At 58.6% G+C, this 67,450-nt stretch overlaps 3 protein-coding genes across 9 annotated transcripts; 2 read left to right on the forward strand and 1 right to left on the reverse strand.

Annotated features, from left to right (window-relative positions):
* The first annotated feature begins 242 nt into the window (after window positions 1-242).
* LOC134554146 (solute carrier family 12 member 5) lies at window positions 243-33,299 on the forward strand. Of its 4 annotated transcripts, XM_063404542.1 has the most exons (38): window positions 243-1,076; window positions 1,280-1,518; window positions 1,854-2,002; window positions 2,211-2,339; window positions 2,418-2,591; window positions 2,667-2,840; window positions 2,972-3,145; window positions 3,291-3,446; window positions 3,535-3,835; window positions 3,957-4,096; window positions 4,208-4,358; window positions 4,450-4,553; window positions 19,615-19,709; window positions 19,941-20,072; window positions 20,286-20,432; window positions 21,053-21,107; window positions 21,971-22,101; window positions 22,234-22,475; window positions 22,554-22,765; window positions 24,649-24,816; window positions 25,746-25,844; window positions 26,012-26,069; window positions 26,695-26,869; window positions 27,713-27,831; window positions 28,113-28,211; window positions 28,303-28,422; window positions 28,583-28,687; window positions 28,776-28,944; window positions 29,860-30,055; window positions 30,136-30,305; window positions 30,396-30,527; window positions 30,684-30,791; window positions 30,965-31,087; window positions 31,167-31,354; window positions 31,707-31,721; window positions 32,287-32,420; window positions 32,912-33,020; window positions 33,160-33,299. In XM_063404542.1, exons 1-37 carry the CDS (start codon window positions 936-938, stop codon window positions 33,001-33,003), a joined length of 5,316 nt encoding a protein of 1,771 aa, XP_063260612.1. In that variant the 5' UTR covers window positions 243-935; the 3' UTR covers window positions 33,004-33,020; window positions 33,160-33,299. The 4 variants fall into 4 exon arrangements, with proteins under 4 accessions (XP_063260612.1, XP_063260613.1, XP_063260615.1 ...); XM_063404543.1 differs by lacking the exons at window positions 30,684-30,791; window positions 30,965-31,087; window positions 31,167-31,354; ... (2 more) ...; window positions 32,912-33,020; window positions 33,160-33,299 and having other exon boundaries at window positions 30,213-30,305; window positions 30,396-30,525; XM_063404544.1 differs by lacking the exons at window positions 243-1,076; window positions 1,280-1,518; window positions 1,854-2,002; ... (8 more) ...; window positions 4,450-4,553; window positions 33,160-33,299 and adding an exon at window positions 6,108-6,374 and having other exon boundaries at window positions 32,912-33,049.
* A 4,995-nt stretch (window positions 33,300-38,294) lies between these two features.
* NCOA5 (nuclear receptor coactivator 5) lies at window positions 38,295-56,822 on the reverse strand. Of its 3 annotated transcripts, XM_063404546.1 has the most exons (10): window positions 56,731-56,822; window positions 53,619-53,805; window positions 53,031-53,138; window positions 49,090-49,156; window positions 45,334-45,693; window positions 44,990-45,081; window positions 44,735-44,861; window positions 42,547-42,746; window positions 40,684-41,007; window positions 38,295-40,275 (listed from the first exon to the last, which is right to left on the reverse strand). In XM_063404546.1, exons 2-10 carry the CDS (start codon window positions 53,779-53,781, stop codon window positions 39,617-39,619), a joined length of 2,100 nt encoding a protein of 699 aa, XP_063260616.1. In that variant the 5' UTR covers window positions 53,782-53,805; window positions 56,731-56,822; the 3' UTR covers window positions 38,295-39,616. The 3 variants fall into 3 exon arrangements, with proteins under 3 accessions (XP_063260616.1, XP_063260617.1, XP_063260619.1); XM_063404547.1 differs by lacking the exons at window positions 53,031-53,138; window positions 53,619-53,805 and having other exon boundaries at window positions 56,731-56,812; XM_063404549.1 differs by lacking the exons at window positions 49,090-49,156; window positions 53,031-53,138; window positions 53,619-53,805 and having other exon boundaries at window positions 56,731-56,817.
* Window positions 56,823-58,656: 1,834 nt separating this feature from the next.
* CD40 (CD40 molecule) lies at window positions 58,657-67,450 on the forward strand. Of its 2 annotated transcripts, none has more exons than XM_063404551.1 (9): window positions 58,657-58,819; window positions 60,054-60,135; window positions 60,714-60,839; window positions 60,929-61,072; window positions 61,296-61,395; window positions 62,286-62,347; window positions 62,602-62,700; window positions 63,130-63,155; window positions 63,684-67,450. In XM_063404551.1, exons 1-9 carry the CDS (start codon window positions 58,772-58,774, stop codon window positions 63,720-63,722), a joined length of 726 nt encoding a protein of 241 aa, XP_063260621.1. In that variant the 5' UTR covers window positions 58,657-58,771; the 3' UTR covers window positions 63,723-67,450. The 2 variants fall into 2 exon arrangements, with proteins under 2 accessions (XP_063260621.1, XP_063260620.1); XM_063404550.1 differs by having other exon boundaries at window positions 58,660-58,819; window positions 63,458-67,450.

A 67,450-nucleotide genomic window follows, 5' to 3' on the forward strand; every position in this document is an offset into this window, starting at 1 on the left:
CAAGCGTCGGCACTTTGGGAGAAGCAGGAAAACACCATCCCATGGCAAGGTCTGTGCTGTGCTGGGTGGGAACCTGAGTCAGCAGCACCCTGCATAGCAGGGCAGCAAGGATGGAGCACCCCTAATGTCCCAGGGCCCCAGGTGGAGCATTCCTGTGCCCGGAGCTGCTCCTGGGCAGGCACTGCCTCTGGTACTAGGAAGCTGTGCCATTTAAGTGCTGGCATTTGGGCTTAGAGGTCATGGGGTGAGGAACCATGAGCATCTCCAGTGCTGGAAACACTCTGACCCACTGGGGTGATGCAGCTGTGCTGGGGAAGGATGCAGAGTCCTGGTGAGGGTGCAAGCTCCCAAATCCCGGGCAGCTGGGTTCCAGGTGCTGGGGCTCAGGTGGGGGTTCCCACTGCTGTCTGCCCCCATGCCCACCCAGGCCCTTGTGGGCCTGGGTCCAGCTTGGCCAGCCACGATCAGTGTCAGCCGGTGTGATGACACAGCTGCAGGGTCCTGAGCACCTGGCTGGCCTCCACTGGTGCCCTGCTGTCCCCACAGCTACCACGGTCTTGTGCAGGGCAGCCCCAGGGCAGGGCAGCCCCAGGGTGGCCATTCGGTGCTGTGCTGTGGCCATTCGGTGCTGTGCTGTGGCCATTCGGTGCTGTGCTGTGGCCCGGTGGAGCTACCCAGCCACTCTCCTTCTTCCTGTCCTCGCGTGGCTGCGGAACACAGCGTGTTTACTAAACAAGGTGATGAAACAGTTAAGGCAGAGATGGAGTGTGCGTTTCGTCACCGTGGGAAGGGAGAAGGGAGCGTGAGTCGGCGCTGAGGGGTCTGAGGGTGACTCACTGCCCTCCCACCCCATAAATAGGAGCGGGTAGCCCGGCGGCACCCAGAGCAGACAGCGGGGACCAGCACAGCCACATCCCTCCTGTCACCGCCGAGCCATGGCACTCCTCCTGGCCCCGCTTGTCGTCGGGCTGCTGGCCGTCTCCTGCTGTGCGGCCCCTCTCCAGGGCAAGCCGCAGGCAGTTGTCACCTTCCCCGGGGACCTGATCAGCACCCTGCCGGATCTACAGCTGGCAGAGGTGAGGGGAGCATGGCCCCTTGGTGCCCTCCTGGCACCCAGGTCCCCAAGGGGCACCCAGGCTGACAGTGAGGGGCTGCAGGCACGGCTTGAGAGCTGTCAGTCTCCTTGAGCTCAGGGAGGCACCCAGACTGGGATGGGTGCTCAGGGCTGCTGGAGCCCCTTCCTGCCTCACTCACCCCTCTGGCTGCCTTTCCTCCACAGCGCTACCTGCAGAGGTTTGGCTACACCACGGAGGCAGAGGCTAAGATTGGTAACAGGCACGTGTCCCTGGGCAAGGCACTGCTCAAGATGCAGAAGCAGCTGGGCCTGGAGGAGACAGGAGAGCTGGATGCTGCCACACTGGAGGCCATGCGAGCCCCCCGCTGTGGTGTCCCTGACGTGGGAAGCTTCCTTACCTTTGAGGGGGACCTCAAGTGGGACCACATGGACCTGACTTACCGGTGAGTCTGCTCCGGAGATGAACCCTTGTGTCCCCAGGGTGATGGTCCCAGGAGAATGGAGAGTTTGAGGGACCAGGAGGCTGACAGCCTCTGCTCAGCCCTTGCCCGGGCTTGGTGCTGCCTGTGCAGCTGGGTCCCAGTGCTGCCAGGGCCAAGCCAGGATGGCAGCAGCATCTGCTCCCCAATGCTCAGAAGTACACCCGAGCCCTGGGTGAGGTCAAGGGTGGTGGTGACTGCTATCACCTCTGGGGGTGGGGGTCTGCTCCTTCCCAGAACAGCGTCACTTCTGCATGAGGGGGGAGCCTGGCAGCACTGACCCTCTGCCTCCCTGGCAGGGTGATAAACTACTCCCCCGACCTGGATCGTGCTGTGATTGATGACGCCTTCAGACGAGCGTTCCAAGTGTGGAGTGATGTGACCCCTCTCACCTTCACCCAGATATACAGCGGCGAGGCAGACATCATGATCATGTTTGGCAGCCAAGGTGATGTCCTTTGGGCAGGCAGGGAGTGAGGAGGGGCCTGGTGACGCACCCTGCCTGTGGGATCCTCACCCCGTGTCTCCTTGGGCTGTGCCCAGAGTCCCCCTGCCCCCACACGTGCAGGAGGTGTGCAGGGCTTGGGTATCTGTGTGAATGCTGGGGACCTGGGGGCTGCTGTGGCAGGTCCAGCTGAGGGTGCTTTTCCCTGCAGAGCATGGGGACGGGTACCCCTTCGATGGCAAGGATGGGCTGCTGGCCCACGCCTTTCCCCCCGGCCAGGGCATCCAGGGTGATGCCCACTTTGACGACGATGAGTTCTGGACACTGGGAACTGGCTTAGGTAAGGGCAGGGTGTGGATTGGGGGGGTCTGATGGTGCCAACCCCAGCTGCAGCATTGAGCCGCCCCTCTCTGAGCAGTGGTGAAGACCCGCCACGGGAATGCCAATGGAGCCGAATGCCACTTCCCCTTCATCTTCGAGGGCCGCTCCTACTCCCGGTGCACCACGGAGGGGCGCAAGGATGGGCTGCCCTGGTGTGCCACCACCTCCAACTATGACCAAGACAAGAAATACGGCTTCTGCCCCAGCGAGCGTGAGTAGTGGCAACCATAACCCCTGCCCAGCCCCGCGGTGCCTGGGACCATCCTCACTCTTCCTCACCCCACAGTCCTCTATACCAATGGTGGCAACAGCGATGGAGCCCCCTGCATCTTCCCTTTCGTCTTCGATGGTACCTCCTACGATACCTGCACCACGGATGGGCGCTCCGATGGCTACCGCTGGTGTGCCACCACCTCCAGCTTCGACCAGGACAAGAAATACGGCTTCTGCCCCAACCGAGGTGCCAGCAGGCGGGGGGCATGCAGGGGAGGGGGCACACAGGGTGGGGACATGAGGGATCTCAGCATTGTCCTGGGTCCTGGCTGGTGCAGTGTCAGGGGCCAGGGACAGCTCACTGACACTTTGCTGCAGACACGGCGGTGATTGGCGGCAACTCCCAGGGGGACCCGTGCGTTTTTCCCTTCACTTTCCTGGGGCAGTCCTACACCTCCTGCACCAGCCAGGGCCGGCAGGATGGCAAGCTCTGGTGTGCCACCACCAGCAACTACGACACCGACAAGAAGTGGGGCTTCTGCCCTGACAGAGGTACTGGCCCCTCTGCCTTTGCTCTGCTTTGTGCCTCCCAGACCCATGCCATGTTGTCACACTTCTTGCGGGGACCACAGTCTCTGGATGGTGTGTCCTGCCCTGTTGTGGCTTTCCAGGCATTTAGGCCAGTGCTTTCTCCCAGGTTACAGCATCTTCCTGGTGGCTGCCCATGAGTTTGGACACTCACTGGGGCTGGACCACTCCAGTGTGCGTGAGGCCCTGATGTACCCTATGTACAGTTACATCCAGGACTTCCAGCTGCACCCCGATGATGTCCAGGGCATCCAGTACCTCTACGGTGAGCAGCTGCACTGCAGCTGGGTGCATTGGGTGTCCTGCAGCACCGAGCTGGTTCCAGCCTCATGCCCTCCCCTGTATTCACTCAGGTCGTGGCTCTGGCCCTAAGCCCACTGCACCTGCACCTGCTCCCACGGAGGAGCCCCAGCCCCTGCCCACGGAGGAGCCCCAGCCTGTGCCCACAGAGGAGACCCAGCCCCTGCCCACAGAAGAGACCCAGCCCATGCCCACAGAGGCTGGCAGCACCTCCACCACTGAGGAGGAGGAGGAGGAGACACCAGAGCCCACAGTTGGACCCATTCCTGTGGACCCCAGCCGGGATGCCTGCATGGAGAAGAACTTTGATGCTATCACAGAGATCAATGGAGAGCTGTACTTCTTCAAGGATGGGTGAGTGACAGCATCTGGCACCTCCTGCCCTGATGAGGTGGATGTGGGGGAAACACGGGGATGTGGGGAACATGGACTATGGCAGACAGAGGTGATCAGGACAGATCATCTTCTCCATCAGGAAATACTGGACCTACTCATCCTTCTGGAAATCGGGCATCCAGGGTGCCTTCTCTGTTGCTGATACCTGGCCTGGCCTCCCAGACACCATCGATGCTGTTTTCCAGGATTTGCTCACCAAGAGGGTTTTCTTCTTTGCTGGTGAGCTCTGCCCCCGCTGCCCTCAGCCCAGTCCCACGGGCAGTGGGAGGAGCCTGGTGAAGCCTGGCAGCTCTCCGGGCTGTCTGACACCGCCACTATCTCCCACTGCAGGTCGGCAGTTCTGGGTATTTTCTGGGAAGAGTGTGCTGGGCCCCCGGGGGATCGAGAAGTTGGGTATAGGGAAGGAAGCCGGCCGCCTCTCGGGGGCCCTGCAGCGGGGCCGCGGCAAAGTGCTGCTCTTCAGCGGGGAGAGCTACTGGAGGTGAGCAGCACTGGAGAGCAGCGGCGCCTGCCTGAGCAAGGGACTGGGAGGGGGTTCCCAGCAGCCTGAACACGGCTCTGCTCTCCCACAGGCTGGATGTGAAGGTTCAGAGGGTGGACAAGGGCTACCCCCGTGCCACCGATGACGTCTTCACTGGCGTTCCCCTTGATGCACGCAATGTGTTCCTCTACCAAGGTGAGTGGGACCTGGCAGGTGGGTGCTGTGCTCAGTTCCGGGCTACCTGAGCCTCTCATGGCATTGCTCCGGTTCCTGGCTTGGGATTCTTGGGCATCTGGGGAACGGCCCTGGGACAGGGCATGCCCTCAGCCCCTGCAGGTCCTTGCGGTGGAGCTGGCAGGGTGCCAGCAAGGGGCAGGGTGCCATGTGCCTGTGCTGCTCAGGCAGCCACCAGGATGGGTCTTTGTATGGCCAAACTCCTGCTGACCCTCCATGCCCTCCGTCCCCCTCCTTGCCCAGGCAAGTACCACTTCTGCCGGGGCAGCTTCTACTGGAGGATGACACCGCGCTACCAGGTGGACCGGGTGGGATACGTCAAGTATGACATCCTGCAGTGTCCCCAGCACTGAAGGCCTGACCAGCCACCGGCTCTGCCAGTGCTGCTCCCTGCCCACTGCTACCAACCTGTGGGCTCCTGTCTCATAGGCTGACCCCTGGGAGCCTTGTGGCTTTGGGTAGCCCCATATGAGATCACCATCTTCCTGGAAGAAAGGGGCAGGGGGTCCTGGGGTCACCCCCTGGGAGCTGCCCAGCTTGGGGAGCCCCAGCTGGGGAGAAGGACTCTTGCCACAGCTGGCATCGTGCCACCCCTGCCAGCGCCAGCTCCACTGCACGGAGGTGTTTTTCTGGTGCAAACTGCACATGGATTCGAGACAAATTTATCTTTTTCCTGAGCCAGCAATGCCAGGTCAGGCTGAGCCCCACTGGGAGCTGGCGCCTGGGGACACACCAGGGTGGGACACAGGGTTTTGCCTACTCCTGCCCACTACCCACTCTGCCAACCACTCCCTCTGCCAATTGCCTGCCCATTTGTAATAAAGACAATTCTTTGGACACAGCCTCGAGTGCTCTGTCAGCTATTGGGGCCATGGTCTGGAAAACCTCCATGTACTGGTGTTGTCGTCCTCCCCCGGTCCAAGGGGTGCCAGCACCAGTGGGCAAGGGGCACGGGGGGGGAGGTGGGGCGTTGCTATCACCAAGCCCCCTTTGCTGAGGACTCTGGATCCCTCAGGGACACTGGGTGCAAAGGGGAAGGATGTCCCTCCGTTCCAACATTGTCCACCACCAGCCCGACGCCAGGCGCGGCAATCCCCGCCCCGATTCCCCCGACCTCCCAAGCCCTGGCTCCGCGTAACCCTCCACCCACTGCCCTCTCCTGCGCTCCACCTTTGCACCGGGATGTGGAGAGGGCGGTGGTCACCGCGTGTGGCCGGCACACAGCGTGTGACCGGAGTCCCCACTGCAGCTGAGACCCCGCCGCGGGCTGGCCCCGTAGATTCCCCCGGCCCCGGTCTGTCCCTGCGTGGCCGCAGAGCGCGGCGGCAGGGCCAGGGCAGGGATCGTGCCCGAGGGTGCCCGGGTCCGCGGCAGGGTGGGGCAGCCGCAGCTCCGGGACTGTAATTAGCTGTAATTAGCGGCCGCGGCTCCGGACAGGGCGGGGGCAGAGCTCGGCCCCCTCCCGTCCCGTTGGGGCACAGTCCCAGCATCCCCAGTTCGGCCGCGGCTCTGGGATCGACCGGGCTTGGGGGAGCGGTCCCGTCCCGTCGAGTCGAGCCCGGCCGAACGGGGCCGAACCGAGCCGGCCAGAGTGGGGCCGAGCCGATCCGGTCGGACTGAAGCCAGCCCTGCGGCCGCGGGGGCGGCGCGGCGGGCGGTGCCGCGGGCACTAGGACCCCGGTCAGCGCCCGGCGGGGCCGCGCTCAGCCACCGCCGGGGCCGGAGCCACTTGTGGCGGCGACGGGGCCATGAGCGGGCGGTTCACAGTCACCGGCGGCGGGGGTGAGCGCCGGGGGCAAGGGGGGCTTGGGTAGGCTCCGGAGGCGCGACACGGTCCGCGACGAGGATCCGCGGGGCAGGACAGGAGCCGCGGGGAGTGTCCGCGAGAAGGGTCTGCGAGGAGGGCCGGGCCGTCGGGGCAGCATGGGGGGTGCGGAGCTGCGGTCCGTCTGGCCCCTCGGAGGCAGTGCAGACCCCCGGAGTAGGGCTGGCGCGGAGCTGCGGGATCTGGGAGGTGGGAGGTGCAGAGCAGGGAATGGGGCTCAGCTGCCCGGGCAGGACCCCTCGTCCCAGACTTTTCCCCGCGAGCACCTCTGCTCCTCAGGGAGCTCCTCTGTTCCATCCCCACACTGGGGGCTGTCGGAGCGAGGCCCTGCTATTGCCAGACCGGCAGCGGGATGGAGCGGGGTTATGGCTGTGGGTCGGCTGTGGATGTGAGGTCACATACTGCTCCCCAGGGAGCCATGGTGGAAGGTGGCTACTGCCCAGCTGGGTGAGGGCAAGCTGTGGCCAGCCCTCGGAGGCAGCAGTGCCCACCGGGCTGCCATGGGCACAGGCACTGGGGCCAGCAGCCATCACTTCATGGTGCCCAGGGGACGTGGTGGTGGGGCTTTGCTGTCACCGGAGCCGTATCGATCCCAGAAAAGCGGCCGACGGCAGCACCGTGCTGCCGGAGCTGTGACCTTGCACCCTCGGCGAAGGGCGCGGGTGGGAGGCGCGAGCAGCCGGACAGACACCACGACACCCAGGGGGGCTGTGCCTCTGTCAGTGGGCTCTGGCCTTTGGGGCCCTGTCTGGGATCACACTGTCGTGGGTGATATAGGGGCATCCAGTGGCGAGGGGATGCACTTGTCACACTATGGCAGCTGGGCCAACTGGGCCTGGCCTGTGGGCTGTGTTGGGGCGGAGCGGACCATGATGAGCCGAGGCTGTGGCTGAATTCTGGGGCCCTCTAGGAACAGCTCCTTGGTTTGGCAGCCTGTCTACTGGTGGGGGGCTGCAGGGAGCTGGGGTGGGCATGCTGAGTGGCCATGGTGAGAGCAAGGGACATATCCTTATGGCTGAGCTGTGACCTTGTGCCCTCCCAGAGGACAGCCAGTGTCTGGTCCTGCTGGAGGTGCCCTGTCTTGTGGGGTGGTCATGGCTGTGGCAGGGTGGCTACTTAGGGGTTGGCAGTGTTCAGAGATCCTTCACATCTCACAGTTCTCCACAGCGCTGGGACCACAGATTCTGCCTCCTGGGGGGATGGATGGGAAGGGGTGCATGGGGCTGGCAGGGGCTGCGGGTGGCAGGCAGGAGCTCTGGACAGCAGTGGTCCCTGGAGGGACTCAGCCCTGGGTGAACACTCAGTGTTGCCTGACCCCATGTCTGTCACGCGTGGGGGCAGAGGACGGAGATCCCGGACCTCGGGCCGGCGTGGGAGTGAAGGCTGCCGCCGGCCGTGCTGCCGGTGCCGGGGCGGTGCGGAGACCCCCGGGCAACTGGAGGGCCCCTGCTTGTCCGTGAGCTGGCGCCGTGCTCAGGGCGCCTTGTGGCTCCCGGGGCCGCCCTTTGGGAAGGCCGTGCCCGGGAGCGGCCCCGGGCGGGTGGTGCTGAGGAGGGATCTCAACCCCTGGGCAAGGGCGGCGGCGGCAAGAGACCGCCCGGTGCCGGGCGGGGCAGGGTTCGGACAAGCTGCCGCCGCGGGGGCCTCGGGGCGGAGGCAGGTCACTGCTGGAGTGCGGCCGGATCCAGCGCCTGGCCCGGGAAATGGAGTCCGTGCGGGCGGGGGCGGACAGGGCTGGCGGGGCCGGTGCGGGCGGCGGCGGGGCGGCCAGGGCTGCGCGGGGCCGCCAGGGGGCGATAACGGGACGGGCCGGCTCCGGTGGGGGTGTGCCCCCGCCGGCCCCGCCCCGCCCCGCCCCGGGACTCGCCGGTGCCGCTGTCCCGCGGGGGCACGGTCCCGCCGCCAGCGCCAGGCGAGCCGGACCCTGCGGGACCGGGGATCGATGTGCTCCACCTGGGACTCACCGTGGGGCTGCCCCCGCCCTGCCCCGGGGGCTGCACCTGGGGCTGCTGCCCCCGTGCCCGGGGCACCGCCCGTGGTACAGCCGCCCTGGCCCGAGGGCACCGGGGCGTCCCCGTCGCGGAGCCGCTCCGTGTCCCGAGCGGTCGCGCTCGGCGGCAGTAGCCATGGCAACCAACCAGTTATGGAGCCTCTCTCGTTGCCATGGAAACCGGTCCCGGTGTCACCCTTGCCGTGACTCTCCGTGCCGAGGGGGTTCAGCATCTCTCTCGGCTCCCCTGGGGGCGGTGGGGTCAATGCGGCTGTGGGCCATAAACCACGGGCAAGGCTCTGTGGGGCAGCTGTGTGAGGCCTTGAGGGGGGCTTGGGTAGAGTAGGGACCCCACCAGCCCTGGCTGCACCCCCAAGCAGGGCCCCTGCTGAGAGGGGCCAGGACACAAGGCAGGGAGCAGGGCCCCCACTTGGGGCACCGTGCACAGGGGGGTACATGTGAGGGACAGGGGGTGCTAAAGAGGCTCCCCCAGTCTCCCCATCTCCTCCAGCCCCCTCGCAGACACTCAGGTCAGGTTTGTGGCAGACTGGGTGCCCATGGGGTAGCATTAGAAGAGCAAAGGGTCTGCAGCTGGTAGAGGCTGATGATATGGGGGGGAGTGGGATGTTGCCAGGGGGCTGGAGCAGCCAAAACCCCATCTGCTGCCTGCAGTACCTTTCCCAGGGAGTCTCCATGCCACTGAACACACCACAGGTGCTTCAGTGGGGTGCCAGAGTGGAGGTCCTTGCACAGGCTGTGGGGCTGAGTGAGGGCTGCCATGTGGGACACAGGACACTCCAGTGCCTCATCAGCTGATCCTGCATCTAAACTCTTCTGGCAGTGGCTGGCAAGTGGCCATGCAGCTGCTCCTCGGCCATCACTGGGCCCTCTGGCCCTGGCTCAGCAGTGGCTGCCTGGAATCTCCAGGGTACTGCAACTGGCACAGAGCTGCTTGAGGGCTCCTCAACTGTGTCGCCAGGAGCAGGGTCTGGTGGGAGGAGGCTGCTTCTACTGCTGATCCCTGTGCCAAGCTGCCCAGCCGCCCACTGCCACGGCCCTGCTGCTGGCAAGACATCTGGGCAAGGGCAGCTGGGGACGCTGCGCCAGCTGCGCTCTGTGCTGGGCTTGCATGACGCAGGAGCTCACAGCCTTGCCCCATGGCCTCTGCCAGCCTTGCCCCATGGCCTCTGCCAGCCCTGCCCCACTGCCACCCTTCTGCTCTCAGCCTCAGCAGCTGCAGTGGCTCCTGTGCCTCCCCTCGCAGCCCCATGGGACACTGTATCTCCCTCCATGTCCTGTCCTGCTGCTGCAGCTGGTGTCAAGTCCCAGCTGGTGCCTGTGTCAGCTCTGGGCTCTGCTTTTGCCCCGTACTGGTGGCAGGGCCCTGACCTGTCTGGATGGAGACAAACAAGAGCCCTCCATCCTGCTAAGGTGCTGCAGGACGCATTGCCCCTGGGCTCGTGAGGGTGTCAGGACAGTGTGGTGAGGGCACACTGTGATGCAAACTCCCTGCTACGACATCTGGCTGGCATCACTGTCCTTCTGCCCTGCTGCACCTCCATTGTCTTGGGGTCTCTTCTGCCCCATCTCTTCCCTGGGAGCTGCTTGTCCTCATGCCTCAAGCCCTCAGTGGGGGGTGTCCCATCCTGGCAGGAGGTGGATGGGCAGGCTGTGCATCACAGCAGGCAGTGCAATGTGCTGAGCAGCATCTCCACAGCACAGCCGCCCTCACTGCCCGGGCGGCACACTGCCAGGCTGCCCGCTCCCTGCCCTCAGGAGGTTTCCCAGTGACTCCAGCACGTGTCTCGCTCCTGGGAGGTTTGACCGCTGCTGGTAATAGGACAGGCAAGGGCTGTGTGGCCGGCGTCCAGGATTCCGGCCCTGGGAATGTCTGTGAGATGGTTCCCCCCACCCAGGCTCTACACAGAGGGGTCTGGGACTTTCTTGGGAGTCTCTGCAGGGGTACAGGACACTTTGCAGGGATGATTCTTGGCTTGGCTGCTCTCCGTCGTCATTCCTGGGCAGCCTCTTGCATTTAAGTGGGGCACTGACGCTCTGCCTGGCCTGCTGCCAGGATCCTGCCTGCTACTCGGACTCAGGGGCCACTAGCAGTTGATCGCCCACTCCATGGCTAGAGGAAAGCAACTGTCTTCCTCTTTCCCCATGCCCTTGTGCTGCCTGCAGCAGGACTGCAAGCAATGCAAGGGCCGAAACCATGCCAGACCTCTCTACTTTCAGCACAGTGCACCAGATACCCCAGTCTTGGGCATTTGGACCGGGGTTGAGGCCAGTGCTCTGCTGGCAGATCAGGCCCCCTCAGTCTCTGCCTCAGAGACACTCTCAGTTTGTCCCCACATCCTGGTGGGACCCTGCACACAGGTTAAGCCAATGCAGTCTTGATAGCGTAGCCCACGGTGCTGCCGTCAAATCCCAACCCCTGAAATGGAGCCATAATCCAGGGATTAGGGGATTAGTGGTCTTTCACGTGCTCCCTCCCCTGCATCTGTTTTAGTAGGAAAATCCCTCTGGTGCCGAGCCCACGCACTATGGCCTCCTGCAAAAAATCACCCTCTGGTGCTTGGCTCTCACCATGGCTGGCTGGACCCTGGCCCACTGCCCTTCTGCCCATCCACAGCCTCCTTGGAGGGGTTGGGGTTGCCCTCTGACCCCCTAGGCCCACAAGGGATGGTGGTTTTGTCCACTACATCCTTTCTACAGCCCCTTCCTTCCAACCATTGGGAGTGGGCCAGCCCCTTGCTCCAGCGCTGGCTCCTGCTCAGGGCTGAGGGTGCAGGTGTGAGGGGTTGGTGCTGCTGTAGCTGGACAGGGGCAGCCCCATGTGGTGACTGCCACACAGAGTCCTGGGCGGGGGGATGCCCACCCTGAGCTGCCCACCCTGAACTGCCTATCCTCCCTGCAGTCCTCCTGTGCCACTTGCCATGGAGCTGGGGCTGTGCTGCTGCAGCTCCCCAGGGATGCCAGGTCCCAGGGTCCTGGCTGAAGCCATAGGGCAGGGATCAATGCTGCCTGCCAGGCTGGGGTGAGGGGTCTGAGCCTCTCTCCTGGCCGTGAGGTCAGGCTGGGGAGCATTCGCGCTGCGGAGCAGCTGGCTCCGCACCAGGAGAAAGTAAACAATTAATTACAGCCGTCAAGAAGTAACGGAGGCCAGCGGGCTGTCATGATCTCAGCCTGTGCCGGAGGAGATGCCGGGAGCTGCAGCCAGCTCTGGCTGGGGGATCCTCCCAGATTAAGTGCATGAGAGAACAGGGGGCTTCAAGCAGCCCCGCAGGGTCCCTCTACCACCCCAGCTCGAGAGTGGCCTGTGCCCCGGCCCTGTGGGTGGCAGCTGCAAGAGCTGGGGCCTCCATGGATGGCACAGGACCCGGGGGTTTCAGCCCCACTGCAACCCTTCTCCAGGTCTGAGAACATTCTTATGGGTGTGATCTCAGCCCTCAGGGTCACCAGGGGAGGTCACATCAAGCTTGCTCCCCTCTGCAGGCAACATTCCCTGTGCTGCAGCTCAGCTGGTCAGAGCAGGTTCAGTCACCTCTGCTATCCCCCAGCCCCACTGTGGGGTGGTCTGGACGTCCCTCCCCTTCCCGGATGCCCTGGGTAGTCCTGCTACTGGGGCAGGACTCTCCATCCACGGCCGGGGTTCTGATGCCCGCAGAGGGGGCCCCTGCGTGATGTGGTGCTGCCCACCCGGGAGCAGCCCCCACCTGGGAGCTGCTAGTCGCGGGGCAGGGGCCATGCGGGCAGAGGCTGCCTCGATCCCGGGCCTCAGCTGCCTCTGGGGATGCGTCGGTCCGGCAGGCAAAGCTTCTGCCCTACTGTACACCCCGGGTGTGATCCAGGTCCCGAGGCTGTGCCGGGGTCCGGTGCGGGAGCTGGTGTGGGATGCGGGGGCTGGCGGCGGATGCGGGGCCGCTGAGAGGGCCGGTGCGGAGCGCGGGGCCGGAGGCGGGGTTGGGGGCCGGGGCGGGTGCGGGGTCGGTGCGGTTGCGGGGCCGTCCCGTCCCGCCCGCGCCAGCCGGGCCCGCAGCGCTGCCCTAGTTCCCCCCCACGCCTGGCGCAGCCGGGAGGCGGCCCTGCTCTGCTCGCTCGTCTTTGTGCCCCCCCGCGCCGCCGCGCCCCCCCTCCCCGCCGCGGCGGGGGCAATGCCTCCCGCATACGTGATGAAGCGGGCGGCCGGGCTGGGCTCCGCCGGCAGCAGCCGTGAGCCGTGAGCCCGGGCGCCTCCGCACTGCAGCCCCCTCCCACCGGCGCGGGGGGCGGCGCGGGGACGCGGCTGCTGCGGAGCGAGAGCTCCAGCTCCGGCGGCAGCGAGCGGCCGCGGCACCGGCGCCATGCTGAACAACCTGACCGACTGCGAGGACGGCGACGGCGGCGCCAGCCAAGGTGAGGCACCGGCATCGGCACCGACGAGCGGGACAGCGGGACGGCCCGGAGCGGCCGCCCCCGCCGGGCCGGGGGCAGGCGCCGGCGCGGGGCAGAAGCGGCGCGGAGCCGGGGGCAGCGGGGGTGGGGGTGCCCTGCCGCGGGGCAGGCGGGAGGCACAGGCACCGACACCGGCCACGACGGCGGCTCTCCGCCCGCGGCCCCGCGGGGCTGCGGCGGGCGGTGCGGGGATGCTCCCGCTCCCGGCGCCTCCGCGCAGCCCCGGCCGCGCTCCCGCCGCTGCGGCAGCCTCGGGAAGCGGCCGTGCGGCCGAGCTGTGCGGGGTTCACCCAGGAGCCTCCTCCCGTGTGGGGGCTGCTTGCTGTGCTCCGAGCGACCCTGTGGGACTGGTCCCGCCGCTTCCCGGACAGCCCCCGCCAGTCGCCGCACCAGTCCCGCTGCCGCCCGCCCGGGACCCCAGCAAGAGTCCCCGCGTCCAACTGCCGGCTCCCCACCCCTACCTCCTGCATCTCCGCTGCAGCCCCCCCAGCCCTCCCTGCTGCCGCCCCCCATCTCCGGCTACCGCCCCCCCATCTCTCCATATCGCCTCTTTCACCCCCGCTGCCCTCCCCCCCATTCCTCTCCTCTGCCGCCCCCCCATCTCCGGCAGCCGCCTCCCCATCCCGGGCAGCCGCCCCCCGCTCCCTTCTCCTCTCCCGCCCCCCGTCCCTGCCGCCCCCCGGGGCCGCTGCCGCTGTCCGCGGTGCTGAAGTGGCCGCCCGGGCCCTGCTCCGGGGCCGCAGGAGGCGTTCGTCCCGCGGCCGAGCCCAGCCGAGCCGAAGCGAGCCCAGCGGAGCCAAAGCGAGCCTGCCGTGCGGAGACGAGCCGGTCCAGCCCGGTCTGTGCCGAGCTGCGCTGTGCCCCGTCCCGCTGCAGCCCTGGCGCAGCCCCGGCGCAGGGCCGCTGTCCGTGGCGGGCGAGGGGCCGCTCGGCCCCGCAGCAGCCCCGTCACTGCTGGCGCTTTGGCCTCAGCCCCTCCCGGCACCCGGTACTACCGAGGTGTGTGAGGGTCCCCTTTCCTCCCAGGGCCACGTCCAGCACCAGGCAGCACAGGCCTCGTTCTTGCGGGTGTTCCTGCCGGGTACAGGGATGGGCTGCAGCCAGGCAGATGCAGTGTGTGCCCAGGAGGACTTACACTGCCTTTCTGACCCTCCCAGACCCCGCCAAGTCTCCTCTCCAGGTCCCCTCGTGGGGTCTGCCAAAGGCCCAGCCGGGGGCACATGGCTGGCTGTGCCAGTGGTTGGGGGGGGTCCCGGCTGCCCACAGTGGGGCTCTGGGTACAGCCACAGACAGGCTCTGTGTATTCCTCTGCTCTGCCGACCCCAGTCAGTTTATTTGCTTGTTTATTTGGGGCTCTGCTCAAGGTCAGGGCTGGCAGGAGACTTCTGGGGGCACCTTGCTGGGCTGGGGTTGCCGCACTGGCCCCCAGCCGTGCCCTTCCCTGGGCACTTGCTCTCCCCTTGCCCTCTGCAGCACCGGGATCTCTCCCACTCACTGATTTCCATTGTGGCAGTGCCAGCGGCGTGGCAGCAGGCAGCTCTGCCGTGCTGGGGTCTGACAGGAGGGCTGGACACCGTGCCACTACAGATGGACCAGGCAGACTGTCCCTGGAGCTGAGCCTGGCGAGGTGGTGCCCTGTGGGACAGCCGAGTGAAGGGCTGGAGGAAGCAGGAGCCTGGGGGACTTGAGGCAGCAGGGATTGTCTGTAGGAAGGGGCTCAGCAGAGCTCCCCACTCCTGTGACAAGGGTGGTTGTGCTAGGGGTGGGGGGTTGTGCCCGCATGCCAAGGGTCAGCTGAATTCCCATCATGAGGTCTGTCTGCAGGGACTGTGGAAAACATGGTGGGTGGCAAAGCTGTTGCATTGCCAATGGGCCCCCTCCACATGTCCTGGCTGCTCCAGTGCTGGCTGTCCAGCAGCTTGCCAAGCCCAGCATGACCACCGAAGCCCTGGGTGCCACTTAGGCCTTATTTGTCAGAAAGGTCAGCAGTGTCCCCACTCAGGTTGTGCTCTGGACAGCATGTGCAAGCCGCATGACAAGGGCTGGAAGGGCTCCAGCCCCAGCAACTCAACAAGGGCTGGACCAGCGCAGACCCTCTGGGGAGGTGGTGGGAGCAGGGAGCAGGCAGGGCTCCTCCTGCAGTGTCCGGGCTGGCACCTTGCACTCCTCTGGCTGGGGTGTTGGGATGTCAGCCGCAGCCCCACTGCAGGGTGCCATGCTGACACCCAGCCCGGGAGCACTGGGATGCCTGGGGAGCCCAGATCCAGGACCAGGAGCTTTGCTGGAACTTGTGTCCACAGCCATTTCCAAGGCAGGGCTTGGACAGTCGGAGAATCTGGAAGCTGTTTAAATGCAGCCAGCCAAAACGCCTGTGCTGGAAATCCTGCGCTGCAGGGCCGGCTGATCAAAGGGAGGATAATCCCGGGTTTAGGAAGGAAGAGGATAGGTCTGAAGTAGCAGTTGGTCTAATTTGGGTCAGGCAGTGAAGGAATCCAGCCCAAAAGGCCACTGGGTGTGCTTGCTTGCTGGCTGAAGGGGGAAAGCACAGCCCTAGGATGGGGGAGCATCCTACTCTACTCTCCCACCCCTGACCCCCACCCCATTCCCCTGCCACGCTGCAGCTGGAGCTGATGCTGCTGTGACACTGCCAGCACGAGCCAGCACTGCTTTGATCATCAGTGATCTCTGCCTCAGTGGGGCTGCAAGGGCTGTGTGGCCTCTGCAAGGGTCACCCTCCCCAGGGCAGCTGTCGGACACTCCTGGGCAGGGTAGAAGGAAGCCGCAGAGATGCCGCTGCCACAAGAATACCTTGGCCATCCCCATCTGCCTTAGGCGCCCCAGGCCAACAGCCCAGGGCCAGGCAGTGTGTGTACAGCCAAGTCCCCTTGATAGCCGGAGGTGACAGAATAGCGGTGTGGCCTCCCTGGCCAGCAGCTCCTGCAAAACGGCAGCAGCTGGGGACATCAGCCAGGGCCACGTGCTCGCCCATGTGCTCGCTGGCCTGCTGGGGTCACCCTGGGGTGCCCCTTGCTGCAGGCAGAGCCTCAGGAGCCCAGATGTCCTGTGGCAAAAGTCAAGGTGTCCTGTGTACCTCCAGGGGTGCCCCAGGGCATCCCTGGTGCCATGAGCAGCCATCGAACTCCTGCTGCCCCTGGGGCTGAGGGGACCGGAGTGGGGGTGGCACAGGGAATTCCGGAGCCGTCAGCAGCCCTGCGCAGGAGCACAGACGGAGGCGAGGAGGGCTGTGAGGTCGGGGCTACCCCTGCCACGGCCCCCCTCACCCACTGCACCTCCCGGGAAGTGCCGCAGCCCCAGTGCCCAGTGTCCCTGGCTGGGGCTCGCTGTGCTCTGGGTGCTGCGGAGGGGACGGGCCAGTCGTGGTCGGGTAGGAACCTTGGCGGCAGCTCTGGTTAATTAGCCCGTGGGGGGTGGCTGCTGGGGCTACCCCAGCCAGTGCTCAGTGCCCTGCGCCGTGTAAAGCGATTAGGGAGGATTTGGGATAAGGGACATGACGCTTCCCAACCCAATTTAGGGCTAAATAAAAAGCCATTAGAAGATCAAACTGTGGCTGGTGGTGCTGCCTGAGCGCTGCCTTGGGGGGCTCCGAGGGTGCTGTGGCGGTCCTTTGACACTGCCGCGTTTGCTCTGGGCTGCCCCGGGCAGGCAGGTTGGTGGAAGCCCTGCCGAGAGTGGGGCTGCGCTGTGCCCACGGCGGGGCTGCGGGTTCCTGCCAGCGATCCCGCCGCCAGCCCTTCCAGCCGCCGCAGCAAATTAAAAGGCCGATTTATGTTGAGTGATCCCTGGGGAGGGGGCCTGCTGAGCGCCGGGATCGAAGCCTGGCACGGCTCGGCTCTGCTCTGTGTCTCCCGTCTCGGCTGCTGGCCTTGGTGCTGCTAGCCCTGTCCAGCGCTCCGACCCTGCTCTCTGTTCTGTCCTGGCTGCGCTGGGGGGGCCGGGCAAGGGCAGCTCCGTGGGCATTGGTGGGACTGGCAGTGTCCCACGTGTCCCCAGGGCCGGGAGGCAGCACCCCATTTGTGCCGCCGGGCAGGGCTGGCCGTGGCAGTGGCAGGTGAGGGACGGGTGCATTGCTCCTGCCTGCCCTGCCTGCCCTGCCTGCCCTGCCTGCCCCTGACTTCACACCACGGGTCTGAGGCAGTTACCGGGGAGAGGCTGCACCAGCCCCGCTGCGGCAAAATGGTCTCCGTCAGGAGCAGGAGCAGGAGCGGGAGCGCTTTGTCACCTGGGACCCTGCGCCCTGGTGCTTAACTCCTTCCAGTCTGTGGGGCTGGAGTGACATGGGAGACTGAGAGTCTCCCCGAGCCGTGCTGCATCCTCACGCTCACCATCCCGGGGCCTCTCCCGGTGCTGGTCCTCGCAGCAGCATCGGGCGAGGGGCTCCTGCGCCACGGGCCAGCCCCAGCAGCCGGGGTGATGTCAGCACGGGCCGTGGCCCCGGCGTGAGGAGCGCTGGCCAGAGGCGGGGGTGGAGGGACTGCGAGCTGTGGGTGCTGTTGTAGTGCCATGGAGCGTGGGCACCCCAGGGTGCTGCTGGCGCCTGTCGTGTGGAGCCGAGCAGGGCCGGTCCCCTGGGGTCGGGGCGGGCTGGGGCCGGGGGTCCGGCCGCGCCATCCGTCAGGCGCCGGCGGGCCGGGGCGCGGGTGCCATGCGGGGCCAGCGTCCGGCTGCCTGCGCCGTTACATAAGAGCGGGAGCCGAGGCGGCCGTGGCTCGCCGTTGCCATGGAAACCTGCACGGTGATGTCGTCGGCTGGGTACCAGGCGGTGAGGCGAGGCCCCCGCGGGCTCCGTTCTCCCGGAGGGGTCCCACAGCCTTGCCACGTTTCGTGCACGTCTCCTTGCCAAATTGCCCGTGTCCCCCGGCGCCACCCAGCCCCAAGGGGGAGGTGAGCTCCAGCCACCCCTGCAGACTTGTGTCACCACTGGGGATGGCTGCAGCATCAGCCTGGAGGGTGTCCTGTCAGCACGGTGGATGTTCCACATCAGTGTGGTCCCCAGAGCTGGTGCAGGTGGCCAAGAGCCGTGGCGAGTGGGTGGTTGCCAGCCCACACCATTGCTGTTACCTAATGACAGCAGGGTTCAGTGGGGCTTTACACAGAGCGTGGAGCGCATGAGGTTCCTGATGAGACCTGTTGTGGGAGATACAGGGCAGGCAGATGCCACTGGTGCAACCTGGTGTGCTGGGTGTGTCCAAGGGGACTGTGGAGTGAAGCTGGTGGGACCTCTGGGCCAGGGTGTCCCAATGCCAGTTCCATGGCCGTTCCTGCACTGGAGGAGCCTGCAGGCTGTGCCTTGGTGTTTGGCTGCGCCCTTAGGGACACTGCTGCCCTGCTGCCCCATGCTGGAGGAGTGCAGGGATGGTGGGAGTTGGGGGCCAGCCCGCAGGTTGGTGTCACCTGTAGCACTTGAGGCTTCACCTCCTGGTCAAGCAGAAGCACCCTGTGTGCCAGGGAATTGCAGATGGTGAATCACCACTGCACACGGGCTTCCAGGATCCCAAATATGAGTCAACTGGCAGGAGAATGGCAGTCTTCATAGGACCAGGATGCTCCAAATGGTCGCAGGGTCTGTCTTGTGGCTTCTACCATGAGTGGGTGACTATACTGCTAGGGCACCATTCCTCTGCCCCAGGGCACTCATAGGCTCCATGCTGAAAGACAGTGGAGGGGGCAGTTCTCTCCCTGGCCCCAAAGTGTGGAGATGGTCTGTGACCCTGCCCATGTGGGCAGCCTGCCCAGCAGTGCGGTGGCCAATGGCAGTGTGGCTGCTCTGGCTGCAGGGCTGTGGTGCTGGGATGGGTGTGTGGCAGAGAGCCTCTCTTCCCCCACTGAGGGCTGGGGACAAGCCTGGCTGCCCAGGTTTCCCTATGCTGTGGGTGCCCCCTCAGCTGCTCTGCCTAGGACTGTGTCCTTTGGCTCCTGGCCCCCATGCCCTGGTCCCTCTCTGCTCTGGGCCTTCTCTTGGAGCTGTGCTGCTCCAGCAGCATCATCCTCACTGCTGCTCCATTTCTAGCTTGATTTATTTCTGCTGCTCTGCAGCTCAGCTGTTTTCATCGCTATTAAGCCGACTCCAGGTTTCTTCTGCACTAGGTCATTAATGCAGTGAGTGGCTGTGGCCCCTGTCCTGGTAGTTCTATGGGCCTGGCACTGCTGTGGGTGGCTGCACTGCCCCGGGCATCACCTGCCCTCAGTGATGTACCTCTAGATGCCTTCCTGCCCTGTGGCCCCCACCCCCGTGGTGTGTGTCTGGGAGGAGGACCAGACACCTGGCCAGTCGCCCCACTCCCAGGCACTGTGCCGGGACCGTCCCCTCTGCGCTGACGCTGAGCAGCCGTCCAGATCCTGCCCCTGCAGACACAGCGCTGAGGGCAGTCCCCGTGCGCTCACCCGCAGGCACCCCGTGCTGTGAGTTATTGCATCCCGCCTGAGGGTTCCCCCGGATCCACTCTGCTTGCCTCCCTGCGTGGATGCGCTCCGGCGGCTCCACGAGTCAGCACGGCCGGGCAGGGCAGCGTGTGGCTCCTGGGGATGGCAGCCCCTGCCCGTGTGTGGTGTGGGAGGCGATGCTGGTGGCTGGGATGCCAGCCTGCCGTGGCCTGTGCTGGGACTGGGCGCCAGCATGGTGCCCACGGCCCTGGCAGCTCTCCTGCAGGAGCCATGGGCAGCTGTGCCCCCTCACAGTGGTGACCCTGTGGGTGTTCTCCAGGTGTGGGTGGGGCAGGGAGTGCCTGACTGACTCTGTGGTGTCTCCGCAGGCGATGGCAATCCCAAGGAGAGCAGCCCCTTCATTAACAGCACGGACCTGGAGAAGGGCAAAGAGTACGATGGCAAGAACATGGCCCTCTTCGAGGTAGGGCAAGCAGGCAGTGGGGCAAGGGGAGGGGGCTGAGCTAAGGAGTTGTCCCACAGCACCCAACCTGCACCCCGGTGCTGGGACATACCAGAGCCCCAGGCCAGGGTTGCTGCACTGCCAAAGCCATTCTTGGAGGGGCAGGCAGTGGGGTAGCATCTGGCAAGATCTCCTGGGGTTGGCTGGGGTCCCGAGGGACTATCCTCATGACTCGGGGTCTACTTTCCACAGGAGGAGATGGACACAAGCCCTATGGTCTCGTCCCTGCTGAGTGGACTGGCCAATTACACCAACCTGCCGCAGGGCAGCCGGGAGCATGAGGAGGCTGAGAACAATGATGGAGGCAAGAAGAAGCCAGTGCAGGTGAGGACTTAGGAGGGAGGTAACCCTCCCTCTGTCTCCAGCCTTTGCCTATGTAGTGCTGGGCCATAGACTGCCCAGAGAACAGGGGCCCTCTTGGCCTCAGCCAGGGGCGGTTTTACCCTGCGTTCTTGGCTGCTTTGCAAGAGGAGTGGGACCTCTTGCTCCTCTGCCAGCCAGGCCCCTGAGCCCTGATAACTGCTGTTCCCTCAACAGGCCCCACGGATGGGCACCTTCATGGGTGTCTACCTGCCCTGCCTCCAGAACATCTTTGGAGTCATCCTCTTCCTGCGTCTCACCTGGGTGGTGGGGATCGCCGGCATCATGGAGTCATTCTGCATGGTCTTCCTCTGCTGCTCCTGCGTGAGTTTTGGAGCCAGATAAGCCTCCACTGGCCTTGCCCGTGGCCTGGGGGTCACTCATCTGGCTGGCTGGATTATGGAGAAGTGGACTAGCTGCCAACCCACCATGTCCTGCTCTGCTCCTGCCCCAGCTTCAGCCCCTGCCCTAGCTCATGCCCCACTTAGAGCAAGGAGAAGCCTTCAGCTTCCCAAAGGAATCAGCAGTGGAATGGTGCTCAAATGGTGACCCAGATCACAGCTGCCACGTAGGGGGATGTGCTGGGGATCCCCTGCTCTGGTGCCATGCTGTGCTGCAGAGAGCCACCTTGCCAGAACAGTCATCCCTGGGCAGAGGCTGGGAAGGCTGGCCCTGTCCAGTGTCCTGGGCAGCCTGAGCCCCCCCGGTGCTGCCAGCCCCTCCAAGGGCTTAGCTCTCTCAGCTGTGCTGCCAGCCAACAGCCCTGCCTGTCCACCCATCCATACATCTATCCATTCATCCTCCCTGGGCATCCCTGCCCTGTGGCACATCTCAGCATGGCCCCAGGAAGCCCCCATGTCCTAGCATGGCCCCAGCTCTCCCTTCTGCTCCCCTGTCCCTCTGTGCAGCTCTGCCGGGTGCCCACACTGTGTTTCTTCCCGCAGACGATGCTGACGGCCATTTCCATGAGTGCCATCGCCACCAACGGTGTGGTGCCAGGTAGAGCCAACTCTGCGTCCGCGCGTGTGCCACGAGTGCGGGCAGCCGGTCCCTGCCGGGTGGGGCGCCCGCAGGGGCTTTTCCCAGAGAGCATCCCCCGGGGCCGCCAGCCGCTCCCCAGCCTTCTGCCACCAGCCCGCGCGGGATCCCCGGGGCCCGGGGGAGCGCGGTGCTGAAGCCGCCACCCGTCCCCGAGCCGCGAGGTGCAGATGGCAGCGAGAGCCGCCAGCCGCGGCTCCTCCCTCCGCCAGACTGGCGAGGCCGCGGGGAGCCGGGAGACACACGGCAGGAGGATGGGAGCAGGGTGTGCCGGGTGCCACAGGCTTGGGTGATGGGGTGGGCTCTCCCCCCGCCGGACACAGGGACGCTGCTGTGTGTGGGCTCTGTCCCCTGGGAGGCAACCTGGGGTCTGGCTGGTGGGTGCCCTGGCTGCCTCCCCCGGAACATGCCAGCCTTGCAGAGCCCTGGGGAGCTGTGAGCTGTACCAGGCTGGGCACATCTCTGACAGCTCAACACGGGGTGTAATTAAAGCTATTTATCATCCTGCTGCCGCAGCGGGACCATCGATCCTGGCAGCCCAGCTCTAAGGACTCCTCTGGGAGGATGGAGCAGGGTATGGCCCAGATCCCTGGGGCTCCAGCTCCTGTCTGGTGTCCAGGGAACACCTGTGCCATTGACCATTGCACCTGGTTGCTGGGCTCCTGGGGAATGACTCTGCCAGTGTGGTCACTCCTGCTGCTCTGCATCTTGCTCAGTGCTGGAGCAGGGCTTATTGCTATCTTGGCTCCAGTCTGCCCTTTGGGATAACTGGCTGAGGGTGTCACTGGGGTCTGGCTGGGACCCACTTTTGCTCTCTCTGACAGCGGGTGGCTCCTACTACATGATCTCACGCTCCCTGGGACCTGAGTTTGGTGGGGCTGTGGGGCTCTGCTTCTACCTGGGCACCACCTTTGCCGGTGCCATGTACATCCTAGGCACCATCGAAATCCTGCTGGTAGGTACCTGTCCTTGCCTTGTGCAGTGCCATGGGCTCAGCTCCTGGCAGGGCAGGGGGCCTGAAGGACCCTTCCCTGGGGTCCCCTCTGCAGGCTGTTAGCCAGGTGGTGATGCCATGTCTCTTTCCCAGGCTTATATCTTCCCGGCCATGGCCATCTTCAAGGCAGAGGATGCCAGCGGGGAGGCGGCGGCGATGCTCAACAACATGCGTGTGTACGGCACCTGTGTGCTGACCTGCATGGCCACTGTCGTGTTTGTGGGTGTCAAGTATGTCAACAAATTTGCCCTGGTCTTCTTGGGCTGTGTCATCCTCTCCATCCTTGCCATCTATGCTGGTGTAATCAAATCGGCCTTCGACCCACCAAGCTTCCCGTGAGTGTGGGATCCTGCAGGGATGTAGCAGGGCTGGAGCATGCAAATGCTGAGTGCTGAGTGTCGCTGTCCCCCCAGGATCTGCCTCCTGGGCAACAGGACCCTCTCACGCCACGGCTTCGACCTCTGCACCAAGATGGTTGTGGAGGGGAACGAGACGGTTGGCTCCAAGCTCTGGGAGCTTTTCTGCACCTCCCGCTTCCTCAATGCGACCTGTGATGAGTATTTCACCATGAACAACGTCACCGAGATCGAGGGCATCCCCGGCGCTGCCAGCGGCCTCATCCAAGGTGAGCACATGCCTACAGAGGCACGGGAACATGGGCATGGGCATGAGGGCATGGGAATGGAAGCACGCAGAAGGAGATGCGAGGGAGCTGTGGTGGGCAGTGGCTGTACCTCCTGGGCAGCTCTGCCAGCAGGGCTGGTGGAGGTGTGCTGTGGGAGGCTGTCCTAAGCATGGCTCCTCAGCCATGCCAGGTGTTGTGGGGGCAAACAGTGCTGGGTCCAGGTGAGAGGGCATGTGGGTGATCCCTGCTGGGGGCTGCTCTGCTCCTGAGACACAGTGAGCTGTGCTCATGCTGTGCCAGGCAGTAGGACAGACTCCTGCACCGGGTGACAGAGCAGGGCGCTGCAGCCACCTGCACACAGTCTGTGTCAGCCAGCGGGGTAGCTCAGCATGATGCCCAAAGGCTGGGGAGGAATAAATCCTCCCTCTGCTTCCTCTTGGCCTTTGGAAAGGCTGGTATTGATTTGAGGTTTTGAGAGAAGCGATCACCCCTTGGGGCCACTTAGCTGCTGTGGCTACAGCCATGCTGGGAGAGTGGCCAGGACCACAGAAATATGCATGAATTCGCTGGGAGGGGCCACTTATGACCTGTTTTTTTGGAGATGCTGGTATATGTGCCAGGTGCTCACGCTCAGCAGTGGGTGGCAGAGGCTGATGCTCTGTGCTACATTCACAGGGTGTCTGCAGACCCCCATGCTGGAGTGGTTTTTGGGATTCAGGAAAGCAGCAGAGCCATGAGCAGGATCGGTCCTTCCTGATGGCTGTGAGGCTGCCCCAGCCATCCTGCCCCGGTGTCTGCATGGACACAGGCATGGGAGCTCAGACTTGGCTAAGCACGTGGTGCTCAGGGCTGCAGCTGTGACTGTGATTAGTGGAGTGCAGTCACAGGGTGTTTGGGAGCCTTCCAATGGTGTCCTGCTCTGAGGTCTTTTGGGACAGATAAGGAGCTCCTGGCTCCTGGGTGGAACCTGCTCCTGTTGGCAATGGTGCTGCTGGGGAGGGGGTGCAGACCCCCACCCACCCAGCTGGGCTCTTTCAGCGCAATAGGAAGCAAACACTGCTGCACTGGAGGCATCAGGACAGAGCCAGGACCCCACTCTGGGGTGGCTGGTGACAAGGGTGGCTGGTCCAAGAGCATCTTGAGACAGGTGGCACGGTTTGACCCTGACAGAGGTGACTTGGGTTTGCTGTGCCCTAGGCGAGGGGTCTCTCTGTAGGGAGAAACACACATTTCTGGGAGGATGAGACAGGTGAGGCAAATAGGGGTTGCCAGCCCCATCTGTCACCTGTGAGCAGCCATGAAGGGGCCTCAGTGCTGAGGGCTGGTCCCTGGGAGCCCCTCTGCCCCTCCCTGCAGCCCCCCAGCAGTGACATGCCAAGGGCAGTTGCCTCTGCCCGCCCTGCCTGGTGCTGGCTGCTCTCCACTGCTCCAGTTTCTCCCTGCGATCTGTGGCCAAAGCAGCACGCGGAGGGACACTAAGCCTGTTACATCAGCCCCGCACTCATAATCCCATCAAAAACATTATCAAGTTACTTTGACACGATCCACTTCTCTTAAACCTGTGTTGATCAGCATTAATTATATTACCCTCTTAATTATTTGCTACTGCAATCCCGTGTCAGCTGCTCCAATATCTTGTGGGGATGCTGCCAGCAGCAGTATGAGCCTGCTCTGGTTGCCCACCTGTGCTGCCATCCTCACCCTCTGGTTGCCCACAGCCCCCCGTCTGCTGGCTGAGCCAGCTGCTCAGTGAGGCCGGGGAAGGGGAGGGAGAACCAGACACCCCCAGCTCCACCCCTGTGGGGTGGGGGTGCTGTGCTGGGTAAGGGGGCTTGCGGGCATCTCACACCAGCGACACTGCCCGGCCTTCTCCCTCCCCACAGAGAACCTTTGGAGCTCATACCTGACCAAGGGCGTGATCGTGGAGAAGCGGGGGCTGCCCTCCGTGAGCTCCCCCGACACCCCAGTGGACATGGACCAGCCCTACGTCTTCAGCGACATGACGTCCTACTTCACCCTGCTCGTCGGCATCTACTTCCCCTCGGTCACAGGTGGGAGTCCCCGCCGCGGGCACACGGGCCACGTGTCGCCGGGCGAGCTGGGCGGGCCCCACGTGTGCCACCCCCGCGGAGGGCGCGGCGGTGACAGCGGCGTCGCGGGGGCGGCTGGCCGCCATCGCCTCCCACGCAGCCGCCCGCGCTCCAGATCTGTCGGTGCCGCCCGGTGCGCGCTGACGTCCCGCCGCTTCGGTATTTTTAGCTCTCCGGGGGCAGAGGAGCCCCCCCGCCCCAGTCCCGCTGCCAAGCCGAGCGGGGCGCAGCCTCCGGGGCTCTCCTGCAGCTCCGCCGGGGTCAAGGCCGGCGGGAGCCCCGGGTTGCCCCGGGCATGGCGAGCGCTGGAGGGTCCGGCGTTGCGGGGTCCCCGGCAGCCGCTCAGCCTCCGCTGCCCTCCCTCCCGTTGCCCGTTCACCAGCAGGTCCCGGTTTCTGCAGGCCGCCCGTCCCCCGGTGCCGCGGGCTGTGGGGTCCCGGCCCGGCTGCCGCCGCGGCCGGAGCACGGGTCATCCCCCGGGCCGTGCTGAACCCGCCTGTGCAGCCGTGTCCCTGCGTAACCTCCTGCCCTCCCGGAGCAGCGTCGGGGCTGGACCCTGTCCTGCCCCTGCGGCAGCCACCGTTCCTGCTTGAGCTAATTAAGGGCTAATGAGACAAGGCACTTGAGAGCTTTTGAGCCTAATCCTTGAGTGGCCTCAGACTGCGGTTTGGGGTGGGGGTAAAGTGCTGGGGGGGATGAGAAGAGCAGGCTGGGTACCCCAAGCCGCAGCAGCGCCTTCTCCACTGCCCATCATGTCTACTTCCCATCCCGGGGCACACGGAGCCGTGCCCTGCTGTGCCCAGGGCTCACACGGTGCCTGGCATGAGGGTACCTGGGATGGGTATGGGCTGTAGCTCTGCTCCTCCTGACACCATCCCCTCTTTCCCCAGGCATCATGGCTGGCTCCAACCGCTCTGGAGACCTGCGGGATGCCCAGAAGTCCATCCCCACGGGCACCATCCTGGCCATTGCCACCACCTCTGCAGTCTGTATCCTTCAGGGCTTGCCTGAGCCTGGGCTGTGGGGCTGAGGGTGGGTGGGCTCTGCAGGGCAGATCAGCTCGGATGCTTCACTGGGCTAGGACAGAGTCCCAGCACCCCCCTGGCTAGGCAGGCAGGACTCTGCATCCTCCTGGCTCTCCTTGACTACCTGGCAGATATCAGCTCTGTTGTCCTCTTTGGAGCATGCATTGAGGGGGTCGTCCTGCGTGACAAGTGAGTGTCATGGGGGACATGGGGAGAGTCTGGCAGCCCCCAGAACATGCTGGGGCAGGGGCAGTCCCAGGGGCAGGCAGAGGTGTGGGGAAGGCTGCAGCCAGGGGGGCATTGAGGGGCATTGAGGGGCTCGTGGGTGTCATCGGGCAGGGGCGCTGCAGCCTGTAACAGACACTTGCGTGCACCCCAACCATCCATGTTTTACTGCATTTCTCCCCCTCCTGCAGTCAGACACTTGTTTGTCAACAAGCAGGGCTGCCTGCGCTCCTGCCTATCTGGGGCAGCCCTGCTTACCGCACGTGGCAGGTGACACTTCTGGGTCGCCAGCACCAACACAAACAGGATCCAACTGCATGCATCATCACTGTCCCCCCGGCACAGGGACAAGGAGTCCTGTCCCACACCTGCCCTTGCCCTTGGCCATGCTAACGGGATGAGGACAGACCCCTGGCAACCTCTGACCCTGCTCCATTGCTCGGCCCTTGAGGGGGTGGGCTCTTGCCATGTTGTGTCACATTGCCCCAAAGCGGTGTCATTGTGGGGGGCTGGGTTGTGCCACTGTGGTGCAGGTGCTTTTGGGGCTCGATCATGGGATGGAACCGCAGGTGATGCTGATGCCCCGCAGGTTTGGTGAGGCCGTCAATGGGAACCTGGTGGTTGGCACCCTGGCGTGGCCGTCCCCGTGGGTCATTGTCATTGGCTCGTTCTTCTCCACCTGTGGGGCCGGGTTGCAGAGTCTCACTGGAGCCCCCCGCCTCCTGCAAGCCATCTCCAGGGATGGGATCGTACCCTTCCTCAGGGTAGGTGACCCCCGAGTCCGGTGCTGCCCCACTCCGAGTGCCCACTGTGGATGCAGATCCCACCAGCACGGGAGATCGGTGGGAGCCCACCCTGCCTCCTCCCGGCACCGTCGCTGCCGGGGCAGCCCGACTCCCCTGCCCTCATCCCGCCGGCGCCGGCACCGGCTCCGCGGTGGGCGGCCGTGGTGGCTCTGGCTGCGGTATCGGTGGGAGGAGAGTGTCGGGAAAGGTCAGAATTCCCTCCCCCCCGCTGCCGTGCCGCTTCATATTTTATCTGCTCTCTGAAGACGCGTTCCCACAACCTCATCTCTCCAAATCCAACCCGACAGCTCCCCCCAGGGAAGAGCGGGCTAATTTTATCCTCCCTCCTTCTCCTTGCCAGCCCCAGCCCGAGCTCTCTCGCTCCGCCCGCACCCTCTAATGCGTCCGGACATGCGCCCCCGGCCCCCTGCCCGCCCCCCACAGCCACAGGAGGGGCCGCTCTCCCCCGGCACCGTGTCCGTCCCAGGCACAGGGTGCCCGGCTCTGCTGGCTGTGGCCAGGCTGTGAGCTGAGGCTCGTACCTGGTGAGGGTACAGAGGCTGCTGCGCTGGGTGTGGGGAGAGCCAGGGGATCTGCCGGGAACGGGACTGTCCTGTCAGCAGGAGCCAGCCCTGGGACTGCCACCCTGGCAGGTTCCAGCACGGGACATGTGCCAGCTCATGGCACCCAGTGTTGCCAGTCCCTGCTCCGCCAGGGCTGGGTATGTGGAAGGGCCCAGTCTCATCGGGCTGCACCGAGTGCCCTTGCCCAGGGCTACAGGGCACCACAGAGCCTGACGCTCCCCTCTCCCCCCACTTCCAGGTCTTCGGCCATGGCAAAGCCAACGGGGAGCCGACATGGGCCCTGCTGCTCACAGCCTGCATCTGCGAGATCGGGATCCTGATCGCCTCCCTGGACGAGGTGGCTCCCATCCTCTCCATGTAGGCAGCGTGCTGTCGACCCGCACCTTCACAAGCAGCGGGTGGCGAGTGTGGGTCTCTGCTCCTTGTGGGGGGAATGCGCCTGCTGCCCTGCCCCCTGCCTGGGAGGAGGGGGGCCCTGCAGGGACTCTGGGGTCCCATCTTGTCCAGCACTGATGCTTGGTTTCTCCGTGGCACTGTTTCTCTGTCCATCAGTGGGGCCTGCTCCAGCATTGGCCAGGAGAAGTGGAGGCTTCAGTCCCTCACTGTGTGCCCACTCAGCCCCCTACTCTCTCCTACAGGTTCTTCCTCATGTGCTACATGTTTGTCAACCTGGCGTGCGCGGTGCAAACGCTGCTGCGGACGCCCAACTGGCGGCCCCGCTTCCGCTACTACCACTGGTGAGCCGTGGGGTGGGGCAGGACAGGGACACCCCAGGACACCCTGGTGTGGGGATCCCAGGGCACACTGACCACTCTGTGCTCTCTGCAGGACCCTGTCCTTCCTGGGCATGAGCCTCTGCCTGGCCCTGATGTTCATCTGCTCCTGGTACTACGCACTGGTGGCCATGCTGATCGCTGGCCTCATCTACAAATACATTGAGTACCGCGGGTAAGGGAGCCCATGGCCCTGCAGGCCCTGGCCAGCCCCTCATGGGCACAGTGGCCTCTCAGCTCCCCTGGGCTGCTTGTGCCAGGATGCTCCAGGGTGCCAGTGTGGTGCTCTGTGGCCAGAGCCCTGGGCATCCCTTATGTGCTGCTGGTTCCTGCAGGGCGGAGAAGGAGTGGGGTGATGGGATCCGGGGCCTGTCCCTGAGTGCAGCCCGCTATGCCCTGCTGCGGCTGGAGGAAGGGCCCCCGCACACCAAGAACTGGAGGTAAGGCTGGGCAGGGAGATGGGGATCTGAGGGTGCCGGGGCAGGGACAGGCTGGGTGCGGGCACTGACTACAGGACCCTCCTTGCAGGCCGCAGCTGCTGGTCCTGGTCCGTGGGGACCAGGAGCAGAATGTGGTGCACCCGCAGCTCCTGTCCTTCACGTCGCAGCTCAAGGCCGGGAAGGGCCTCACTATCGTGGCCTCTGTGTTAGAAGGGACCTTCCTGGACAACCACCCTCAGGCGCAGAGGGCGGAGGAGGTGAGAACTGCCCGCACCAGGACAGGCTGTGCCAGCAGCAGGTGCTCCTGCTCCCCAGGTGCCCAGGGTTTTTTCTGCCCCATGGCCAGGGCTGGTGGCCTCAGATGGCCCAGAGAGCTTCAGAGTGGCATTAGGCAGAGCCTGAGGACTCCATGCTTTCCTGGTGCTCACAGCACTGCAGGCACCTCTGGACCCCTCTTCCCCTCCAAGACACCAGAGATGCTGGCACCAGCCAAGCACTGGTCCCAGTCTTGGCCAGCTGCTGCAGGCCTTGGCACAGTATGGCACATCACATCACAGCACAGTGCCCAGCCAGGGGCTGCTGTGCTGCTGGGCTGAGAGGATTCCACAGCCCTCAAGCCTCACCACAGTCTCTGTGGCCCTGGTGCCAGGCAAGGTGGGAGACAAGCCTTTCCCCGCCAGAGTGAGAGCACTCTCCACCCCCTGCCCCCGCGGGGCGGCACATTAATGAGATTAAGCCCTCGGAAGCAAACAGTTTCTCTCCCATGCAGACATGTTATAATTTCTCTGAGTAAATAACTCTAATTGCTGCTCTGCCGCCTGTCAGAGCCCTGGCACAAGGACACCCTCCACTCTGCATGGTGCAGAGCCATGTGCCAGCTCTGTGCACCACTGGGTATCACCCCCCTGGCCCGGAGCCACTGGGCCCTGTGGGACCCAGAGACCCAGGCACCCTGTGAGAACCTGCACCCCACGGCCTGCACCCTCCACCTCATTCTCTGCAGCCCCCATTCTATACCCTGTACCCCACAGTTTGCACCCTGTACCCCACACCCTACACCATGTACCTCATCTGGTCTGGGTTGTGCCACTGCTGGGCCTGGAAGCTGCTGTGCCCATGATCCATGCCCATCCCTGAGGCCCTGGGATCTCTGACCTCCCTCTCCCTTGCAGTCCATCCGGCGCCTGATGGAAGCAGAGAAGGTGAAAGGCTTTTGTCAGGTGGTGATCTCCTCTAACCTGCGGGATGGCATGTCCCACCTCATCCAGTCCAGCGGGCTGGGGGGGCTGCAGCACAACACAGTGCTGGTGGGCTGGCCCCGCAGCTGGCGCCAGAAGGAGGACCACCAGACCTGGAGGAACTTCATTGGTAGGCACCGTGGAGGGTGGGCACTGCCGGGCTGGGGGGGCTGCAAGCTGCCCTGGCTGACGTGGCCCTTCCCCTCCCAGAGTTGGTGCGAGAGACCACAGCTGGGCACCTGGCCTTGCTGGTGGCCAAGAATGTTGCCATGTTTCCGGGCAACCAGGAGCGGTTCTCGGAGGGCCACATCGACGTCTGGTGGATTGTCCATGATGGGGGGATGCTGATGCTGCTGCCCTTCCTCCTGAGGCAGCACAAGGTAGGCTGGGCCCTGCAGTGCTGGGCCCTGCAGTGCAGGGCTGGGGCTGTCCCTGTCGAGCCGTGCCCAAGCCTCCCCTGTCCCTTGCAGGTGTGGCGTAAGTGCAAGATGCGCATCTTCACGGTGGCACAGATGGATGACAACAGCATCCAGATGAAGAAGGACCTGACCACATTCCTGTACCACCTGCGCATCACCGCAGAGGTGGAGGTGGTGGAGATGGTGAGTACTGGGACAGGGCATGAGCTGCAGTCAGGGATGCTGTGCATGGGAGAGCCAGACAGAGCCTGACATGGGGCACATAGCACCATGGGGGGACATGCTGGCCCATGCTGGGACAGCTTACCTTGCCCCAAATTTCTCCTCTTCCCCCCACAGCATGAGAGTGACATCTCTGCCTACACCTATGAGAAGACACTGGTGATGGAGCAGCGTTCCCAGATCCTCAAACAAATGCACCTCACCAAGAATGAGCGGGAGCGGGAGGTGAGGCTACAGGACAGGCTGGGTGGGCTCTGACCCCTGTGGTGGCTCTGATGAGAACCAAGCTGCCCTGCAGCTCTGTGTGCTCATTGCGATGGAGAACTGGGCCTCAGGCTAGGCTCTGCCCAGCCAAGCCCTCCTGTGCCCCACTCCCATTGCTGACCCCTACCACACAGATCCAGAGCATCACGGATGAGTCCCGTGGCTCCATCCGGCGCAAGAACCCGGCCAACACACGCCTGCGCCTGAACGTCCCCGAGGAGCAGGCTGCTGACGGCGAGGAGAAGCCAGAGGAGGAGGTGAGGGGTTGTACCGAGACACGGCCATGCAGGTAGCTGGTCCCAGGCCCTGCCCACCATTCCCCTCTTCCCTCTGCAGGTCCAACTAATCCATGACAAGAACGCCACCACCTTCTCCAGCAGCTCCCAGTCCCCTGGTGATGAGGTGGAGGCAGCCCCTGAGAAGGTGCATCTCACCTGGACCAAGGAGAAGTCCGTTGCTGAGAAGAACAAGAGCAAGAGCCCTGTCAGCCCTGAGGGCATCAAGGACTTCTTCAACATGAAGCCGTATGGCCCCCCATGCTGCCACCTTGTCCCACACATGCCCTGTGATTCTGGTTGTCCCTGCCTGCCCCAGCCAGGCCGGTGCAGGCAGGGCCTCGGCAGCACCAGCTTGATCCTTGCCCTGAGGAGTGGTCAGACAGCCTGGGTGCTCTGAGTGCACTCTTGTGGAGGGGCTGGGGGCAAGTGGGGAGGGGCCCCTGTGTAGAACTGTACTGGCAAGGGATGGGGCAAGGGATGGGGTGCCCAGGCTGGGTGTGCTGCAGGGAGTGGGGGTGCACCCAGCTTGGTGTTCACCACGTCTCTCTCTCTCTCCCTCTCTCTCTCTCTCTCACCGACCCCATCACGCTCCTGGCAGGGAGTGGGAAAACCTGTAAGTCTATGTTTGGCAGGGTGCCGGGGCTGGGTTGGAGGGAGCTGGGTTGTGCTCGTGGGGCAGCATGATGGGAGCCATCAGGGTTGCCCCTGTGCAGGAGGGCGGCTCAGTGAGCCATGACAGCTGCAGTGCCAGACAGTTCACCCGGGCAGCGTGCGGCAGCTCTGGCTGCCAGCCCTGTGCACCGTGGACTGCCCGCACCACACGCTCCTTGTCTGCCCTGCTATGCTGCCAGCAGCTCCCTGCAAGCCTGGGCTCAGGCACCCACGGTGACACTCGTGCTGTCTGCTCCTGCTCACTCCCACGCAGCCTGGCCCCGAGCAGCCGTGGTTGCCACTGCCCATGGGCACTGTGCATGCCCCTGTGGCTTCATGGCCACCAGTGCAGGCTCAGAGTCACCAGCGCAGTGCTTGGCAAAGCTTTCTGCACCCCGAGTTTGTGCTGCAGCCCAGTCTGGACTGCTGTAGGGCAGGAGGCCAGTGTGCCTGTGGCCCCTTGGGCCTGGCGTGGGGCTGGAGGCTGACTGTGCCTGTCCTGTGCCCACACATGCTGTCGCCCGCAGGAACCAGTCCAACGTGCGGAGGATGCACACAGCTGTGAAGCTCAATGAGGTGATCGTGAAGAAGTCCCAGGACGCCAAGCTGGTCCTGCTGAACATGCCAGGGCCTCCCCGTAACCGGAAAGGGGATGAGAACTGTATCCTTCCTGTGGGGCCAGTCGTCAAAACCCCTCTATGCCAGGGTACCAGGGTTCATGTCTTCCCCAAAACTGGTGGGTCTTTTAGGCAAGTGCCAGGAGGCACAGGTCTAGTTCCTGAGTTGGACCTCCACATCTCCTGCTCCTGGCTGGGTCCAGCAGCTGTCATTGGCACCAGCCTACCCCTCCCACATGTGACAGGTGATGGGACAACATGACATTGCCCCTACACCCACGAGTGCAATGCACATGACAGGGGCCCGGGCAGAAGTCTGTGGGGCTCAGCCATCTGCTGGCTCAGTCACCATCCCCATCACACAGCACCAGCACGGGTGGGCTTCCCTGCCCCCTTGGCTAGGGACTGACCCCACCAGCTCCTGGCTCTGGTGTGGAAGTGTCAGTGCTGCAGGCTCATCTGGGGCTGGGCAGGGATGGCACAGGGCTGTCCCTACATTCCGGTGTGAAGTTTGTCCTCCTTGACAGCTGTGCAGACATGGAGTTTCTGGAGGTGCTGACAGAGCATCTGGACAGAGTGCTCCTGGTGCGTGGTGGGGGCCGGGAGGTCATCACCATCTACTCCTGAAAGACGGCGCGAGAGAGGTTTGTCTGCACACTGAGAGCCCCGCCACCCCTTTGCACCGCGCTCCCGGAGGGGAGGAGGGAAGGCCGGATGGCAGCCGGTGCGCAGAACCTTCTCCTGGCTTTGGCCGTGCCCCTGATCTCTCCATTCGAACTGCAGCACCAGATCTTCCGGGAGCATCCAGCACCAGAGCAGCTGTTCCTCATTGCAACACCACAGCACTGCTGTCCTTGTTTATATATAAATATATACAGTGAACCGCGGACTGAGCACCAGAGCTCGGCGCTGCCGCCGCCGCCTGCCCTGGCGGGGCCAGCCCCGCCGCCAGCCCCAGCACTGCCGCTGCAGCCCCTGGCCGGGCAGGAGGGCGGGCAGGAGGCGGACCTTGGCCCCACCGTGCTGCTACTCCTGCACAGACTCGGCTGGACGCGCCCGTGCCCCGTGCCCGCCGCCTGCGGGGCGCTGCGAGGAGAGAGGCCCGCAGCGCTCCCCTCGCCGGACGCTCCGTCCCCGCCTCCGGCAGCGCCCGGGGCTGCCTCCCGCGGCCCTGCAGCCCCGCCGCCCCTCACCGCCCGGACAGCCCCGACAGCCCCGCCTCGCCTCGACACCGCCGGCTCTGGAGACCGCGGGCTGAGCTTGAGAAGACGCAGCACGATGGTTTGGAGGAGGCAGAGGGGGGAGGGCGGCTGTGTGGGGTCAGGGGCTGGAGCACAGCAAGGCCGTGAGAGCAGGAGCCCTGACCTAGGGTGGTTGCGGGTGTTCCCTGTGCCCCCTGCCTGACTCCAGGCTCTCTTTTCCCTGACTCTCCCTGGCTCTCCAGGAGCCGCGGTGCCGGGAGCCGCAGAGGCCCTGCCATGAGCAGCGTGAGCCTCTCCGGCGGCTGGAGCCGCACGGCTGCTGGGGACTCCCGAGGCACCAGTGCCTGGCACAGGGTGTCCCGGAGCCCCACCCTGCTCCCCCACCGCACTCAACTGGGGGCTCTCAGGGCCCAGCACCAGCCAGCCCGGCTGGCCCCAGCACCTGCACATGTGTCTGGGTCCCCCCGTGTCCCGCTGCACTCCCTGCTGCTCCCCAGGGCTTCGCTGCTAACCCAGCCCTGGCCGCGGCCCCAGGCAGTCGCAGATGCTGCCGGGGGCTGTAGGACAGTCTGGATCTGTGTGTATTTTTAACATATGCAAAGGCTGTTTGCTGATCTGACCAGCAAGACGTCACAGTGAGGAGGGGGCTGTAGGGGTCCCACTGCCCCCCCCGGCATCATGACACTCCCTCGCCCGGCTGGCCAGGGCAGCGCAGGCATCAGCCACGCCACAGCCGCCAGCCCCCGGGGCAGATCAAACACCTCTTATCTTTGGCAGCAGCTGCAGGGTCGCCCCCGCCGCCGTCCCTCCCCAACCCCACCCCCAGCATCTCTCACAGAAGAGAAACTGAGGCGCTTTTAACAAATGTGAACGGTTCCACGAACCACGCAGGAAGCGGTGCGAGGGCAGCAGGGTGCCGCTGGCGCCCGCCCCAGCCCCATGTACATAGTGTACATAATACAGTACGTGTATTTTTAAAGTGATCATATTTATGTTAATAGAACCAGATGAAGTCTATATATAGAGATCTATATCTATTCTGAGAGATGCAGGGCTCTGCTAGCACCAGGCCGCAGGGACGGGGAGCTGAGCCGGGCTGCTCCTGCACAGACCAGGAGCCCATCCGTCGCACCGAGAGCTCCAGAGTGGTGGTGGAGGCTGCAGCCTTCCCCGGCCACCAGCAGCCCCTGGGAAAGGGCCAGGTCGCAGGTTTATTCTCTTCTCAATTTAGCTTCTTAAGAGTTTTCAGGGAAAAGAAGTCACAGACTTTTCTGAACTTGTTTCACAGCAGACTTGAGCTTCCACTCAAAGTGCAGCCTGCTAAGAGTTGCCCTCTCCCGGCAGCGCTGGTGGCTTTGTGCCAGCCTGGGCCCTGGGGCAGCACTTTTTCCCTGGCCAGAGCTGAGCCCCTATGCTGAAGCACTCGCCCCCTCAGCCCCTCCAGACGCTCCCCAGTGCTGCTCTGCACTGCAGCAGGCGCAGGGGGAGCGGGTGCTGCTACAGCATCCCCACAGGTGTCTGTCCAGGCAGTGGCTGCCTCCTGCCTGGCACAGACAGCCCTGACTGGTCCCAGCTCCCTGACCACCCAACTCCCTGCCAACCTTGACTCCTGCCTCCTTGAGAACAGGAAACCCCCCCTGAACCGGCCACTCCAGCCCCTGCTCCCTTTCAGAGCTCCTCTACTCCAGGTCCAGGCCAAAGTTATTCGGGGATGCTTAGATAAAAAGCAGTGGGTTTTTTGATGTTGGATTTTTTTTTTTTTGCTATAAGATACTACTTGGACACACTCCTAGACCAAAACCAAGCCCCAGCTGCACATCTGTGCCTGCTCATACCTTGCTCCTACATTTCCATCACTCCCGAAGTGCCTCCCTTCTCTCCAGGAGCAGTCCCAGTCACAGCCAGACTTTCTGCCAGGGTAGCTCGGCTGCCTGTGTAGCTGCAGGTCCGTGTCACAGACGCTGCTGTGGAAGCCGCTCCCACAGGCACGGGGAGCTCAGCATTTACAGGGGGACTGTCAGGCTGAGCTGAGACCTGGCTTCAGCACAGGAGCTCAGGGCTGACGAGTGGTACAGATGGACAGGGCAGGACTTTCCAGTCCTGCTGCTGCCTCAGCAGCCCGGGAGCTGTGAGAAGAGCAGCTAGGGGTCTGCACGTGAAAAGTTCCTTTAGTTTTGGGAAGGGCAGCCCATGGGAACCAGCATTTGCCAGTGTCTAGCTGCTCTGCCCCTTGGAACTGGCCCTATACCACCATACACAAGCTCACGGGCTGTTTCTAGCCTCCCAAAATTATTTGAGGCACTTCAGCAGCAGCGGGGGAGGCACAGCAGCCTGCCCACACAGCTCATGTGTTAGCACCATGTTGTTGGGCCTCGAGCACTTGCCAGCTGCTCTGCCTCTTCACAAGATGCCACTCACTCCCTGCAGTTGCCCTCTAATCACAGTTTGGCTGCTGCCCCCTGTGCTGCTGGGCCTGAGGCAGCGAGCACAGTCCCCTCCTGCCCTGGCACATGACACAGGGCACAGGGCAGGTTATGCACAGTCTCTGCTGAGCATGAAGACAGCACTCATCCTTACAGCATCAGGTGAGAGGGTTGGTTGCAGGTACAGGGCAGCCAGGAATGACATTTGCAGAGCAGCGGTGAGAGCAGCCAGGGCACACTTCTGACAGGTTTGCTTCATCCTTCCAGCATCACCAGTGGATCCATTCTCCTCAGCATCACTTCCACCCTGATGGCAAAGCCATGGTCCCGGCTCCCCCAGGGAGTAGGCAGGCCATTCCTTTCCATCAGTACTGCTGAAAAAAGGCATTCCCCTTCCCCATCCTTCAGCCAGAGCAGGGGCACAGCTCTGGACAGAGTCAGGGCTGCTCCCACACCCCTGCCAGGCAGTTTGGCTGTGGCAAGACAGGAGCTGGTTTCCACAGTGTGTCCCCTCGCTGTCGGCTGGAGAGGGCCAGTTTTAGCAGACAGCACTGCATGTTAGTTTACAAACCCAGCCCTGCACGTTTGGCCTCTGTGAGTGTTCAGTTTCCCCATGGAGCACCCTTCTGCCGCTCCACCGTGGTGAAGACAGTGTCCTCCTCTGGTAGACATGCAAGTTCCTCCTTGGCACATGCGCAGACATGGTCCAGTTTTTGTTCCAGATAGGAAGGTCTTGACCCCCCAGTTTGTTTTACAGGCAGGCTGCTGCTGGAGCAGCATTAAGCAGCACAACCCACAGGAGGGTGGGCTGGAGTGTGGCCACAGCTGGCAGGGAGTGTTCAGCCAGCACACAGCGCTGGTGGCATGTGCTCCAGTCCCTGCTTCAAGAGGGCCAAGCAGCCCTGGCCCCTGTGAGTGGCAGTGGGCAGCTCAGGTCACTGTGGAGGGCAGCTCAGGTCGCTGTGGAGGGCAGCTCAGGTCGCTGTGGCCACCACGCAGCACAGGCAGCAAGCCACAGGGCAGCAGGGATAGGAGGCACAGGCAGCATCCAGCCTAGGCAGGTGCTGGTCCGTGGCTGGACGAGAGGAAGGACAAGAGACTGCACAAGGGCAAGAGTTGCACTAGAAGAGTCAAGACCCTCCTCTGTGTAGCAGGACTAAAAACCAGCAGAAAGACCGAACGGTCTGAGACCTGCTGGTTACAACACTTTCTGTGCTACATGTGCAATATATTTGTTATGAATGTTATCACAAAGTCGGTTCATTCAATACTCTTTTAATCACTGTAGCTAGATGTTCTCTGTCCATTCAAGTGACTTTTATTCGAGTGCAATATTTCAATAGACATGTAGTGACCTAGAATGCTTTGTGTTTTAGAGAATCTGTGTGCAGAGCAATGCAATTAAGTTTAAAACCTTGTAAATAAAACAGGTTGCAAACCAAAAAAACACCCTTATTAGGCTTGCATTTAATTTCTGTGTGTTTCAGTGTTGTGCATTAGGCCGCCTCGGTGCAGACCCCGTGTTCTCTGTGCAGGTGTTCATGGAGGAGTGGCTCCTCAGCTGTTGAATGCTCCCTGTTACTGCTTTACTGCTTTACCTGTATTCATTTTTCTAGACTCCTGTCTGCACAAAATGCAATAAATGAATTTTATTACACCCTTCACTATTGCACGGGGACTTTTCACTTGCTTCCAGGGCTCCACAGCTATTTTGCACCATTTCCACCACATGGCGCAAGCCCTGACAGGGTGCAGATTGCAGAAGAAGCAAAGCACAAGGAAAGGAACAGTTTCTCCAAAGGGATGCAGTTCCCACATTTCACCTGGCAAATTTCTGGTCACCCCAGCTAAAGTGCTCTACCTGGCTGCAGGACTGTAGAGGCAGAGAAAGGGATCTAACAGGGAGAGAGACAGCAGACAGACACACTGCTGTCCAGACTCAGCCTGTGGGGTGATGGTAGCATGAAGTTATGGGATGCCAGTGCTGAAGGCACAGGGACTTGCAGCCCTGACCTTATGCTGGCTTGTGGCACTGACCCAGACCCGTCCCTCCCACCAGTCACCAGAGGTTTTGGACCCCTCACATCAGCTGTGCCACTCCACGTCTCCCAGCCTGAGGCCACCCCAGTGCTGTGCAAGAGTCAGGGCCTGTGAGGTCCACACACATTCTGCTTAGCATCTGGTGTGGGGATTCAAGCACAGCTTATCCAGGGGAGGAGAGTAACAGCAAACACAGTGGAATGAGTGAATGATTGTATTCTGAGAGTACTCAAGTGTCAAAAAATGCAACATGTAATTTTTCTGGCCTTTTATTAGAAAGTAATGTCCTCTTGTTAACAGCACAGAGATAAAAGAAATGCTACAACACAAACCACCTGGGACAAATAAAATCCTCTGCTTCAATCCACTGCTTTTTTAGTACCTCCCGGTTCCCTGCAGGAAGCCTACAGACCCCAAGAAGGCCATGACGGGGAGGATCACACAGTTAAGTGATGTTTTGTGTTCTGGTATCAAAGTAAGTTCCCAGTAAAAAGATGGTGAGGAATCACTGCCTGATTTACCACTCCACTGTCCGCTGCAGCTACCAAAGTGTTGAAAGAATGTTTAAAATGATGGTATTACATCCTGGTATTGCCTCTCCTCCTCAGATGGACCAAACATCCATCAACAGTAAGAAGAGGTCTGATAGAGCAGCACTGCCCCCCATACTTGGTGACAGGTATTCCCAGGGAGAGCCAGTAGCACATCAGCGTGGCTGCAGCTAAGCTACACTAACAATGGTGCCAAAGACTGTAAGAAAAGTAATTTTACACACCAAGTAACCAGGCTGATCTTAACACTGATTACTCACGGTAGGAAAATTGACAGACCGTTTGAAATCTCTGCCTTGGCTGGAAGTTCTTGTGTTGCAGATGTGTGCTCAGCCCACAGCTGCCAGTCTCTGTGAGTGGCTTGAGGTGGGGAACACCGGCCTCTCTGCCTGGACAGGGCAGGCCAACTGCAGATGGACTGCACAGTCCTGGTTACTGAGCAGTGGTCAGGCATGTGCTTCATGATTTTGGCTGCCAGCACTATCACTGGACTTTCCAAATGGCTTATATGCTATTAAAAGGGAAAAATAAAAAAAAGAAATCCAAACAAAAATAGTGCCCATTCCACAGTGCTGGATGTCCAAGGCCTGTCAGTTTGCTGCTCTGTTCAGTCCCCTAATTCATCAAAACCGACGATCCAAAACTACACCAAGACCAATCAGTGAGCCCAGACTGCACCTCAATGGGAAGGTGCAGCAGGTGCTAGGAGTAAGGAAAATGCAGCAGGACTGATACTGCAGCAGCTTCTGGGATGGGACAAGACAACCAACGATCCAACACAGTTCAGCACATTGTGCTGTGGAGAAAACTGAGCATTCTGCTCCAAACATTGCTAACCAGACCAAGGAGAGGGAGGGCAGTGCCAGCAACCGTTGGCAGCAATGCTGCAGGGGGTATGCTCTCGCCAGAGTGGAGAGGACATGCACGTCCAGGGCATCTGTCCCGGGTCAAGGATGGGAAACTCCTTAAACAGCTATAAGTATGGAATGGCAAAGGGAAGGGAAATGGGCCCAACAGCTCAGCTCTAATAGTGTCGCTGATAGGCACCCATCGGTTGCTGGCCTGAGGACCCCGCTCGCCCCTGGGCCACGGTTTGGCTCACAAGGTGGGAGAGTGCAGGACCACTCTGGATAAGGGTGTCCAAGGCTTTCTGTACACTGGGGTTGTCAAAGTTGATACCAGAAGACACTGGCCTTTGGGTGGGCACATTGCCAGGTGCAGGGAGGCGGATTTGGTGCTGACCATAGAGCGGCTGAGGCTGTGGAGGAGCTCCAGGTCTCGGACCTGCGTTTCTCGAAGGGCCCGGGAGAGCAGGAAGCGGCGTGTTTGGAGTCTGCAATCTCTGCGGAGCCTGGTTTAGATTTCCAGCATTGATCTGTGCTGGCCGGGGCTGCCCACCAGCCAGGTTAGCAAAGTTCTGGTTGGGAGTGCTGCCCGAAGAGCCCGTGGGGGCTGCAGGACCACTGTTAGCCACAGCAGCTGCCGCTGCTGCTGCCGCCCCGCTGTTGAAGAGACTGAGGATTTTTGCTTGAAGCTCCTGCTGAGGAGTAGAAGAGGACACTGGAGCAGAGGGAGTAGAGGGCAGAGGCTGTGAACCCTGATGAGGCTGAGAACTTGGAAGGCTGGACTGACTACCCAGTGATGATCCTGAAGGTGGCCCCAAAGGTTGTCTTGACATGGGTGCTAGGAAAGAAAGGAAAGATGGTTAAAGCTCTGCAAATTCCCTTGAAGGGACACCTAAAGAAAACTAATGAAACAGCTACCAATGACACAGTATCAGTGAACATCCACCCTCAGATCACAGCTGCACAGCTCTGGGAACCCAAACCACTCTACAAAACTTAGTGTAGTAGCCCAACCAGTTATGGCACTCCTGCTGTTGCCCTAAGAGAATTCAGTATAAAAGGTCTTCCACATGAAAACTCTGAATTGTCACACAGCATGTAATGACATGTCCATCTCAGTAAAATGAGGTGCTGCATGAGGATATTATGCACCCAAACTCCTCTGCAGTCCCAAGACTCTTTTCCTATCCCAGCCCTGAGGACCACAAACCACACAATAAACTCTGTCTGGGGCTGTGGGACTTACCCTGCAGAGATTCACTGCTGCCCCGCAGCAACCGTTCCTTGCGGTCTCTCAGGTAATTAATGACTTTCTCTATCTCCTCAGCAGTCACATAGCGATTGTCTGCCAGCAGGTTCAAGAGAGTTTGGATGCTGGGAGGGTGACCTCCTCTGACCCCCTCCTCCATGGGGGGTGGGCGCTCCCGCTCCTGCAGAATCGCTTCATCTGCCATCTTGGCAGCCTGCCGGGCGATCTCCTCCCGCTCCTTCTCCCGGGACTCTGTCTTGTAGCGCTCGTAATTCCTTGCCACCAGCACCATGGCATCGGCCTGGGGCATGTTGCGGTGCTCTGCACAAAGGAAGAAATGTTCTGAGTGACCCAAAGTGACCCTGACAGAGGTGCTGTTCCTCCTGCCTGCCAGCAGAGCCCTGTCAGCAGCAGGCTCCGCTCAGGGAGTGCGAGTGCAGACTTGGGAACTTCCCAGGCACACGGGAACGGTTGCATTTCCAAAGCCAACAGAAGACCCATGGCTATCAGCCAGCAAGGCCAGTCTTTCCTTCCACAGCTGAGGGCTCTAAACAGACATCCCATCAGCCCAGAAATGTCTTTCTTGTCTCTCACCAGTTAAAAGGAAAGCAGCTCCCTCTACCTCTCACATAAATCCTTGGTTCTCCAAGATGAGGTGGTCCCAGTTATTTTACTGCTAAGCCTTTGGACAGATCCAAAACTTGACCTCTGAAGGCTGTATGCTTTCCAGAGGAGGACAGACATGGCAATACCTTTGCTTCTGTGCTGCCAGTGCCTTAATATCTCATGTGCACACGCAGCTGGGGAGGGAACACCACTGGCTCAGTGTCACATGGCTGCTCACATTCACCCCTTTGAAGAAACAAGCAGCAATCAAATTCTTCTATGATAAAATGAGTATTGGGCAATTCCAATGGTGGGGTTTTAGGTCATTATTTCCACCTCCCAAAGCACATGCATGAACAGTCACCCAAACACAGACTTAAACTGCAAGATCAAAAGAGCCTTTACCTTCCCCAAAGCTCTGGGCAGGGTCCTTTTTACACCTGCAGAACATCAAATCCTGCAAGTATTTTCCTCCTAACAGGAAACTTTGATTCATTTTAACATTAGGCTTTGCACAAGTTGTGAGAGATTTCCCTGAAACAAACATGCACACAAAGGTGGCCAGGAGTGATTGAAGTGAGCATATTTAATCTCTGGAATGAGCTGTGGATGAGCTAATTACTGGGGTTCCCATCAGGTCTGATACACCGGCAGATCCAGTGATGAAAAGAAGCTTTGGCCTCCTGCCAAAGGTTTAACAGGTGTTAAACCAAAGAAGTTAAGAATTAAAACCAAGGGCAATGGGAAGCCCAGTGACAGTGTGTGTGAGCTGTGTGTCTGCAGGAAATGAGGGAGCTCTCCTATCACATCTGCATCTGATGTTAAAAGAAACCAGGCTTCTCCAGTCACTGACTGTGCACTCAGAGGTTTCCTCTCCCAGACCAACTTGCAGAACATTACTTGGGAACACAGTAAGGGAGAAATAACCTTTGAAAGCTCAGCTGTGGTCAAACCAGTCACCTGTGTTGCAGCTCTGGGGTCCGTGACTTGCCCTGAGATGCAAAGGCTGGCAGTGTTAGGAGCCAAGAACACAGATGAGATTCCCTCTTGGCAGGCATTACACGTTCCTTTTGACAAGGGGCAAATAGAGTATTACAGAAGCTTGTAAATAATGATATTCACATTTATGACATGGGGTCAAGTCATTTATAACTACTTATGTGACAGCAAGGATGAACTTTGTCCTAAGTGGTTCTGCCTGAAAGAAAGGTTACGAGTGACCACACAATTCCCAGCCTACTGAGACCTCAGTACCTTGTGGGGTGCCAAACATGATGTTAACAGTGCAAGAACGGTGAACTTGATGCTGCTGGGTGATGACAATGGCAAAAGGAGACCCTCCTCTGCTCACATCGTCCAGGGCCTGCGTCAGTGACATCTCTGTGTTGAGGAAGATCAGGTCCACCACCATACCCAGGTCCCGCACCTTCCGCCCCACTGACTCCGCGTACTCCCTACCACAAAGCAAAGGCAGCAGTTTAACAAATCAGTCACATACAGGAACAGAAACCTTGGCACTGCACCCTCTCCTCATCTCAGATTCGCTTTTCTGATTACTTGCCCAGCTTCATGACGTTTACCAGGACAGTACTAAAGCAATCCCATTATAGCAATATAAAAGCCCTTATTCTGATCTGAATCAGTCATTTCAGTTCATCCAAAATAAATTACAATTCAAGCCTTAGCTTAGCTGAGAAACAGAGTGTTTGCAAAGGGATTTACACTATTACAAATTTGTTTACACATTAATGTGTTTCAACTGAATTCATTAGGGAAAGAAACTTAGGCAAGCAGAAGTCCAAGGAGTACAGAGCAGAGAAGCCAACCTACAGAACTCATTTACTCCTGCTTTGTTCAGTATCTCAGCTGTTCCACATGTGCCTCATTCCTTATTGGCCAGCTCTAACCTACTGCCAACACAGCTCTGCCTACTACCTACTGCTTTCTGCTTTAACCTACTGCCAACACAGCATTTCTGGATCCACTGCTCCTGTATATCCTGTCCTACAGACTTCCCCATCCAAGCACAAAACACAGCTCACAAGGCTGAGCTTAAATTGCCAAGGTTTTGTTTTTAAGCCTACCATACTTAGAACCAAACCTACAATACTGACTGCACAAAAAGTCTGACAAATTCAGTCTGTGTGCACCCATACCTCAAGAAAGAGGGTCATTTTATTGTCTTTGGAGGCAAAGTCTGTAAAGGTGACTAAAACTGTCTCTCCTTCTTTTTAGGAGTTTCAAAGTAGAACAACTGTATCTAAGGTATTCAGAAGTCATCTTTCAGCAGGTCTATAGCAGGTGACATCAATGCTTCAATAGAAGGTTTATGAACAGGCTCCAACTCTTAAGGTTTGTAGCTGTTACAGACCAAAATGATTCTTGGGATATTAAGCTGATCCCCTGACACAAAAAAATTATTCTTGTGTCAAGCACAGTAACTTGTGGTCTATTAGAATATCTTCCAAAGGCTTTTAGCCACCAGGGGATAAAGGATCTAAAATCTCCTCTCAAGATTTGTTCCGATAGGTAAACTCCATCAGAAGTTTATTTCTAGTTTCACTGCTTCTCCTGTTTCCATTTCCTGCTTCATTTCCTACCAGCAGATGAGGCAAGTTCCAGCTGTCTCTTTCTGCCCCACATGTACAGTAAAGTTTAAAAAACTCTTGATCTTTTCTCTGAAGGGTGAAGGAGACAGAGCTTTAACTTTCCCCCTGACAAACATTTTCCTCAGATTACAGGCCAGATCTGTGATTTATTTACATATTTACTGTTCTTTAGTATATTTAATTGTAAAGATACAGACATCAGGCTGGTGACATTGTTAAAGCCCTCTATTACTGCACCAGGTGTACCTCCTGTTCCCAACAGAATGCCTGCCCTGTGAACTCAGTAAGTGCTCAGACAGCCAAATGAGATCACCCTGGTTACTGCTTCTACCTGCTTTTGATACCATCCATGACTGCCTTCAGCAGTGATTTTGTATTTCTTGCACATTGGACTATTAGCAATGACTGCTGTCTGGCCTAGGAACCATTCCAGCAGGAGGTCTGAACAAATCCCCAATCCACCCTGACCCCTGCTCTGTATTGTCACCTGGCTGGCACATATTCCTAAGTTCCATATCATGTTACCCAGGAAAAACAAGTACAGGCTCCTAAAACCTGTTGAAATTGTAGGCTTATATGGAGAGTAGGTATAAAAGTATCAGGAGAAGGCAAAGCAATAGATTATAAGGGGAAAATACAAGCAAAGCACAAAATACATTTTCTCATCTCATCAACATATATTCCCAGAAGAAAAATGGGAGCTGTAGCTTTCTGGCTCTAAAGCCACACTCCTCAAGAGCAACGTGTAAGACAAACAGCCTCAAGACAGGACTAAGTTTAAATCCATTCTCTTTACCATGAAATAATAAAACTGATTATAACTATTTTCTTACTTTGTCTGTTTATTCACCACTATCACAGAACAATCCACGGGCCTCTCTGCATCAAAACGTCTCTTGATTTCCTCATAGTACTGACGGTACAGCTCCTCCCGGCGCCGCTCCTCGCGCTTCAGACGGTCTGAAATGAACCACAGGGACAGAACAAGTGACACCCTTCATACCTGCTCAGAGGGGCACAGAGTGCCACAAGCTGTGTGGCACTGTGTCACGCCAGCACCCTCCCTTTGAAGTGGTGCAGGTACTCACCCTCTGGCTCCTTGTAGCGGTCGTAGTAGGAGTCGTCCTTGCGCCGATAGTAGTCGTCGAAGCGCAGGTATCGGTCGTAAGATCCATCTCGTCTGCAACATTCAGAAGCAGCAATGGGTTTGCTCCAACACCATCTCAGGCAGCGACTTCAGCCAATGCATCACATCCAGACCTCCCCCAAGTTTAATTTCTGAGGTACCCATCTGCTCCTCACAAGACAAAGAGCTGCATCCAACCGTCCCCAGCCAAAGGTGATTTCCTTAAACACCCGACATCACTCACACAATTGCGGCAGAAATGCCATAAACACGTTATTTTGGCAAATAGGATCCCGCAGAGTTTACCTGTACATAGGGTCCCGAGGGTCTCTCATATCCCGTGGATCCCTCATATCTCGTGCATTTCTCATATCCCGCGGATCCCTGTATCGATCGTACAGTGGCTCCCGTGGGTCGCGAAGATCTCTAACATCACGTGGGTCCCTCAAGTCCCTTGGATCCCTGATATCCCGTGGGTCTCGCAGGTCCCGTGGGTCCCTGTGGTCTCTGGCATCTCGCATGTCTCTGCCTCGAATGTCTCGAGTGTCTCTAGCGTCTCGCCCGTTCCTGCCATCCCTGCCATCTCTGGGGTCTCTCCGTGGGCTGCCCCGAAGAGGGGAGCGGTCGCGCCTGGTGTCTCGGCCATCCCCGTAGGCATATTGCTCTCTGAGGAAAACACCAGGGAAATTCCATTAGCCTGCTAACAACACAAGTACAGTTACCCCTAGATCTCTTACCTGAGGTGCCAAAGTGACCTTTCACAGCAGCTGAATCCTCCCTCCTATCCCACAACAACAAAAATTGACCAAATGTCATATTTTTGAAGTAGTCTGGAGAAGGTTCTTAGTTCTTAATATTCAGCAGTCAAACAAGACCCAGAAAGCTCCTTAGTGGAGCACTAAGTGTAGAGCACCTGTGGATGAAGTGAAGAGGCACTTCAGAAACCACCATTTTAAGGCCTCTGACCTCCAACATCAGCCATAGATGATCTATCAATCATGTCTGGCAAATTCGAGAGAATTTAAGGTGATGTAGGCTAATACCCACAAATACGCAATAGCCAGGAGAGTTCAAGGGATCCATTAAATTCACTCATCAGTGACAGCAGAACATCTGAAGTAATGATATTGGTGTATGATTAAAAAAGGAGCAGCTTGTGAGCAAAGACATTGCAGGTTCCACGTTGTGGCTGGGTTTGTGCTGCTGACAGAAAGCAGAGACAGTTATGGTGTTGTCCTGGATTTGAGGGATAGTTTCTGTAGAAAGCCAGCCTTATGTTTATAATGCCCTGGTTTAAGAGGGTACTAAATCCAACCAGCACTGCATCCTCAGATGCTACAAAAGGCTTCTCTGTTGGATCTGAATGATCCATCTCATTCAGACATTGTATTGCAGTCTTCAGAGGCAAGGAAGAATAATGTTCCATTCTTCATATTTTCCCAAAGCAGTAGGGTTTTTTCTAGGTTGTATTCTGTTTTCCATTGTAGTCAAAACAAAGCATTAAAAAAACTCTAGCAGAGAAACTATGGAGCTTCATGTGTTTGGACTGTTTTTCCCCAAAATACTGACAACCATCAGGAAAAAACCCCAGCTTTTTGAATCTTTTTATTTCCCATACTTGACATGACTTTTACAGTCCTCAAACAGCCTAATCTATTTTATGAAAGATAAGTAGAATCTAAGTCTGCATCCACTGCAGTGCAGCCATATAGAGATCACCTGGAGAGAACGAGTCAGATGAGTCCAAGTCTGGTGCCAAGCTGAGTGACAGGAACGAGATGGAAGAGCAGAGCCTGTGCACGGATTTTGGTGTCAGACACCCAGCTGTGCTGGGAACACGTAAGAGTGCTGGCATTCTGTTTGCATGTCAGATACAAACCAGATTTTGGGACAAATGAGAGATGCCAAGACAGACATAGCCTCCTCCTCTAAGTGACATACCGAATTTGCAGACAGCCAGGTGTAAACTCCTTCTGCCTCTTGGATATATGAATCCACTTTTTGTTTGTGATCTGCATTGAAACCACATCCTGTGTGAGAGACACATCATAGCCCCCTTCCCTCAAAACTTACAATGAACGGTGGCAGAAGCTCAGGGGAAACTTCTGACTTGCTCTAATGGATATTGAGTAACTGATCTTTCCATAGCTGTGAGACCATTTAGCAACACAACCAGATGCAGGGGAATTGTCTGGCATGTGACATTTATTCCTGGAGTGGGGGTGACCAGAACAGGCCACATTCATGATCTGCAGAGACAAATAAATCCGGGATGAACAACGCACAACTGTGACAGAAGTAGAGATGTGGCACTGGTACCCTCAGCTCCTGTGCCCGCATGGCTGCGCTGCTCGAGGGAGACAGAAGCACAAAGGCACAGCTTCCACCTTCTGCTTCCACACCTCAGTCACCACGGCCTGGCTCCTGCAGCATCAGCACCACTGCCTGCACCTGCCTGGGGCTCGGCCCTGCTGGGGCTCTGCAGCACTGGCAGCTCCTGTTCCCGGGCCACAGCGTGCTCCAGAGTCCATCGATCACAGCCGTGCCCAGCACTTGATGACTCTGACCCCACTGCCAACTGTGCCCACACTGCTGCTTGGGATCTGGTGCTAACCACAGGGGATGGCCACGGTGGATGCAGTGCCAGATGAAATCCAGTGCCTGTCACAGTAGCACCAAAGCCTTTGGCTGCTGTCCAGTCCACAACCTGGTGCCCACAGCACCACAGCCCATGCATGTCTAGTGCTCTTTAGGACTGCGGCAAGGCACCTGCTCTTGCACACATGCAGGATGATAGAGGTTGCAATGCCCAAGGTGTCAGTGCCTGTGCTTGACCCTCTGCAGAGCAGTCCAAGGACCAATGCTCATGGAGCAGACGCCTGTCCCTCACCCCTGCAGTGCTGCAGCATTGGTGGCACTGAGACCAAAGATCTGCCATTCAGTTCCTGCTGCTCACATACTCCCAGGCTCCTCCCACCATCACTGAGCAAACACCAGGCCCAAGACTTGCTGCATCTGCCACAGGAATTCCAGCATTTCTTGGGCCTGACACCCACAGGCTGGTCTCTGCAAGCACATTTGGCACTGTGTAGGGCTAAATGCAGTGCATAAAAATCCTAGATGGTGCCAAGAACTGCAGATACTCATTGTCTGTGCTTTTATTTCTTGGTGTAGATGTCTTGCTAGTTGCACTTTTTCCTTATTTTTGGTAATTAAACAGGTCAAGCTAGTAAAGCACACTAGACGTGAAACCTCAATTACCTTCAAGTCCAGCAAGCACCATGCCTTTTCATGGAAAGCTTTACAGCAGAGGCACCCAGGGTGGATACCTCGTACCAAACAACACCAGAGCATATCTTTGTGTGCTCCCTAGTGATGCTGCGGAAGGGAAACTGAAGTCGTCTTCCTGTGACAGGACAATCCTTATCTTTGCCCCTTGCCTGTGGCTGCCCACACAGAGGAGGGAAAGGAGATGAATGTGCTGTGCCCACTGAGGGGCGTGGGAAGCCAGGAGAAGCTGGAGAGTACATCAGTGACTGCACTGGGGGGCTGGCTCCAGGCTCTGACAACACAACCACATGGGCAGACAGGACCGTGCAAGAGACATTTGCTCTGTCTTGTGTTTTGCTCAAGTGCTCTTTTCCGGTCTCACTGCAGCATTGGAAGCCTTCAGCATCAGAAGAGGCAAGATCCCAAGATCCTCTGCACAGGAAATGCTGCAGCCCCTTGGTATTCTCTAGCTGTGTCTTGGCTTCTCTGATCCTTGGAGGCAGGCGCAAATATCAAGTGTATTCTTCCTCCCAGGTCTCTTACAGCCTGTGCTGCAAAACCAAATGCTGGGCTGCAGTAATGGCAGCAGACACAAGATTTCCCTCGTGCCTCCCAAGGTGCCAGAGCCAAAAGGGCTCTCAGAGGTGCAGCAGACACCTTCCTGCTGGAGCATCACTGTTTGACTGGGGAGGTGGCAGTAGGGAAGAGACAAAGACATTTAGCACAGGCCGCTGGGCTCATGCCCCGAAGGCCTGAATTCCTAATACAACTCACTGCTTCCAGGTACTTTACCTTCGTGTCGGACTGGACCTTGATGAAGCCTTATTCATATTTCTTCTTTCCACTGCTTTATTAATATCTGTAAAGAATAATCAACCCATCTGTTCAATGCTATGAAACAAAAAAAAGATCGTCAGCACAATTCAAATGAAAGCAACTTAAGCTCAACAACATCCAGATGGTGCAAGGAAATCCATTCAGCAGAGAGACATTGTCACTTTGACAACTTTTTATTAAGTTTAGATAGTACAACATAATGAAAATTTCATGGATTTCTCTGACTTCAAAATAGGGTGGAGAGCTTGGGTGAAGTTTTAACCCTGCATGTTCAGGCCTACATCCAGACTCTTCCTTCCATAAGAGAACCTCTTTCTTCTGCAGTCTATGAGCGAGCAGAAAGCGACTCATGGACTCTAGGAGAAAAAGCAGAGTCTGAAAACCTCCCAGAAAGGAATGATGGCCAGCACAGTCTTAAGTTCACAGCCAGTCCTGTTCAACGGAGCATGCTGATACCCTTGTTGGAAATAATCCAAGGGTTCTCAAAGGGGCACATGCAACTGCCTTCCAAGGGATTGCTGCAGTGTCAAGGTGCTCAGCCCCCACCACTGCGAAATGGATCCGGGAGCCTGGAACACAGGCTCCTTATGAAGTCAACATGGTGCATTCAAACACCACGGGTAACGTGACGCAAACTGAGGCAACAGATCAGGAATTTGAAAATTGGTTGGCTTCTGAGCATCTCTGTGAAAAACACCATGAAGGGAAACACAAAGAAGTAAGAGAGCTGAAGAAAAGAATCTTGTCCTCAACCCGCAAAAGTGAAGTTGCCCAGAACTGTTAGGGACCCACACTGTTCTCAAAGCCTCCCGTGACACCTGACTGCAGATGAAATAATACACTGAAGGGGGGCAAGAGCAAACAGCAAAGTGACTTCAGACATTTTACTTTTAAGGAAAAGAATCCAAACTTAGGCCGTATCTGCTCCCCTAGAATCTATCAACAATCATAATTTCTGATTAGTTATTTGCATTAACCACTTTCAAAGCTCTTGCATGAGAGTTTAAACATGTCCTGATGTCTCTAGGCAGACTCAGTCTTAATATCTTCTGTAACATCCCAAACTATCCTTTATTATTTTCAAGATAAATATTGTAATTAAGGATTGGATCTAATTTTTGTTCTTGATGTAAATCAAGCAGCATGCTGCCTCTCTGACAGAGCAGAGAAGCAAGTGCAATCTGAACATTAACTACAACTGTAGCATAACACCACTCACAGGCCCCCAGAGCACCTCTCCAGCATCAAACACAGCTGCAGGGTCTACTGTTCCAAACTACATCTGAAGGGTATTTATTGTCTAAATAGTTTTACTACTAAAGATATGAAAAAACTTTTCTGCATTTGTGGAAATACTTGTATGGTGCTACACTGGAGTTAAACTCTCCCATAACTTTTTACCTTATTTAATACTCAGGCTGCATAACTGAAGTAGCTGTTCTCCTTCCATTTATTTTTCAGTTGATAATTTTTCCCCTTAAAGTCAAGTGTTATCTTTAAGCAAGACACTAGTTGCTTTTTTTTGGTTTAACATTATTTTTATTTTCTGTTTTAAGATGCCATTGAAGAAACCTATTATGATTTTTACACTCAGTATCATACATTTCTTTCAAATAGAAAAAGTATTTAAATCTGCACAAAAATATTTTACTAGAAGAAAAAAAAAACTTTGACAGGGATTCTTTGCTTGTGCAAAACACATTTAGTAACATTTTATTTAATGCCACAGCATTTACAAGTTAAGTATTTGAACACTGACAAAACTTCGGGAAAAAAAAAGCCCAAATAAAAAGTCTTCTGTCCTGTAGGATTTTGAGATGACAGGGCCACTGTAATCACACAGTGACCTTCTGAACCAACACAGGTGACAGGAGTTTCTGGAATCCATCTATCTCAAGTGCAGTAGTGGCACTGAACTAGTGCTTATCTTTTAGCAAAACATCCAATTCCAATTTAAAAGTCTTCAGAGCATAGAAACCACCACAGATCAAATAAATTACTCCAGAAGCCAATTATTCTGCTGTTAGAGAAAAGTCTTTATTCATATTCAAGGCATTGTCACACCTATGCCTACTACACTAAAACTCCCTGATCCCCAGGTCTGTCTGTTATACAGACATCACATCAACTCCTTTCTCTTGAGGTTTTTCCTTGGGCTCATTCTTTAATTCTAAATCTCTGTCAGGTTTTTCCAATTCAGCATTATCATTTTTGAACCAGGCATATCAAAACTGAGCACTCTTCCAGCAGCAAAATCACACAGGTACCAAAATCTCCCTACTTGCACACCTGTGCTTTGCATAGCCAAGGATGATGAAAGCACTCTGGCTGGCTGCAGACCTTCCCTGTCAGCTTCAGCTTCACTTAAAGCTCATGTCTGTCTGCATCTGGGATAGGAAGTCCAGGTCCTTTCACCATCAGTGACTCAATCTTCTTCATTTCATCCTTTTTTTAAAATATGTTTTTCTCTCCAAGTCACTTATAAAAGCCCTGGCCAGGACTCAGTTTTTCTAGACCACCACTCAAAGCACTGAGAAATTCCATCTATGTTGTATCTACTCCATTCTAGATTCACTTAAAATCCATTTAACTGTTTTTAACTGTTTTCATTTCTTATCAAGTCAAACACCTTACAGCAATCTGTACATTAACACTTCTGCTTCCAGCCCTAGAGCTTGCAGTACCATAAGAGTAACTTGGGATTTATTTTGATGGACATTAATCAATTGCCCTCTCATCAGCATCAAATGAAAGAATTCCTTTGTTACAACGCACTTATGCCAGGCTCATCCCCTTTTATCCTGCCTATTGGCTCAGCTGCAGCACCCTACCAGCTCCCTGGAAACTCCCTGGTTTTCCAAGGCTTGTGGAAAAACACCAGTAACAGCCTAGGCAGGTCAGTAGTTCACTGAGCCTCACTGATGTTAATTCTTTTGAGAGCTCTAGGTTTGGTAGCTGCAGTTTTACCTTTTTGGTTTGGTACTAAAATGGAAGTTACATTAAACACACTTCCTGCCTCTTCAAAAACAGACTGCAGAAACATTACCTGGTCTTCTCAGTCAGAAATTTTATCATTGTCAGTCAGTTACCCTTAGCTTCTAAAACAGCCAAAGTTGCTCCTATTTAAGCCCCTACACTTGGATAATGCTGGACATGGCTTCTTCTTGTATCCTTCTACCCTTCCATTTGCCTTCACTTCCATCTTCAGATTCCTATTTGTTACTGTACATACACCTTCCCACAGGTTACTATTTATTCCTCCTGTCATTCTTTTTTAAGTTGAACAGTTTTTCGTTGAATTAACATAGCCTTACTTTGAAAGTAATTTTTTCCTTGCATTTAAAAGATTACTTGTGGATTTCTAACCATTCATTTCCATTTAAGTCTGCTCCCAGCACATTTAGCAGAATTATCTTCATCTTTATGAAAATATCCTTTTTAAAGCACCCAGTATTTATAGCACTGCTTAAAGGCTGGCTGCACTTGTGCAAAAATCCCAGCTAAGTTTACTTAGCCAACCAGCAGCTAAGTGCTGTGACCAATTCCTTTGAGCATGTCAAGATGAAGCCCAGTTTTGGTTTACAAATGCTATTAAAGTCTGTGCTGGACATTTCAATGATCCCTTTCCAGGCCATACTTGTTGCACAGTTTCTTACACAGACTAACAGAGCTTTCCAAATGCTAACACATAAAAATTCAAGGTAAGACCTAGGAAACAAGTTGAACCACACTGCAGGTGAAGCACACAGCAGGAACTCAGAAGGCAAAAACATTCTGAGTAAAGTGACTGAGGCTAAGGCCAGATATTGTGACCTTTTCAGAGGGCTTTAAAACAACAGCACTCTTTCTCCCGAACGCATGCTGGGGTCAGGAGAGCGAGGAGCAGTTTTCCTTACCTAATCTATACCCTTTATAAAGGCGACCCTTCTCACCGTCCAGAGCGGCCTGGACATCTTCTAGACGGTCATACTGCACGAACCCATAGCCATGGTACATGCTGAGGGCTGCAAGAGTTAACAGCAGGGCAACACCGGTTACAACCACGGACAGTGCTGACCCACACCCGGCCATCGCTAACCCCACCAGCTGCACTCTGCCCAGAAACCACTCTGCAAGCTTCCTGGGAAAATCTAATCCACCAGGGTCAAAATGCAGAGCTCAAGGACTCTGATCAAGTTCCTTCTGCCAAGGCAGTGACCGAAATACAGCCCATGAAGTGACCAAGATTTGATTAAGAGGCTATGAAAGAGTATTGTGACATCACACTGCTACCCTAAAAGCTAAAACGTAGCGATATATTTGCTTTATGTTTGAGCTGTATTGAAGGAATCACTTTTTCCAGAAAAAAATTTATCATTAAAAGGTCACTATTTAGGAACAACATTGGTCACTCCTCTCATCATCATCAAACAGCATTTGACAAGCATGAAGCAATATTTCTCCTGAAATCCCTGCCACAAAGAGCCATAAGATAACATACTAACCCCTGATCTTGCCATATTTTGAAAATATCTCTTCCATTTCTTCACGAGTCATGTGGTCTGTGGGCAAATTGCCGACAAAAAGTCTTCTCTCTAAATCCTGAGGATTGGTGCTGTTAGTGAAGTCGCTCTGTTTGATGCTATTGCTCTTGCGTCCTCGAGCCATTTTGCTTTCGTTCCAAATCCAACTCTTCGCAAAAAAAAAAAAATGGCCGTGCATATAATTTCAAGCCATGACATTAAAATTAAACTGGAACAAGATTAAACTTAACAGCTTTGCAGACTAGAAGCCAACTGGGTCTGCTTGACGCAAAATTCACTCCAGAGAAATCTTAATACGAGGGACACAGAGGTCAGGCAAAAACACTCACTGCAGCATTCTGGTTGAGCTTTTCTGTAATACTGAAAGGTAGCAAACCTACTTATTTTGCAGATAGGTTTTAATGGTTTAACTCCAAACTAAGATACAAATAGAACTAATTTTCCACTAAAACACCTTAACTTTAAGCTTTTCAACACACCCATTGGTGTCACATCCAGTTCCTCAATCTACTGATAAGAAGTATTGAAATTTATGCAATATTTCAATAAGCGGAAAGGAAACATTCATTGCAACACTGCATAACAGCACCCAAATATTCCAGTAGGGTTTGGAATGAGGGATCAAGAAACACTGCTGAAATACTCCTAAGTCACCACACCTGGATCACTTCACTACGTGTGAAATCTCAGCTTTCCAATCCCAGAAAACACAGGTTCTCATCTGCATCTCTATTAGACAGCACACTCTCGTCCCCATGGAGATGTCAGCTCCCACAGCAGGCGGGTCCATGGCTGGGAATTTAACAAGCCCCAGGTAAATGCTGCACCCTTCCTCACCTCCCCCATGCAGCAGAAGCACATTCCCTCCTGCACACAGCTGGAGCAGTCAGCAACATTCACTGCACAAACTCACCCAGACAAATAAAAAAAAAACACCCCAGAAAAAAAACCAACAACCAATAACAAACACTGCCAAGGCTAACAAAAAACATCATCCCCAGGACTCAGACTTTCTGGTTTAAAATTCACCATTAGATAAAGCTTAAAGAAATTAATGACACTGAAACTTTCAAGGTGAACTTAAAAGTTTGGAAATTATTTAATTAAGTTGTTCTACTTCCTAAGCATTCGCCTACAGGAGTGCAGGATGGGATTTTCTGTTTGTAATATGCAAGAAGTCTGGAAAAAGAAAGATTATTAAATTTATCAACAGAAACTTCTCTTTTTAATCATGCAATGCCTACAACCAAGAACCCTAACAGTACCCTAGAGTAAATACAATTTAAAAGTCATCTTTAAATAAATAAATCAAATGTCAAAATATATAAAACAGTTCTATTATCAATAATTTTGCAACACTTAACTGGCATGAAAAATACATCTACTCCAGATTTGAGACATAAAATGTATTTATTTATCCTTTAAAGATCAATCAACTTCACATTTGTATCACTCCTCCCCCTTTTTGAGAAACCCTGCAGAGATGGGAGGCAGAGAACACTTCCCTGTCTAATAAGCTTTTTAAAATTAACTGCCAGAACTGGGGTGAGTAAAAAAACCCAACACCCAACTCAAAATCAAAAAAAAAATTAATCTCCTCTATCATATTTGCCCCAATCTCCCTGCAGGTTTGTCCATACACACACACAGAGTTTTGTCTTTCCCATGAGAAGTATCAAATCCCATTTTATTACATGAAAGCACTGGACTTCTATTCCACTACTGCAGCTCAAGTTCTCATCAGCTGAGGGTAGAGAACCTTTCAAAATTCCCTCAAAATGAGTAAGTGGCAATAAAACATGGAAGGCACCACCCAAGTTCCATTCGGAGCAGGATGCAGTGCAGAGGCACACACAGCAAAAAGGTGTCAAACAGGCCTGTAAATGCTGGCAGGACATCTCACTTTCAGTATAAAAAGCTGTAAGAAATTCCCTTGTGTTTCTTAGGGGTGGGGATAGCAGGGAGTGTCTGAGGAAGAGGCTGCAAGAACTTTCCACGTTAAGAAAAACAGAGAGCTATTTTCCCACTTCAAAACAATCAGTAAATCAGATGAGTTATCCCAGAACTCTCATCTAAGATAAGTCACTGCCTCTTACCGTTTTCCACAAGGCAGATTACACAGTTAAGGGCCATTTAGTGATCATAAGACAAGAATAAATGAATGCTGTCCCGCCTCTGGGCACGCTACATCAGGTGAACACCTAATTCCCATATTAAATCTTGTTGTATGAATGCAGCCAGATAGGCACCGGGACAGTTTAAAGGTGCCAATTCCCTGTGCAGTAACTGTGGGTGCTACGACAGGACAGCCCATGGCACCTCATGAGCCAACAAATCCTCTGGAAAGTAATTAAAACCACACCTCTCTGAAAATCTTATATTTAAAACCAGATTTGTTTATTATATAGCGCTACAGCTTCAGGAACAAGACTCTACTGGAGTGGGATATCGAAACTAATTTGCCACAAGCGAAACACGACACAAGTCTCCCAGAAGCTCGGGGGCAAAGCAGAAACAGCGGGCACGGAGGGCAGAGGTGCCGAGGAACCAGGAGCTTCCCTCGGAGCAGCCCCGCGCTCTCCTCTCTCGCAAACCCGCGAGGGCCCTCCCGGGGCAGCGCTGGCACCGCCCGTCCCGGCCCCCGCACCTGGGCACACGCGGTGCCGCCCGCACGGTAACCCCGAGAGCGCCTCCGCCTTCAGACCGCGGCCCGGGGCCCGCTCAGCCCGGCCCGCCGCAGCTCCCGGGGCAGCGGGAGGGACGCCCGGCCCATCACCGGCCGCTCCCAGCGCGCCTCCCCTGCCTCTGCCCGGGCCTGGCCGCTGCCAGCGCCGCTCAGCCCGCGCACCGGCTGTCCCGGGGGTGCGGAGCAGCCCCACCGAGCCCCATCGCATCCCGGGGATCCCGCGCTGCCCGGACGCGAGGCGGAGGCGCGGCCCGCCCGCAGGCCGCGAGGCACGCCCGACCAAGCCTAAGCCGAGGGCCGGGAGGACCGAGCCCTCCGCGGGGCTCGCTGCCGTGCGCCTCTCGCTCGGGCGCTCCGCGTACCGGCGCCGCGGACCCGCAGACTCACCGCCGGTCCCGGCCCGGACCCGATGCCCCGTCAGGCCGCTACCGCCAGGACAAAGGCGCCACCCGCCTCTACCGCACGGCGCCGTCGCAAAGAGGGGGGGGAGGGGGGGGGGGAAGCACGGTCGCTATAGCGACGAACCGCACTTTACGGCGCGACGGCATGCCTCCATACCGCCATACCTGCCGAAGCAAAGGCCACTTGCCTCGGCTCCCGGCATGCCCTGCGGTACGGCGCTGCAAGGCAGGGCGGGAGTTGTAGTGCCGAGGAGGCCAGGCGGCCGCTGGGTGGCGCTATGGGACCTCGCGCGGGGGAGGCGGCGGAATCGGGATCAGACTGTGACAGGGACAGGGACCGGGATCAGACTGTGACAGGGACCGGGACCGGGATCAGACTGTGACAGGGATCGTGGTCAGACTTTGACAGGGACCGGGACCGGGATCAGATTGTGACAGGGATCGTGGTCAGACTGTGAGAGGGACCGGGATGGGGATCAGACTGTGACGGGGATCGTGGTCAGACTGTGACAGGGAGGGGGATCGGGATCAGACTGCTGTTGGGACAGGAGCATGGTTCAGGATCAGACAGGGACGGGACGGGGCTTTGGAACGGGACTGGGACCAGTGTCAGGATCGGGACCGAGCTGAGGATCAGACCAGGACAGGGACTGAGACTCGGGCCGCGATCGGGACCAGGACCGGAATCAGGGTCGGGATCAGGCTGGGACTGGAGTCATGATCGAGACAGGGGTCGGGATGAGACCGGACCCGGGGCCCGGACCGGAGTGCCTGTGCCCCGTTCAAGGGGCGGTGTCCCCGTGCCGCTACCCCAGCCCCGGCACCGCCCCGAGCAGCAGCTGCCCCTCTACTCTGTCCTGCTGTGCGAGTAGCGGGACCGGGGGCACTCGTAGGGGCTCCCTGAGCAGCTCCTGCCGATGGGGAGCACCGGGAGCAAGGGGCGCTCACAGCCCGTGGCCGCAGGAGACCCTGCTCAGGCAGTGCCCGGCGCCGCGGGGACTTCCCAGGCCGGGCCCACGGGAGTCGGACCCAGAAATCCCCTTCTCGTCACGGCCACCGCCTTTGCCTTCGAGATTCCCCAGGGACCCTTCGCGCCCCCGAGTGAGTCAGTTCTGGGAAGTGACATTGGTCCGGGGAATCCAGAGCACCCGGTTCCCAGCTCTCGCTGCCCGCGCGGAGCTCACTGTCCTCCCCAGGAGCAGCTGTGACCTGGCGACGGCCCGTTCTGGCCACCGGCCTCCGGCTGGGGCCGAGGCCGTGACCGGGGAGGCGGCTGCGGTGTCAAGACATCTCAGACATCGCGGCAGTGTGGGCGCTGTGGCCGCGGGGACGGGGCGGCAGTGCCATAAGTGACCAGAGCACCGAGGAGCCACCGTTCGCTGCCCAGCCACCGCAGTGCCAAGGGGAGCCCAGGGAACGTCTCCGGAGCCGGCAGGGATCCTGGAAATTCCCTGGGGGTTGCTGGGAACCCCTCTGGGGAACTGAGACGGAGGTACAGACACGTCACAGCACTGTTTTCCCTTCCCTTTTCAGGACTGACGAGTTTGCGGGGACGCTCCGCAGAGGTCCGGGCTCGTGGTGGCTGTGGGGGCTCTCCAGGGTTCCAGCCAGAGGGGCTCTCCCTGACCACAGCCGTGGGGACCATCCAGGGCGACAGCTCAGTGGTTCTTAAATAATAATAATAATAATAAAAAACAAACCCCAAATCTTTCTGAGCTGCTGTTGGAAAGAAGAAGTGAAACCTGGAGCTGCTGCCGGGGGGCTGCACAGGGCTCCCCTCCCCATCCCGCGGACCGCGGCCGACCCCAGCCCCTGCTCCTGCCTGTGGCGGTGGCTGCGGGCCGGGGGTTCCCGGCTGTGGCAGCGCCTGCCCGCAGGCCGGGCGGGCAGCGCGGGGCTCGGGGGGGCCGCCGGGGAGCTGTCCCCACCCGGGCCCGGCGGGGAAGCCCCGGGGCGGGCGGCCCCTTCCTGGGCGGGAACGGACGGCAGCGTTCTTAGGAGGGCGGCGGCGGCCGGGGCGCAGCGCCATGAACCGGCTGGGGCTTTGGGGACTGCTCTGCGCGGCGCTGCTGGGCGTGAGTGGGGCCGGGACCGGGGCAGGGACTGGGAGCGGGACAGGGGCAGGGGCAGAGGGTATCCCTCCATTCCTGTGTCTGTGTCCGGCCGAGCTTTCCGGCACGGGGCAGGGTCCGGCCGCTCCGGCCCGTTCCCTCCGGGGAGCCCCGGGGCTGTGCGCGGGTGGCGTGAGCGGGACCCGGCGGCGCTGCCGCGTCGGGTCCATCGGTCCGGTCTCCCGGGACCCAGCCAGGGCGGAGGAGCTGTCTGGACGGCCTGGTATCCTCTCCTGGTCTTTTACCCACGCGCTTTCGCTTTCCTCGATGGCGCGGGCCCGGCAGCCCAGCCCAGCCCTGCGCTGCCCCGGGGTCCCCACGGGCAGGGACGGGTAGCGGCGAGCCCCAGGACCCTCGGCCGGGACCCCCAGTCGGTCGAGGCGTCGGAACCGGCTGCCAGCGCTTCTTTCGCTTTTTGGTTCCATGTGGGCGGGTGTGATGTGACTGCTGGGACGGCCCCGCGGCCTCTGCGCTGTCCCCGAGCCGGGGTTGCTCGAGGTGCCACGGGGGTGGGCTGCGCCCGGCCGCGCTGGGTGCTCGTCCATGGCACCCTCGGCCCTGCCCTCTCTCCCTCGCTCTCTGCCGGAGCCCCCGTCTCGCTCCCCAGCATGGCCAGGGAGATCTGCTGGGAGCTGCCGGGCTACTGGGGATGGGCAGCGAGGGGCTGGCTCTGTGAGCGGAACGGTGCTCCGGGTGCCCTCTCGCACCCTGTCTTGCCCAAGAGCTCATTCTCCGCCTCATTTTTACCTTTCCCTGTGCAGGTAGTCCCCTGCCAGGAGGAGCGAGGGCAGGGTCTGGCAGAGCTTGCATGGGTGATGTGTTTGGGGCTTTCCTGTCCCTCAGGGACGGTGTGTCAGCCTTGGGAAGGGGCTGGCAGTGCTCTGGGTGTGAAAGCTTGGTGATCGCTGCTCCCTTTGTGAGGGACTGCAGTACTCTTGGCAGGGGCACAGGGTGATGTGCAGTCCTTATGGTAGGAAATGTGGCAAAATGTGGAGCAACTCTTCCGGAATCACTGCTACCCCACTTCAAAGACAGCACTGATGCCATCAGGCAGCGTGGGTGGTAGCTGTGGTCTGTGGTTAGTGGAGAAGAAGGTGTGGGAAGAGCCCTCACCTCAGGGTGCAGGGTAGCACACGTGTCTGGAAGCGCAGTGATGTGGGAGTGTTGGATATGAATTCACAGGTTTTGTTTCTTCCAGTGCTGGGAGCCTGGTGATGCCCTGACATGCTTTGATAAGCAGTACATATACAAGAGCAGATGCTGCAACCGGTGTCGGCCAGGTATGGAAACCCCTTCCTAGGGACCTCACAACTGGGCTGTGCCAGGACCTACTGCCTGGCCACAATGGGGGAAGCTTTGTTGTGTGTGATGGAGCCCCTCCACCTCATTGCCAGCAACGCTGACAGCTTCACTTCCCTGTATCATCTCAGTTACGGAGCAACTGGGACCTTTTGGGTGCTCTAGGAGACCCCTTGGACCTCACTAAATGTGCCACAGCTCTCTTGGGACTGTTTGTGCTCTTGCAGCTACAGGACCCCTTGGCAAAGGCAGCTTTGTGGGGAGCGTGCTGCCACTGGCACTAGCAAATTGTGATGGTGTTTGCCAGCTCCTGCTCGCTGTCAGGTCATCTCCCAGTCCCTGGAATGCTGGAGTGGCCCTACAGCTCTCCTGTCTCACCTGGCCCCTGCAGTGTTTGTGGTCATCAGGCTAGCTGGCTCCTTCAGCCCTGGCTTCCATGCAGGATGCTGCAGCAGCCCTGGCATCCGTAGCTGCCAGCATTCCCCTGTCCTGCTGGCAGAGGTGCTGTCTGGAGAGAGGAAAATCTCCCTTGCCCCTTCCTCACCAGGCTCTTTTGCAGGGGAAAAGCTGGTCTCTGAGTGCAATAAAACAGAAGACTCTGTCTGTGCCCCTTGTGAGAGCGGGCACTATCAGCCAAGCTGGACCAAGGAGAAACACTGTGCTCCTCATGATATCTGTGAAGGCAGTAAGTGCTCCCTGTGACCACTGACCCTAACCTCTGGGGACTGGCTCCCCTGCTCAGTGTCTCACCCTGTCCATGTTCCCCCTGCCCAGATGCTGGCCTCATTGTGAAGAGGCAAGGAAATACAACACACAACACAGTGTGCCAGTGCCAGGCTGGCATGCACTGCTCTGACATCAGCTGCCAGACCTGCGTGGAGAACCAGCCTTGCCAGCTTGGCTCTGGCTTTGTGGCAGGTAAATCTGACAAGCTGTCCCCACTCAACAGCACTGGTGCCATCAGCACTGACCTCAGGGAATGGGGGCTCCCCCAGCATGGTTCCCCCTGGCAGGGCTTTGGGAGAGCTGTGCCATTGCCACAGGGCATGCTGCAAACCTGGCCTCTGCAGCCCTTTGCCCCCTCAGGCCCTCACCCCCCACAGCCCCTGCTGACCTTCCTGCCACCTCTGCTCCTCTTCAGCCAAGGCTGTGGACCGGATGTCATCCCCCTGTGAACCCTGTGCAGAAGGCACCTTCTCCAACGTCTCTTCTAAAACCGAGCCATGCCACCCCTGGACAAGGTATTGTCTGAGTACAGACCACGTCTTTCCACCAGCCCCAGTGAGCACATCCTAGCTGGCAGTTTCCTTGGTAGACTGGGCAGCCAGCCTGATCTCTGAGGGACACAGCATCTGGCTGGTGTAGGGCCAGAGTGAGAGGAACAGGGCTAGGAGCACAGTGTGATCCAGGGCAGCATTGACTGAGGTCGAGGCAGACATTCAGGCACTTGTGTCTGTCCCTCAGTATGTGCACAGACTGCTTGTCCCTTCAGGGGTGTCCATGCTGGCATCCGGGCTGGAAGCAAGGGATCAGGATCTATGGGAATGCCCCATGCCCTGTTCGGGTTCTCCCTCCCAGTGCTCTCTGTGGCTGTAGTCATCACAAGCCCTCTCTGTGGGGAATTTGGCTTTGAGGATGCCATGAACTGGCAGGTCATCCCTGTCTTTAGAAAGCTGCTTGAGGGTTAATTGCAGTTCCTGGTAGAAACATGAGCCTTATTTCCAAGCTGAATTAGTCTTGCTTCAGCTGCCAGCCATTGGATTTCACTTTGCTTTTATCTGTGCCCAGAAATTACTTCCCCACAGAGCACTTGTAGCCTATCTGAGCTTTTCTGTTATAGCTATAGTGCTCAAGCGCTGGGGGCTTCCCTGACCAGGCAGATCTGCTCCTTCCTGTGCCTTTTGCCTAAACTTGTTCCCATCCTCAGCAGTTCCAGGCCAAGCCCCTGGGTTGGTACCCAGCTGTGTATCTGCTGTCCCATCACGCCATGTCAGGGGGGATCCCCCTGCTCATCCTGCTGGAGCTTGGTGGGCTCAGAGCAGGATGTGTTTTGGGGCAGTTTGAGTGCCTGCCCCGCCTCAAATATTCCTGGATTACTGCTGTGGTTACATGGTCCTGTTCTTCCCTGCAGTTGTGAGGAAAAGGGGCTGCTGGTGAAGGTGAAAGGGACAAACTCCTCGGATGTGATCTGCGGTAAGTGCCTGCTGCCCAGGGCTGATCCAGTGCAAAGCAGAGAGCCCCCCAGGGCTCCATCTCCTGCAGCTGAGAAGAGCTGGTCTCATGGATGGTGTTTTTGGGAGAGGAAGGTCTGAGTGCGTGTCCGGTGTGATGTCTTCCTGCCTGTCTGTCTCCATGAGGGATCCCTGTGGGGCTGGGGCTGCAGCAGAGCGCTCTGTGTCGTGCTGGGTGTCCCATGGGTGCCTCACTGACCCCGTGTCCTCCCGCAGAGTCAAACAGGCGCTCCTCGCTGTCAGTGCTGATCCCCATCACAGCTGCAGTTGTCACATGCCTCGTGGGCGTCTGCATCTACTGCCTGGTCCACACAGGTGAGGGGCTAAAGCATGAGAACTGCTGCCTTGGCTGAGGGAGGGAGAACCTTGGCCAGGGGGGCCATAAAGGGCTGAGGGGCTGAGCCAGGGAAGATAGCGGCAGCTCTGCTGAGAGTGGGGAAGCTCCTCTGGGGACATCACCAGGACAGCGTTTGCTGAGTCCCTCCTCTGTCTTTGGGAGCAGGTGTGTTGGCACCGCTGCAGCCTGAGCTGGGCCAGCTCTTGGGGGACAGCACTGGTGCCCCACGAGTCCACGCTGGCTCCTGCTGTGACCTCCAGCCTGCCCAGCTTGGCAGTGGCAGCAGGCATAATGTGAGCTGCAGGACCTGTGGTTCAGCAGCGCCAGTCCTGGCTCTGACCCTGGGAAGTTCCCTGCAGGAGCACTTCCCCCTGAACATTGCCTTCTCTGTCCCTCTTTCCATCCAGATTCCAAGCGACGGATGCCGAAGGAGGTGAGTCTGCCTGGAGCCCCCTCCAGCAGGGGGTGGGGATCCCTCCTGCACACAGCTGGGGATGTGTCAGCAGCAGAGCAGGGGCTGTGGCTTTGCAATGCAGGAGGGGTGGGGGCTGAACTAGGCTGCCTGGCTGGGGCGGGACAAGGGCTGGGGCAACCTGAGGGTGCTGCTGGCAAGTGCTGAGCATTTGGGAGGGACCCATAGTCTGGCCTGCACAGGAGTGTAGCAGGAGCCTGTGCAAAGACATGGGTACAGAGGGGGAATGTAGCTGTCTGCCCCTGACCCCTGCCCCTGTGCAGATAGAGGCTGGGGAGCCCGGAGAGAACCCAGATACCCCGCAGCCCACGGAGCAGGATGAGAATGTCTTGCCTGTGCAGGAGACCCTACTCAGGGGCCAGCCTGTGGCCCAGGAGGATGGCAAGGAGAGCCGCATCTCAGAGCAGGAGATGCTGTGAAGGCACAGGGCACTGCCTCCAACAGGAGCACAGACTGGGGACAGCACCATCTCCTCTGTCCCCTCTCCAGCTGGGGAGGAAATCTGGCATGTGGCCTGGCTGCAAATGATATGATGCTGCAGTGGACCATGGCACGACCACCTCATGGGAATACCACCACAACTCCTGGTCTGGTCACCTGCACAGGGCTGTTCTGGTGGAGCAAGACTTGGCTGCCTGCATGAGGACATGGAACAGAGCTCCATCCTGCTTCCTGCCCAAGTGATGCCATGAAGCCCAGCATGGCCACTCGCCTGCTGAGCCCTTGCAGAGCCCGCTGCAGCCCCTGGCCGTAGCACAGAGTCACTGTTGACAGAAAGACCCTGGCACGGAGCTCGGTTTCCCTGAGTGCTGGAGAAACCAGGGCTTGGAAAGTGGGCTGCTAGTGTGAGATCACCACGGCAGAGCTCCGTTCCCTCTCCGGAGCGCTGTAAAAGTGCTGCCCGTGCTGGAGCAGGGCTTGGTGGGTGCTGGCATCCGGACAGGGCACCCCGGCCCGGCCCCGGCCCCTCCGTGCCGCCTGGCGCGGGGACAGGGCTGGGATGGCGGCAGGGCCGGAGCGCAGACACCAGCGTGCGGCGGCCGGGAGATGGTGCTGCGGGACCGGCGCGGGCTGCGCGGGGCGGCACCGGCACCGCCCGCCCCCGCCCCGGCCCGCCTGGGCTCCGGCTGGGCACGGGGGGCTCTGGGCACGGAAGGCTCTGGGCACGGGCCCCCCTCCTGCGGCTCCCCCACACACCCACCCGTCCGTGAGGGAGCGGCCGCGCTCCGTCATCCTCTGCTGCTGGCGGAACCGTGTGGTTAAGCGTGGGTATCTGCCCCCTGAGCGTGAGCGGCCCCGAGGCCCCGGCGCCCCGGGACCGGCGCTACTGGCTGTAATGTTCCGGGAAGGATGCTTTGGGAACGGGCGGGTGCTCCCAAGGGAGAGGCTCCCACCAGAGGAGTGAGGGAAGGGCTGCCACCAGCTGTGCTGACCCCCACTGTGCCCCCAAGCCCTCCCCAGCACACCCTGGCTGGGCCCACTCCCCTGCATGCGCTTCCCCTGTGGCTGCCCTCACTGACCCCCACAGCAGGATCTGCCCCCAGCACAGCCGTGCCCAGCCCGTGTCCCATGCCAGCAGACAGAGGATGCGGGCAGGGCTGCCTGCAGCAGGCAGCTCCGTGCCCCTTGCCTCACTGCTCTGACAGGAAAATGCACAGGTAGCGTCCATTGCACTGCAGGGTGCTGCAGTGTAGCAGCAGAGTCACCACGGGCTCCAGAGCACTGGTGTGGGGCTGCAGTGGTGCTGAGCCCACTGCAGGCTTTAGGTACTGGGAGCAGCCTCATCCTGTGACCCACCACTACCTGAACACAGGCAGCACGGCATGAGAAGGGCCATAAATCCCAGAGCAGGAGCAGCTGGAGCACGGAGCGACTTTGCCTGTACAGGCAGTGGCACATTATTTAAGGCTGCTCTTAAAACCTAATGTTAGGTTTAATAAGGGAGATAAAAACATGGCAGCAGCTTTCCCTCCTCTCAGGGCTTGGCACTCCCAGCAGTGCTGGTGGGATGGTCTCAGGCTGGGCAGCATTCCCTTGGCTCCATCCCAGAGAACACCCAGTTCTGGGGACAGATGTGATCCCGATCCTGCTGGAGGAGAAGGTGTTATGTGGGCCACAGATGCAAAGTCTTTGGCTCCAAACATTAAGCGTTTGCCCCCACATGATTTCCAAAGGACTGGCTCCCCAGGTGGCAGGCTGAACTCTGTGGGGCCACCTCCCCCTTTCCCCCAAGGCTGGCCCTTCCCTGCTGGCACGCAGCATGTTCAGTGCCCACTTCCCGTGTCAGACGTGTACCATCTCATTAGCTCGTCTGTCCCCCAAAGTGAGAAGGGAGAGTGCGTGAGGCCTAATTGAATGTAACTAATTATTCACTCTGCAAATGCTCTGTTTAAATGGGATTGTGAGGGACAGAATTACTCATTCTGAAAAGGGGAGAGAAAGAGAGAAAGACAGAGATAAAACAAATAGAGGCGGATGCTGGAGCTGCAGCTCGCTCTCTCTCCCCAGAATACCAATTACCGGATGAAGTGATTGTATAAATCTTTACCGAGTGAACGGACTGTACTAGTCACTTACTCCTGTCCTCTTATTATGAGGAAGCAATGAAAAATCATCCCACTCTCCAGTCCAGTTAAAGATTCCCAGTTGCTCTCTTGGGCAATATCTCACCAGCTGGAGAGCTCGCCCTGGGGCTTTCTCAGGGTGGGGGTCCCACTGAGACAGGGCTGAGCACTTGGCAGGAACCCATACCCCTCCTGCACCCCCAGCCCTGGGGAGGAGCAGTGGCTGTGCATGCTCTGGGGAGGTGCAGGACTTCTGCCCTAGCTGGATCCACCCTGGAACATGGGGAGACGTGGGCTGGTCAAGGGCCCCAGTGTCACACATGTGACAGGTCACCCAGGGACCTGGCTCAGTGGCACTCCAGGTCTTGACCCCTCAACTTCCTTGTTCTTCCCTTCTGTGTGCCCTGCCAGGCCCCTGGTGTCCTCCACTGGCCCCTGCAGTGCTCACTGAAAAGGGAGAGCACGGTGCTTCCCAACCTCCTCCCACGCTGCAATCAATGTTTCTCACTCAGGGTGTCTCTGCTCCGCTGGTTGCAGAAATGCACTTATTGGCAGTGACCTCCATCACTCTTGCCTGCCATGTCTTTTAATCCCAGATCCCTCCAAACACCTACATTTCTGTTCTCAGTAGTGGTGTGGGATGGGAGAGGAGGTCCTGGCCCTGCAGAACTGGGAAAGCTGACAGAGTCCCCCTGCACCCTGCCATCAGTAGGGAGCACCCACATTCTGGGGCCCTGCTGCATGAGCTGGTGAGGACCCAGCCAGTCCCATACTTCCTACAGGCAGCCCCAGACCCCCCTCACCACCAGGCATCAGCATGCCAGGGGCTGGGGACAAAGACCACCTGGTCTCAACATCCTGCAGCCAGAATCAGAGATCCCCTGGGACCCTGCAGGTGCTATTCCAGGGAAGCCACAGGAGTTGTGTGGTGGATTCACTGTGGGAAAACAGGCTGGGCACAGGTCAGTGACAAGAGGGTAAAGCCTCCAGTCTGTCCTGCCTTGTCCTGGTTGGGGATTTGATTGTTGCCAGCAGCAAGTTTCCATGCACTGAAGATGTGCGTGTGTGGGTGTGAGGGAGAGATAACATCATCATCGTCATAACAAATGCAGCTGTGCAGCTCCACTCTCTGCTTATTGGCTTTCTTCTCTTTATCTATAAATAATTGCGGGGACACAATAGACTTTTAAGTCTGCCAAAGAGTTTGTCTCCCTCCAGCAACCGTATTGCTACAGTGCTGCCACCTTATCTGCTTGTAGAAAGATGAGGGTGGGAAAAATATTTACTGTCAGGGATATTTGTCATCTGCAAATTACCTCTGCCTACAGTTCGCAGCAGGGATGGGACTGACAGCGCCAATCTGTGCTGTGGGAGTGTGAGCACAGGGGGTCTCCACACTGCCCCAGACCCACCTGAGCCGAGTCCCATTAGCTGGTGGGGCTGGCAGCAGTGAGCTGGCACGCCCACCATGTGTGCAAAGCCACAGGGATGAGGCTGAACCAGGTGCCTAACAAGTGGCTTGACACAGAGGATCACCTTGATGGGACTGGGACATTAGGCTCTGAGGTTTGAGCCCCTCCCCAAGCACAGGCCTGCACCCCCAGGCTGTGCAGCAGCCCCCAGCACAGCAGCCCCGGCCACTGACCACTGTGAGAGCCCCAGGCCTTGCTGTTCATCTGCAAAGAACGAAAG

The sequence above is a fragment of the Prinia subflava genome, chromosome 8 (assembly GCF_021018805.1).
Source record: "Prinia subflava isolate CZ2003 ecotype Zambia chromosome 8, Cam_Psub_1.2, whole genome shotgun sequence".
In the NCBI taxonomy this organism is placed as follows: Eukaryota; Metazoa; Chordata; class Aves; order Passeriformes; family Cisticolidae; genus Prinia; species Prinia subflava.

Bases quoted from the DNA above. Each gene is read 5' to 3' on its own strand.
- LOC134554146 (XM_063404542.1), top strand. From the start codon at position 936: ATGGCACTCCTCCTGGCCCCGCTTGTCGTCGGGCTGCTGGCCGTCTCC. The intron at 28,945-29,859 runs GTGAGAACTGCC...TCTCCCTTGCAG, and splicing joins AGGCGCAGAGGGCGGAGGAG to TCCATCCGGCGCCTGATGGA. The intron at 32,421-32,911 runs GTATCCTTCCTG...ACAGCTGTGCAG, and splicing joins CCGGAAAGGGGATGAGAACT to ACATGGAGTTTCTGGAGGTG.
- NCOA5 (XM_063404546.1), bottom strand. From the start codon at position 53,781: ATGGCTCGAGGACGCAAGAGCAATAGCATCAAACAGAGCGACTTCACT. The intron at 49,157-53,030 runs GTAAGGAAAACT...TATTCTTTACAG, and splicing joins TTATAAAGGGTATAGATTAG to ATATTAATAAAGCAGTGGAA. The intron at 41,008-42,546 runs GTACTGAGGTCT...TCCTTTGTGCAG, and splicing joins CATGTTTGGCACCCCACAAG to AGCACCGCAACATGCCCCAG.
- CD40 (XM_063404550.1), top strand. From the start codon at position 58,772: ATGAACCGGCTGGGGCTTTGGGGACTGCTCTGCGCGGCGCTGCTGGGC. The intron at 58,820-60,053 runs GTGAGTGGGGCC...TGTTTCTTCCAG, and splicing joins TCTGCGCGGCGCTGCTGGGC to TGCTGGGAGCCTGGTGATGC. The intron at 60,136-60,713 runs GTATGGAAACCC...GCTCTTTTGCAG, and splicing joins CTGCAACCGGTGTCGGCCAG to GGGAAAAGCTGGTCTCTGAG.